Below are 51158 nucleotides of genomic sequence, written 5' to 3' on the forward strand. Positions count from 1 at the left end.
ATTTAAATTCAGCACCAAATTCGATGGAATGGAATACTTGTTAACCCGATGGATTGTGTTCAAACACAAACACACTAATATAAAAAAAAGAGTGCTGATATTTGCCGCGGGTCAAACCCCGAAATAGCGTCAAACGACGCCGTTTCGTCCATCATTTTTTTTTGTTTTTATTTGCCATGAAACGACGACGTTTAGGGCTTAGAGTAAATGGTAAAGCAAAAGCCATTTCCTTCATCGATCAAAAGCTTCCACAGAACCCAATTGCCCTTTCCACAGCTTGATAAATTTGTGAGGAACATCCTAACACATGAATAAGTAGCATCACAGCTTGATTGTAGAGCTAATATGAGATTGATTTGGGACAGATTGTCACAACACTCACTTCCTTTTTCGTTTGTGACTATCAGAAATTCCAGTTGAATAAAAAAGTGAAGCATCCAAAGTGGCAGGGTTTCTTGCAGTAAGGAATGCTGAAATGAGGAGATACTTTGCAGAAGTAGACATATGGAAGCCTATATCATCAAGATCTTCAGAACCCACTGATTTCCTACCACCTCATTTTCTTCTAGTCTCCTGATTGACTTCACATTCAAGGCACGGTTGAGATGCAACCTGAAATATCTCATTCAAAGAAAAAAAATTAAAGCAAAAACATTATTATTAAGAGAACGAAGAGGAAGAAGTGAGGGGTCTGCAGTTAGGTTGAACGAAGAGAAAGCCAAAGAGGGTGTAAGTGTGAGGTCAATCGAACAAAGAAAAAAAAAATAGAAACAGAAATGGTGTCGTTTCAAAACAAATCAAAACAAAAAAAAATGATGGACGAAACGGCGTCGTTTGACGCGGTTTTAAAATTTGACCCAGATTTAACTCGGGACAAACATCATTTTCCTAAAAAAAAATACACACAAATTAAGGTACAATGCAAACGTTTTAACAAACGTAAAAAGTGTGAGCACCACACCTTAACCTAACCACACTACCAGCTGCGCGCTTTCAACCACGATTAATATCAACTGAGGAAATGAGTTTAGCGGTACAGTCAGTGAGTCACTGTTTCACTGACTCATTTTTTTTTAAAAAATAATAGTACCTAAATTCCTGTGTTACCCTTCCATCAGTACCAAAACCAAGGAATATTTCACACAAAACTAAATGGTCATAAGGCTATTCTAGCCATCTCAATCCCACAAAAACCCCACGAGCTGTACGGTATGACAAAGTTAAAACCCGTAGCAAGAAAAAAAAAAAAAAAAAAAGTAAAAACAGAAACATTTTTCACTTGCATGCAGAGAGCTCATATTTCAGTCGCTTAGAAGAGAGAGAGACAGAGAAAATCAAAAGTCACTCTCTCTGTCTTCCTCGAATTATTTTGAGTAAGAATACTTCAATTTTTTTGTCTTGCTAGATGCTACGGTAAAAAGTCCATTTCTTTATCTCAATTTTGCAGTTAATTTGTGTTTCTTTTTGTATTTTTGGGGTAACAGTCAGAGTCAAAGTACAGAAGGAAGCAAGGGAGTTGACAGAAATTTGGTAATTTTTTTTAATTCTCTTTGTGTTTGCATTTGTGTTTTTTAGTGTTTGGTTGCCGAGATAGTGAAGGAAAATGAACGAACATGAGGGAAAGTAGTGACATTACGTTTTGGGTGTTTAGTTTTTTCACAAAACGTTGAAAATATCATACAAAGTTCTGGGTTTTGCGGCGGTTTGGTGGTTTTGAAGAAATGCGGGTCACTGTTTTTTTTTTTCTTTTCCCCCTCTCGGGATACAAACAGAGTTTTAACTGTTGCCCATTCTCTCTCTTGGAGTAAACCCATTTTCTATGTAGTTTGTTTGATGGGTTTTGAGTCAAAGTGTAGGTATGTGTGTATTTGTTGTTAAATTTTACTTTTCTTGGCACTTAATTAGGCGTTTTTGGTGCAGTTTTTCTCAAAAGTTTATTGTAAAAGGAGATGGAAGAAAACACATCATCAACAATTTTGGAGGGGCAAATAGTTGGAATCAGATTTGGTTTGGCAACTCAAAAGGAAATTGTAAGTGGATTTATGTCTTTTTTTTTTTTGCAGGGAAAGTTTTGCATAATTTATTATGTTATTTATATTTGTTATTCTTAAAAACTCTAATGTTTTGTAATCACTCGAGTAAGTTGCCATAGTAAATATTTGACCAGTGTGGGACTTGTTAATATGATAACCCTGTTAAGAACTTAACCAATTGGCCTCGCATATGAACCAAGATAGCAAATGGGGGTAGCTGTGAAGAATGTTGGCAAAGGCTACCCAAAGGCTTAACCCATTAGCTGGAGGAGCTTAAACTGGTGGTAGTAGCCTTATGACCTATTTGACCAATGGGTGAGATAGTGACTCATCACTGGAATTGCTATGGGGATGACAAATTTTATGGTTTACCAAACAGTGGTTTGTCTTTTCTGTATCAATGAGATTGATACAAATTTAAATTACATATAGATGCTTTTCCTCAAAACCATGTCGATGTTGATTTCAGAAGAGGTAATATTGGTGGTTCCAGCCTCCTGTAGATCCTTATTCACAGAGTTTATAGATGCTTTTAGTAAAGTATACTTGGTAAGATTCTTCTGGAAGTGTGCTGTTTCTGTAGTTTTCTGGTCTTTGACCTGGGACTAATCGTATGATTTTTGAAGCTAAAGGCAGTGAAAACATCAACTCTTTGTGGGATGTAATTAGTTATTTGCCTATCTTTTGACTTTTTATCTCAAGATAGTTGTTTCTTTGTATGCCTACATTTCGTGGAGATTTTGCTTAAATTTTTAGATATTGGAATTGTTAATTTTCTGTGAACCTTTTGGGTATATATGGCTTGTTTTGGTGGAGTAAACATATCGGAAAGTTCCCTTGCTCTCTCAGAATGTCCTGAGTTTTGCGGACAGCTTGTTCACTCATTTCTATATTTTTCCTCTATTGATACAACTTTCACTGTTTTTTTATCAAAATGAGCATCTGCTTTTTTTTTTTTTTTTTGGTTATTAATGAATGATTCTTGAAAATGAGTAAACTAAAGGGATTATCAAAATCACGAATCTTCTCATTTATTTGTAAGCAACCTTTCTGGAAGTTTTATTGATGTGCCATTTGTTATTTTACCCCCCCGCCCAGTGTACAGCATCAATCAGTGATTGTTCTATTAGTCATGCAAGTCAGCTTGCAAATCCCTTCCTTGGCTTGCCACTTGAATTCGGTAAATGCGAATCTTGTGGTACTTCTGAACCTGGTAAATGTGAAGGTGAGTAAGTTTTTGTTTCGGATCTGTTTTTTGTGTATAAAGTTGATGCTAATATATAATCCAAAATTTATATCATTGTACATGACTGGAAAAGTAAATGTGGACCTTTGTCCATTTCAGGTCATTTTGGATATATCGAGTTACCAATACCAATATATCATCCTAGCCATATTAGTGAGCTGAAGCGTATGTTGAGCTTATTGTGCTTGAAATGCTTGAAAATGAAGAGTACCAAGGTAATAGAATCTCAGCTCCACATGTTTGCTCTGGCTTTATTTTATATTGACCGAGGAAGGTAAAATGATTCATTATCCTTTTTTTTTTCAAAAAAAAAAAATATATTTTGGAGCTTATCTTTCAATGACTGAAGTGTGAAATGAGGTATATGTTCCATGAGCTTAAATAAAGTAGATAAATCTCTTATGCCTCAAGTTGACGTCTTCAAGGGTTGTAATTAGTGACTAATTAAAATTACTTCTTAGTGTTACCCGATCTTTTTCTAATTTTTGTTATAGTCTTATACTCTTATAATGCAGGTAGTTTGGTAATTTTATAGTCTACGCACGTATTCACCGTGCAGTATGAAATCATCAGATATATTAGCGTAATGCATGTTTGAGTTGACAATCATTTATTTTATACTTGTACTATATTTTCATGTGAAAATGCCTATGGTAATATTCTTTTAGTTTACAATATTCATTGCTTTTAATTTCTGTTTATTTTTGTGAAAAATTGTGGTTTAGTTTCTTGTTCCCACCCTATTATGAGCTTCCACTTTATTTGCTTAATAGTTACAATGTATGCCTTTCAGCTTCAGATCAAGAATGATGGCGTTGCTCAAAGATTATTGTCTTCTTGCTGTGAGGTATATAACTCTTGTTTGATGATCTACCTTTAATATGTTATGTATTCTCACTAGTATATATTTTTTCAGTTCAGTGTTTTTGACGTGTTTGTCAATAACTCTTTTTCGCCTTACTTTTCTGTACGTTGAACTATTTGAATAATTAACTAGGAGTAGAGGAGCTGCAAAACCAAGGCGATGTGCATGCACCAAAATTACTGATAAAATACCACTTCTATTTTGCATTTTTTTAAGGTCCTTTACCAATTTAAATTACATACAAATTATCGTCCTTATGACGGGGTTTCTTTCTGATTTGTCCCACAATTTGCTGGGTTTGGATGGATGGGGACATCTGTGTTTATCAGCTTACATTGAATAGGGAGAGATGATTGAATTTATGTGTGAGAAAATCCAATATAAAAATACTTAAGCAGTTATTTTATTCATGACATGGTCCACAACTTAAAAACATGTTGTGTGCCTTGAAAATGCTGGAGGTGATTCAAAGTGACTGCTTATCGGCCATTTCCCGTGTGTCTTAAAATGTCTCAACACTACTTTTGTGAGAAACTTAGAATGATAAAAATAGTAGAAGGTGGACTATAAATCCACACAGGCATCCAGGAAAAGCCCCTTTAAAATTTTGAAATTCTATAGAAAAACCAGCCCATCCTACATATCCCCAAATACTGTTAGTGGTACTTTATTTTAAGAGTGTAGAATTTATAACTTATAGAAAGGAAAGGATGATGGGTGTACTAGTTTTTTGTTAGACTTTGAAAAGAATCTTTCAATGATTTCCTTTGGTGTCCAAGTCCCTTAATGTATAATCTCAAAAGTTTCTTTTTCTTCTATTAGAAAGAATATCTGCTAGTTCCAGCAGCACTTTATAACTGAGAGGATTCTGCTAAAGGGATTGATTTTAAAATGGATGACGAGCTTTTAATTAACGTTGGGTTTACTTGACACTCTAAAGTTGTGTACCTTTTGAGTAAATTCTCATAAAAATCCTCTGTATCTTACAACATATACAGTGCCTTTTGGCCAGATTGGTTCATGCATGTTAGAATTACTGGGGGCCTGAAAGAAGTTTCAATACAAGGGCAGTTCTTAGATCTATAATTGCACATATTATAATTTTTTGTCCAACTATAGGAAGTGAAGATAGAGATTGATTGGTTAGAGATTGATTGTTTTTGGACATCTGGAAGGATATTATGACCTTTTGGCTCTTTTAATTCATTGAAAACCATGTATATATGTTTTCCTTGGATAAGTGTTGGAGATAAAAGGAAGGATACAATCGTAGACGTGTTAATTTTTGCGCTCATAGATTAGGTAGTTTTGTTCATGATTACTTAAATTTGAGATGTGGCCTAATTTTGATAATAGCCTTTCTGCCAGGACTGTATTTGCTTATAATATTGGTCAAGAATTCCAGCTACTTAAGGCTCTAATATTGCATATATTTGGAAGAATTTGTATAGTATTATTTCTTTGTATTTTCAGTTACAAGGTTTACCTTTCTATTTATGCTTTCTCCCCACCTGTCCAGGAAGCCTCACAAGTTTCTATTGTAGACGTCAAGACAACAGATGGTGCTTTTTACTTGGAATTAAAGCTTCCATCAAAGTTTAGACTGTGTGCTGGCTTTTGGAACTTCTTAGAAAGATATGGTTTCCGTTATGGTGACAGTCTAACTAGAACTCTACTTGCTTCCGAGGTTTGGAATTTATTGCTCTGCTGTTTCAAGCTTGATTTTTGCTATTATGATGATTTATGAGGCTTTTTTTTTTTGGATATTTTTTATTGAAATCATTGTACATAAGTTGAATAGTTTCTCTTAATTGTCTGGTTTATTTAATTGATGGCCTTGTACATATGATCTGATTGTTCTATGTTTCTTTCTTTATTCTTTATACTTGTTTTTGTGCTATTGCAGCACTTGTTTCTCTGTTTCTTTTGCTTAGATCAATGTTTAGATTCAAATTCTGTATTCAGTGATGCCATTTTGTTGCTATGGATTTGTAATGCTTGAATTATTAGATGGCATCAGTGAGAAGCGGCTAATGTCTTTGATTGTATCATCTGTTAGCTAATGTGGATTTCAGAAAATGATATCTTATGAAGCGCTCAAACATAACAGATGTTACCACGTCATACAAAACAGTTAGATTTCAGAAAATATTTTGGTGTGAGCTTTCATTTATTGGTGATTTTATCAGTGCACTATTGTAGTTTTGCCAACATAAAAAATTGCTTCTTTGTACATTCTTCATTTGATTGCTTTTTCTTCAATTAATTGATTATTTATTGGTGTGGGGGACAATAACTGACAGGTTAAGGAAATGCTCAAAAGAATTCCTGAGGAGACTAGAAAAAAGTTGGCTGGGAAAGGGTATTTCCCTCAAGATGGATATATTCTGGAATATCTGCCTGTCCCTCCAAACTGTTTGTCTGTGCCTGACATTTCTGATGGTGTTAGCACTATGTCCTCGGTAAGTGAATCAGTTTGTCTTTGTTGCTAGTTAGATGTTCACTGCTAACCTGATTATGTACTTTCGATCCATCTTGTACTCCAGGATCTCTCAATAGCAATGCTGAAAAAAGTTCTAAAGCAAGTTGAGATTATTAGAAGTTCCAGGTCCGGAACTCCAAATTTTGAATCTCAGGAAGTTGAATCTAATGATTTACAGCTTGCAGTTGGTCAATATCTGGAAGTTCGGGGTACTGCAAAATCGTCCCGTGATGTTGATGCACGTTTTGGGGTTAGCCAGGATCCTAATTCAACAACAAAAGCATGGCTGGAAAAGATGAGGACATTGTTTATCAGAAAAGGATCGGGTTTTTCTTCCCGCAGTGTGATTACTGGTGATGCATACAAAAGGGTAAATGAAATTGGTGTGCCATTTGAAATTGCTCAACGTATTACGTTTGAGGAGAGGGTCAATGTGCACAACATTAATTATTTACAAGAGCTGGTGGATAACAAGTTGTGCTTAACCTACAGTGATGGCTCTTCCTCATATTCACTGAGAGAGGGTTCTAAGGGGCACACTTTTCTAAGACCTGGTCAAGTGGTACATCGGAGGATCATGGATGGGGATACTGTTTTCATTAATAGGCCGCCTACTACACATAAGCATTCACTGCAAGCACTCTCTGTGTATGTTCATGATGATCACACTGTCAAGATAAATCCTCTTATCTGTGGCCCCTTAAGTGCTGATTTTGATGGTGATTGTATTCACTTATTCTATCCTCAGTCCCTGGCTGCAAAAGCGGAGGTTCTGGAGCTTTTCTCTGTGGAGAAGCAGTTGCTTAGCTCTCATAATGGCAATCTCAATTTGCAATTGGCCACTGATGCATTGTTGTCTCTTAAGGTCATGTTCAAGAAGTATTTCCTGGACAAAGCATTTGCGCAGCAATTAGCTATGTTTGCCTTGTCCCCTTTGCCACGACCTGCTTTATCGAAGGCTCACTGCTCTGGCCCTCGTTGGACTGCTTTGCAGATTCTACAGTCTGTTTTGCCTCCTGGGTTTGACAGTTGCGGGGACAGATACCTGATCAAGAAAAGTGAAGTTTTAAACGGTGATTTTGATAGGGACACTATACCGTCAGTGATTAATGAGATTGTAACATCTATTTTCTTCGAGAAGGGCCCTGAAGAGGTTCTAGAATTCTTTGATTCTTTGCAGCCTTTGCTTATGGAGAATTTGTTTGCTGATGGTTTTAGTGTTAGTTTGGAGGATTTCTCCTTGTCCAAAGCTGCTCTATGGAATATTCAGAAGGAGATTCAAGCTCTTTATTCTTTGCTTTATCATCGGATGTCTACTCAAAATGAGCTGGTGGATTTGCAAATTGAAAACCACATCCGACATGTGAAAATGCTGGTTGCAAAATTCATTTTAAAGTCATCTACACTGGGTTATTTAATCGACTCCAAGAGTGATTCAGCTGTCAGCAAGGTTGTGCAGCAGGCTGGCTTCTTAGGCCTGCAGCTTTCAGATAGGGGAAAATTTTATTCAAAGACCCTGGTTGAGGATATTGCTTCTCATTTTGAGAGGATATATCCCATGGATCTAAATTACCCTACCGCAAAATATGGATTAATCAAGGGGTGTTTTTTTCATGGCTTAGATCCATATGAGGAGATGACTCATTCAATTTCTACCCGGGAAGTTATTGTCCGTTCGTCCAGGGGATTGTCTGAACCTGGTACCTTGTTTAAGAACTTAATGGCTGTTCTTCGCGATGTTGTGATTTGCTATGATGGCACCGTTAGAAATGTTTGTAGCAATTCCATAATCCAATTTGACTATGCGGTGAATGCTAGGAAGTCTCATAGTTTATTCCCTGCTGGTGAGCCTGTTGGTGTCCTTGCTGCAACTGCAATGTCGAACCCTGCATATAAGGCTGTTCTTGATTCTTCTCCTAGTAGCAACAATTCATGGGAGCTGATGAAGGTAGATGGAATTCTTATGATGGAAATGAGCCATGAATTCTACCCAAAAGATTTTCTTCTAATTAAGGGCTTTTACATGCTTTTTTTCCCCCCAGGAAATACTACTTTGTAGAGTAAGTTTCAATAATGACCCAATTGATCGCCGTGTAATTCTATATCTGAATGACTGTGGCTGTGGGAGAAAGTACTGTCAAGAACGTGCTGCTTACATGGTTAAGAATCAGTTGAAAAGAGTCAGTCTTAAAGATGCTGCTGTTGAGTTCTTGATTGAGTATGTTTAATCAATATGTTTTCCTTCTTTCGAACTTGTCTTTATTAAGCAGTTATGCTTTTTTTCCATTACGATGCTAGTCTTGTAGTTGCTTTGAATTCGCTGTTTCTAGTTTGGTTTTATTTTTATGTTTTATATGTGCACACATGCACATACATGCTAAAACTGTTAAGATCTACAATTTTTATGCCTTATTTGTCGTACTTAGGATTATGTTTTATATTTCTTTAGTTTATTCTATATGCAAAATAACAGGATATTATTGTGAATGGCTGTCATTATACTTCTAAGATCTAATAGCTTAGTTTCTTTCTGTACAGATACAAGAAACCCGAAATTATATCAGATGATGAAGGCCTTGTTGGTCATATTCATCTCAACAAGGCAAGAATTTTGTTACTTGGTTGGCAAGAATGTTGTTTCTGTGACTGATTGATACTTTGTGAAACAGATTTTGTTGGAAGATTTGCGTATCAGCATGCATGACATTCTTCCCAAGTGCCAAGAGACCCTCAAATCTTTCTGCAAGAAGAAAAAGATGAAAAAAGTTGTCCAGTTTTTTAAGAATACAAGTTTGTCTATCAGGTTGGTTTTGTCAGTTTGCGATTCTTTTGTATTATCTACCATTAACCCCTTCTATATACATATGTATCAATATAAGGTATACATATTAGAACAATCTGCCTTCAGTTCAGCTACTTGAGGACTCCTATTGAAGTTTATAGGATGAACAAATTTATAATGTAATAGTTAAATTTATTATAGTTGATTCGTGTTTTAAATTTGTAAAAGAAGTTACTCACATTTTAAGAATCCTGCTACAAATCAAATTTCTTTTAGTGGTATTCATGAAGCTAAGGAGAGAAGATGTTGTATGAAGCACTCAAGTAATTTTTCTAAACTGCCTGATCTTATTTGGATTCCATTAGTGAGTACATAGTAATGGAACAAATGTGGATTTGCCGCACTCATCATTCACTTTCATTATTGGTGTTTTAGCATCCCATTAGCATCTGTCCCTATAGCTCTTTTCTTTTTCCTGTCAGAAGTTCACTTATGCTGTTGTGGTCGAGGAACCCCCTAGATAATGATATTTCAAATTGAAAAGAGATGCTATTGAAATAAACATTATCTCTGTTGGATTAGTTTTGATTTGGACATGTCTTGATTGTTTATATGATGCGACACCATGATTTGGTACACGATTTTCTGTTCTCGGGTGTGTTGCTCTTCTACTAAGCACTTGAAATTGCTTTAATATTTAAAGTGACTTACACCAGTTGATTTGTGCTTGTTCCTTGGCAGTGAATGTTGCTCTTTTCAGCAATCCTGTGCGGATAAACGTTCCAACATGCCATGCTTGATGTTTGTTTTGCGAGGAGCAAGTGATAGTTATTTAGATAAACTTTCAGGTGTTCTTGCCAATATGATTTACCCAGTTCTGTTGGAAACAATAATCAAAGGTACTTCAATTACTGAATGCATTATAAACTATTCTGATTTCCATTGCCTATGCAGAAAATTGGTGGGTTAGACAGGTAATGAGAATTTGGTTTTTTGAGTGTAGTGTTTACAATTGCATTTTTGCAGTAAACTTAGTGTGTAGTGTTTACAATTGCATTTTTGCAGTAAAAATCACTGATTCTGGGACTCAATTAACCAACCACCAAATTGTTTTCTTGATATTCTGAGCTCTAAACACTTTGTAACAACTTGTATTCAGATGCTAAAAATTTTTTCTTTCATAGATGGGTCAATAATTATTTTGGGTAATTCCCTGACTGTATGACATTAATAAAATTTCAAATGTTTTCTTTTATTTCTTGACTGTTTATTTTTACATGGTATCAGCAATTTCAATGTGATAGATTATTCCTTCTCTTTAATGGATAGGTGACCCTCGGATTTGCTCAGCAAATATTATCTGGATCAGTCCGGACACAACAGCATGGATTAGAAATCCTAGCAAGAATCGGAAGGGTGAATTGGCCCTGGACGTGGTTCTTGAGAAATCAGTAGTTAAACAAAGTGGGGACGCCTGGAGGACTGTCCTTGATTCTTGTCTTCCCGTATTTCATTTAATTGACACCAGGCGTTCTGTACCCTATGCAATTAAACAAGTTCAGGAACTGCTGGGGGTTTCTTGTGCTTTTGAACAGGCAGTTCAGGTATCAAGGAAACTCTTCTTTCTCTTTTTCTTATGCGCAAATTCTCACTTTCTGAATCTGCTATTCTTAAATTTCTTCTAGTGAGGTTAGTATTTCCAGTCAGTTTGAAGACGTAACATCATTTGATTCACTTGTATATTGTTAGTATTTAGTATCCATGATATTTCCTGTTTTGTTAAGAGTTAGTAGTTTGGGCCTTTGCTTCTCTCTATGGTATGTTGAAAGCCATTTCTACATCTGGCTTGTTATATTTTCTATTAATTTCGTGTGATAAATTGTTTATTTTTTTTAACTTCCTCTCTATAATAACTGGCCTTGTATCCTGCAGAATTTCTGTAGACAGTGTCTGTGTTTTTAATTCCATTTAGTCACCTATTCTAATTGTTGGCAGCTTTTGTAATTCATGGTTTATGTTATCTTGCTTAATAAGTATACCGCAGAAAGAATTTTCTTTTTTTTCCTAAAATAGAAAACCTGCGTGACTGTTTATTCTTGCAAATGGACCTACAATGTCATCCCCCTCCTCCACTCTTACGTTCTTGTATTTTCTTAATCCTTTCTAAACTATTTAATTAGGCTGCAAAATGACTGCTAGTATGACATAGGTGCAGAACTGATTTCTTTTTTAAATTTTCATGAGGATTTATGAAGGGCTTAATCCTTTGGCTGATTTTGCAGCGCCTCTCAGCTTCAGTGACTATGGTGGCAAAAGGTGTTCTTAAAGAACATCTTATTCTATTGGCAAACAGTATGACATGTGCTGGTGATTTAGTTGGCTTCAACTCTGGTGGTTACAAAGCACTATCCCGTTCGTTGAATGTCCAAGTACCATTCACAGAAGCAACATTGTTTGTAAGTGATTTTTTTTTCTATGAGATTTCTCATCTTTATTGTCCTCTAAGATGAATTACAATATCTTTCTAAATTGATCTCTGCTTGTATTATGGTTGTGCAGATGCCTCGGAAATGTTTTGAGAAAGCTGCTGAGAAACGTCATACTGATAACTTATCAAGTGTGGTAGCTGCTTGCTCCTGGGGTAAACACGTGGCTGTTGGTACAGGATCAAGATTTGACCTCCTATGGCAAACAGAGAATGTATGTGGGTTAGAGCTCTGTTTCTAGCTTCTCTTTGGGCCTCAGTTTCAAAGGAATTTCAAGATAGAAACTTTATTTTCGAGATGCTCTCTTATTTGTAAATTCTTAGGGTATTTTTGGGCTACCGGACATCTTGTTATCAATCTACTTAAACTTTTTCTCAAAAAAAGATTCATAACTTCATGTGCTTATGGCATATATCCAAAGATTTACAATTTTCCTGAAATGTTATTTTAATGCGATCATTTTGCTTTTCCAGGAGGAATTTAATCAGGATGACGGGGTAGATGTATATGACTTCCTTCACATGGTGAGAAGTAGTACTGGCATTGAAGAATTGGATACTGGTTGTCTCGGTGAAGAAGTTGATGGGTTAGAAGATGAGTTTGATTGGAGCCTGTCCCCAGAGCATAACTTATGTTCTGACAAGCCAATCTTCGAGGACCTTGTGGAAGACCAGAGTTGGTTAGAAAATAAGCAAGAAAATGAAAATTGGGATTCTGAGGCTGATTGCAGGAAAAGCTCTGAAGATAAATGGGAAAAATTGGGGACTTCTCTTGAAAAGCCATCATCAGGATGGAGGACAGAAGGTGCATGGGGGAAAAGCAGTGATGATAAATTGGAAAAGGCGGGTAGTCCCAGTAGAAAGCCTTCTGGATGGGGGACAGAAGCTTCCTGGGGGGAAAGCTCCAGTGATAAATGGGAAAATGTGGGTAGTCCTGCAGCAAAGTCTTTTTCAGAATGGGGGACTGAAGCTTCTTGGGGGAAGAGCTTTGGGGATAAACCGGAAAATGTGAGGAGTCCTGCTGCCAAAACTTCTTCAGGATGGGGCTCAGAAGCTTCTTGGGGGAAAAGCCCCGGAGATAGACAGGAAAATGTGGGGAGGTCTGCTTCAAAGCCTTTGTCAGGATGGGGGGCAAAAGCTTCTTGGGGAAAAAGTTCTGAAGATAAATTGGAAGAGGTTGAGACTACTGTTGCAAAGCCATCATCAGCATGGGGGACTGAGGCTTCTTGGGATAAAAGCTCTGAAGTTACATTGGAAAAAGTGGCAGCTCCTGCTGAAAACCCATTGTCAGGTTGGGGGACTGAAGCTCAAGATAGTGGCAAATCCAGTGACTGGAGTGAGTGGAAGGACCATGCCAATGCTACTGCTTCTTGGGGGAGAAATGGATCAGAAGAAAATTCCGGATGGGATACCAAGGCTTCGTGGAATACAAAGGCTCTAGATAAACTTGACGATGTTGGATCTGCTGTGGAAAATTCATCTTCAGTTTGGGGTGCTCGAGAAGACTTTTCAACAAAAGGTTGGGAGGATTCATCTAAACCAAGTGCTAATGAAAAGTCCATTGTTCATCAAATAGGTGGTTGGAATGTGCCAGATGCCAAAGGTACGGATGATAGTTCCTGGGGAAAACAGAAACTCACTGAGAATGCCAAAGGTACGGATGATAGTTCCTGGGGGAAACAGAAACACACTGAGAATGAGTCTTCCCAGCCAGCAAGTTCAAATGCTTGGGATCTGCCAGATGCAACAGGTGGCAGTGAAACTGAGATGCAAGTGTGGGGACAGTCAAGGAAAGAACCTTTCAAAAAAAACCGTGGTTGGGCTTCAAGTTCAGGGGAATGGAAAGGCAAGAAGAATCGTCCTCCTAGGTCACCTGGGGTGGTCAATGATGATTCTACTGTGAATGCGATGTACACAGTGACCCGACAGCGGTTAGACATGTTCACTTCTGAAGAACAAGATATTCTCTCAGACGTTGAACCAATTATGCGGTCTATCAGGAGAATAATGCATCAGTCTGGGTAGGTTTTAAGCTATACATGTATATAATTTTTTTTTCACCCTTGTTTAATTAATGGTATATGCTACTATTGCATTACAAGTCAAAAGCTTATTATGTTGATCTGGCCACTGTACTCACATTCTGTGAAGCTGCTTTGCTGTACCTGTGGCCTATTTCAGTTTTATGTGGCCTTGGCAGTTCTGGTTTCGATGGCAGCAAGTTAATAGTTGGTCATGGTAGCATATGAGCTTAATTTAACTTTTATGACAGTATCATTGACCGCGCTATGTTGGGGAATCTTTTATACTTTTATCACATTGTCTTTAGTTTCTCCTCATTGTTTGTAATTTTATGGCATGCTGTGATCCTTTGTCAGACTTTGACTTTCTTTTTCTTCCAAGTCCATAGATTTTATTTTGCATTCAATATTTTGTCTTCTATTCTGCGGCGCTCCTGACTTATCTAATTTCCTCAATTGAAATTGTTTGTGAAGGTACAATGATGGGGATCGATTGTCAGCTGATGATAAATCATTCATATTTGATAATGTTTTTAATTACCATCCAGATAAAGCAATGAAAATGGGTGCTGGCATCGATCATTTCAAGGTATGATGGACAAACCTTTCCATTCAGTGGCTTTTGTTCTAAGTTCATTATGGGCTTTCAACGAAAATATGTAATGTTTGTGGGCATGAAACAAGAGATCTTGAATAGTTATACCTTGAACAAGACGAGAGAAACATGCAATTGTGTAATGGCATTTGGTCCTTTTATTGTAAGGCTATTTTCTTTATTGGCCTAGTATTAACCTCCGTCTGATCATAAAATTCCATGATTTTGTCAACAATTTATGCATTCAGTGAACTGTATATTTCCAGTAATTGACCTAAGTACTTGGATGTGTGACAGGTCGACAAGCACGGCAGTTTCCAAGATAGCAGATGCTTGTTTGTTGTCTCGACTGATGGCAGCCAACAAGACTTCTCCTACCGGAAATGCCTAGAAAGCTTCATTAGAGGAAAGTATCCCGAATTTGTTGATGAATTCATTGGAAAGTATTTCAGAAGACCTCGTTCTGGAGGGAACCGGGAACCAAGTCTTCCTCCAGTTCCGGAAGAAAAAACCGTGGACCAAGATTAGGCATTTTAGACCCTGTCTCTTATCTTGTGGGGTGGAAGAGGAGTTGGTACTTCTGATTCAAACCTTTATATCATCGGCTATTTTCATTTGTATATAAAAAGCAGGTATCTGATGACAATTATGGCATGCCTTTTTATGAACTGCCAGTTTTTTGAATGTGGGTGCAGTTCATAATCAATCGTGTTTGATGTTAATAGCGGTTCAACATCCACATTGTTTTTCATTTTCGAGTAATAGATGATGTAGTTAGTTGTTTCAATTGTTGCCTTATTGTTCTCTTCCCATCTGGAAAACTGAATGTGTTGGGGATTTTTTAGGTTGAGGTAAAATATTACTGATGGATTTAATTTTATATGTGCAATGAGAGATTGAGATTGAGAGCTCGGTTCATCCACATCTTGATTAGAAAATCTAGGTAAAATGACCACAATGACCCTACAAAAAATGTGAAGGGGAAGGAACAAAAATAGCTTTTGAATTTGCGCGAAACCAGCGGGATTCTGTATCAACCACATATAATTTTAGTAAGGTTAATGTTAAGTTATATACATTCCTCTCACATGAATAGTGAATGATGTGGGTTCACTCACTATTCATGTGAGAGGGTTATAAGGTACATGCATGTAACTTAGAGGGATCCTGTTGGGGATTTTTGTAAAGTTTAATATATATTCTATAAAAAATAAGAAGAAACAATAATTAAATATAAAATATATTTAAATTTTCTAATTCATAGTAATTCAAATGAATTTCTTTTTCCCAAAAATTCACTATGAATTATGTATCATATATCTTATATAATTACTCAAATTAATATTTGTAAAGCAAATAAACTTTTCGTTGATTTGTATATTCTAAAAATAATGTAAATTTGTCATAATTATTTTCTAAAAGTGAGATCGAAATATTCCTAATTAATCAACTACATCAATTACAACAATAGAAAGTGGGTCATCCTTCTTATAATTATTTTTATTATTTACTTTAAGATAAAATTTATTTAACTATTTGATCCTAATATTATGAAACGATCAAACTATCTTAAGAAACATAAACTCTTATTTTTAATAATTTAGGTATTTAATGTTAGAGTCATTCTAGGGATGGCAATGGGTGGGGTAGGGGTAGGGAGGTCTATTCCATTCCCGACCCCATTAAAAATCTTACCTTTATTCTCCACCCAATTCCCTAATAAAATTAGTGGGGTGAGGATGGAGAATCCCCATTTAGAGAACGATTTCTCCATTCTCATCCCACTAAATTTATTGGAGAATTAGGTGGGGATGGAGAATCCCCACTTAGGGAACGATTTCTCCATCCTCACCCTCATTCTCTATTTATTTATTTTATAGTAGATATGGATACATAATTTCAATAAATAAAAAATTAAAAGTTTAAAAAAATCATTACCACATTATAAAATATTTAAATTATTTAAAAAAAACTCCAAATATTTGAAATAATATCTTGAAAAGATATCAAAATTGAAAAATGTTTAAAGAAAGCAGTATTTTTAAGAGAAAAAAAATAACAATGTTTTAGGTTGAATAAAAATTATATTGTAGGGTTTTTTTTAGTTATATCTCATTTATGTCAAATAAAAATAAAATTTATTAACTAACATTGTAACTGATGAAACAAAAATTATTAAATAAAAATTAGAAAAAAAATATTTATATATAATGGGGATTGGGGTGGGGTGGGTCGGGAGTATAAAATCAAACTCCACTCCATTTAGAATTTAGGGATTATTTTCCCTCTATTTCCCCACCCCATTCCCAAATATTATTCAAAATTCACCCTATTTGAGGTGGAGCCCCATGGGACTCCAAGCTCATATAAGATTTTGTCATCCCTAAGTTATTCTCTAGTGTGGATATTCGTATTCATTAAAAATGTGGATTTAAAATTTTACAACATTGTAAAAGTGTTTAATAATATTATAACTCTAAATCCACATTTTTTAAATACGAACTTCTGTACCAAAGAATGATTATTCAATATTATGAAAATAAATATCAAGTTTCTTCTTTATGTGAATTTATTATAATTATTTCGTGGGAGTTTGGTGGATTTACAAGATTTTGGGTGGAAATTACTCAATAATTTAGTTACGTAGTTATGTGATAAAAAATTAAAGTTAGGGTAATTGTGTGCACTTTTGCTATAAAACATAAATTGAGTGGTTGACTGATGATTACCCTACATGGGATCAGGTTACGGTGCAACTGTGGCATCATGCCATAGTTGCATCTAGTCGTTGGATATAGTTAGATTAATGGGGTCCACTGACATCCAACGGTTAGATGCAACTGTGGCACGGTGCCACAGTTGCACCTAAGGTTCCCCCTACATGGACGAAATTGTATATGTTTTAATATTTTATAATATTATTTTTGCTTGTATTAGATTAATAATATTTTGTATTTATTATTTACCTTTATTAATAAAAAAATTGTTACCTGGAAATTGTAATATTATTGACCTTTATATATATATATATGGTTTTAAAAATTAAATAAAAGAATCTAACAACAATTTTTAGACTCTTTTCAGAATCACTGCTTGCGCTTTACCTGCTGCAGGCCTGCAGCATGAATATTTACGTAGCCATCTCAGCCACCATCGCCCTCGCTCTTTCAATCTTCTCATTTCCTCTTCTCAACAACTTTTGTGAGCATCAAATCAATTAATTTTCCACTTTATTATATATCTCAAGATTTTTTTTTTTTTTTGAATTTTTTTTCTTTTGGTTTTTCTGGTTACATAGATTTGCTGAAATTGACACCAGCAACAACAACAACAACAACAACAAACTTAGAAGCCGACTTAGTTGTAACCAATGGAGTTATATTCACGGGTGATGACTCTCTGCTGTTTGCTGATTCCATGGCCATAAAAAACGGCAGGATTGTCAGCGTTGGCAATTACTCTGCTGTTCAGCAATTGGCTGCTGATGGAACAAACGTGTTGAATCTTCAAGGGAAAGTTGTGGTTCCTGGCTTTATCGATTCTCATGTTCACTTCATCCCTGGAGGACTTCAGGTTTCTGCTTTCTTGTTATTTCTCTGAATAAAAATTTTATTTGTGCACCAATTGACGTGTCTGATGATGGGGTCTTTTAGTGCCATATAATGACTAGTTACTAAACTTTATCATTTCTTATCCAAGTGGTGAATTTCTATGGATGATACACTACTCGGGATACGGGCTTTTTACTATCCCAACTTTGTAAGCGTTTGACTGCTAATTTGCTTTTAAGGCACATAGCTAGACGGTTAGTCAATAGGGTATTTACTTCTAATGCACCTATCATTCGATTTGTATTTTGTAATATAATTTTTTGCAGTTGTGCTTATAAAATTAAGTGGAGCCTTGACGGTTGTATAAATACCCTACTTTTGGTAGTGATTTTGGAATCATCGAAAGCAGTATTATAAAGTAAAATTAAAAAGAAAATTTTTTTTTTGTTGTGTCTTAAAGTGTTTGCTTGATACAGATAGAAGTGCTTTTTGGTATTAGAAAAAACTTAATGAGTTCTCTTGACATAAGTAATTGATTGATGCTTTATTGAAATGGGCTTTTTGTATAAGAAAGTATCTTGCTATAAAGCGTTTTAGATGGTTTTGGGGGATGTGCTTTTGCTCATAACGGTTTGCTATAAAAGTACTCTCTCAAGCTGTCAAGCATGATGCAAATTTATTTGTAACCTTATCTCAAAAATATTCTTTCCACTGTTTTTTTATCAACTGGATGAAGTTTGATTGATAGTGACTAACGTGTTTGTTATGCTCAAGATTGAAAAGTTTAGATAGATCATACATGCTTCAATGTTTAACTAGTAACAATGTTGTTGCAAATCCTATTAATTTGGGTGTCAATTTGAGTCTTATTGTGAGCTTTGGAGACTATACTTTGGGGCCCAATTTGTGAAATATAGTTGAAGTGATGAGTAAACATCATCTTTGCATGTTAGATGGTGTCCTTTGATTAAAAGTTCTGGCTTTACTCTCTGTTTCAATGCTTAAGTTATTGTATGTTTAAGCTGTTGTTACCCATACATTGGCCTGAAATTCTAACAATGAAAACAGATGGCGCGGGTGAAATTGCGAGGTGTTAGTCACAAGGATGAATTTGTGAGAAGGGTCAAAGAAGCAGTGAAAAGTAGTTCTCGCGCTCCTTTGTTCTAATATTATAATTTTTAGACATGATGGATATTATTCTTTTCCAAATAACATAAATAGTTACTTGGTGTTCTGTTTGGATGTATTTTGTTGTAAGTTTAAAAGTTAAGTTTTGTTTTGACTGCTTTCCCTGAATAGGATATGAAAAGTTTGTTTCAGCCGTAACAGGTACTTAAGGAGAGTTGAATCTTCAATAGATAGATTGGTGGTATTATTTTGTGTCTTCTTTATGTTTTATCATCATTTTGGATGCCTAAACTGATTCCTAGGATGAGAATAAAGTATCAATAACAGTACCCTGAGTTTGAAAACTTTAAAATAGTTCTGCCTCAATGACATACAAATTATCACTTGTTAATCGATTGCTTACTCCACTGAGCACAGCACTGGTTGTGAAGAGTGAAACATTATCAGCTAGTGACAGAATCAAATTTATGATAGTTCTATACAGTTTCTTTGCATTACATTGCTTGCTTTAGGCAGCATCACATTTTATGGAAGTGGATACTGTTGTCCAAATATATGCAGACTCGAAAAAGGGCTCCTGGATTTTGGGGGGTGGATGGAACAATGATCTCTGGGGAGGAGACCTGCCAATGGCATCGTGGATTGATGATATTACACCTCACAATCCAGTAAGAAATCCTAAGCTATTTGAAATTGGTGCATTTAAGAGGATTGGGATTCACAGTTTTAGTGCATAGTTCTGCAGGTTTGGTTATCAAGGATGGATGGTCATATGGGCTTGGCCAATTCAGTGGCCCTACAGCTTGTTGGGATTACTAATTTATCTGAAGATCCAAATGGTGGAACTATAATGAAGACATCTAGTGGAGGTAACTTTTGGTTTTGATAAAATTCTGAAATGATTTAAACTTGCAATATCTTTATTTATGCTTTGGTATGCCACATTACTAATTAAACAGAACAGGAGAGATGAATGGATGTAATATCTATTTATGTATCTAGATTTTAAATGATGTCAGAAGGCAGGGTGGCCACCTCTCTCTGTCTTTGCTCCCTCACGTGTGTGTGTGTGATATTTGGTAAGATGTTTCAATGACAATATTATTATGATTCAAAGAACTACCTGTAATTTGATAAGGTTCACTTCTGACAGTGCTTTAAGCAGGACTATAATCATTTATGTGATGGTAGAGGCTTTAAGTTGAATGTTTGGGTTGCTCTGCTTGGTTGACTGTCAAGTTTTGAGCCTAGGTTGTGCAGAACCTGTCAGAGCACCTTAAAATTTACCATAAGTTTTCTTGTTCAAGTGATGACTAGATTAATACATAAATCAGATTGTAAATGCAATCAAAGAGAGGAATTTAGAAAGATAGGATTAGCCGTACGTTTGAAGATAGAATGGACATATTATTGCTTCTTTATAGGCCTCAAATTCTGGGGCTTTCTGAATTGCTTCATTTACCTTCATTTAAATTGTCGTGGGTCTTGGTCATGTTTGTATATGTTGCGACTTTTTTCAAACTCAGTATTAGTATTTTTTTTTTTTTAAACTAGTGCATATAGGAATATAGAATGGAGTAGATTTTTTTTGGTGGCCTTTTGCATAGACTTTTGTTGGGGCTGGTTTTGGCACTTTTCTGGGCCTCTAGTTACAAAACTGTTGGGTTGTTTTACAGAACTCGTGGATCGTAGCTTTCCAAATCAATGATGAGATTTAAATTTGTTTTTTATATATGAACTTAGTACTAAAATGACTTCTACCAATACTGAAAGTTGCTTGACTTGTTTGTTACTGTAAATCCAAGCCAACTAGTATTCAAGTAAGTGTACAACACATTTCCCCAGGCCAGAATTAGTTAGTTTTCTGGTTAGAAAAATGAGGATCTATATAGAATATCAAGATTTTACTTAGGTATCAAGTTGAGGTTCATTCTAGTTCCACAAACTGGGTTCAACCTTTTAATTTAAACCCCTTTTCAGAATTTTATTTTTTTATAGAGCCCCTTCTTTTTGGTCTCCTTCAAATTGTTCAGCTCTGCAAAGTATCTTTAATGTTGCTTTTCAATTGTTTACATTTTGAGAATTAGGAAACTACATCAATTTATGAATAAAAAGTCGGGTCAATATCCTACTGGAGGTATAGTAGTTAATGGTACCTAGAATCCTGTACATAAGTTGTATGATGTGATTTTTCTAATTTGATTATTTTTTATTTTTAAACGCTAATATTGACTAAGTAAGTCTTCAGACCCTAATCCTAATAGTTATATCTGCATATGAATCTGAATTTTGTTAAGGTTCTGTATTTGTTAAGTTATTGAGGTAGTATAAGTCACAACATTGACCTCATGCAGAACCTACTGGACTGCTGATTGATGCTGCAATGAAGCTTATTCTCCCATGGATTCCAGAGGTATCGGTCGATGAAAGAAGGGAAGCATTACTTAGAGCTAGCAATCTCGCCCTGTCGAGGGGAGTGACAACTGTTGTTGATTTTGGAAGATATTATCCCGGGGAATCAGTTCAACTCTCCTGGGAAGATTTTGCAGGTTGCACCAAACTTATGACTTGGAATTCTTGAGTGTCCTGCAGAAGTCAACTTTTTCATTGCATTTAATGGTTTGGGCATCACTTGAATGTAGAATTCATGTAGACTAGAGTTCGTTGTCATAAATGTTTCAACAAAACCTCAATAATTCATGCTACTGCTTTGAGAAAACTCAATGGATTAAGTTCAAGTGCCATCCATACATTATTAAATAAATTCAGATCCGGTCCAGGGATATGACTGCAACCCTTCTTGACCATCTAGTTTAATCAAATAAGAATTAAAGTTGATAAGATCTTTCCAAAAATTGAAATTTCTGCACCGATCCTAAATGGAATCTTTTAACATTGTGTTATTATTTTCTGAACTTTTAGTTACTTGGTCCTTCTCTTCCTGATTTTTAACAGATGTCTACCAATGGGCGTCTTATTCGGAGAAGATGAAGATCAGGGTTTGCTTGTTCTTTCCACTGGAGACATGGTCAAGTTTAGCTGTATGACTTCTACAAAATTTTTGAGATATAGCTATTTGATTATTTTGTATTTTTCTAATTTTTTCAAAGCAGAAGTTCATCATGTCTGTTCCCTAAATAAGATTAACGAATACATTTGAAAAATAATAAAACAAAATGCATCACGAACCTAGCTGAGGAAGTACCTGCATGGTAACACTGGTTTTGTATTTGATTAGTAAAAGATGATGGTTATTTGCTGGATTCAGATTCTACTGGTTCTCAATTAAATTGTAGTTTGATATGCTTTAGCTTGATAGAAATTGTAGTGGACAAAATAAGTGTAGCTTAGTGATTAGGCTTTTCTGCCATCTTACCCTTCAGTATGCAAAAGTAATGAACCATACATTACTTTTCTAGTGTGCATGTGCTTCTGCTATTCTTTTACTTACAACAGTGCATGACATACTTTGGCATTGCTGTTTTTCATGTCGTGATTGCCTTACTTGATCTAGCTGACAGCTCAAGTTAATCTTTCTTTTCCTCTATCTGCCTATCTATCTGTCTATTTATCTATCTACCTATATATATATATATCTATAATCACTTATATATGAATTTATCTTCTCAGGATCTTATTAACAAAACAGGTCATGTCCTAAGTGATTGGGTTTACTTGGGCGGTGTGAAGGCTTTTGCTGATGGATCTTTAGGTTCTAATAGTGCTCTCTTTCATGAGGTTAGATGTAACAGCCTTTTTTTTTTTTTTTGCGTTTACTGAATATTAGTAATTTGGAATTTTTTTTTATTTCATTTCTTATATTGCATTCATTTATTGAAGTTTAAAACTTCTTCCTGTGCTGCCTATCATTTCAGCACAATTTATAGTTCAGAATAAGCTCTTTCAAACTAAAAGCATCAATCCAGAGAACCTTCTTGCTGAAAACAAACCAGTGGCCGAGAAGTAGCAGAGGCTAAGAATAAACTTTAGAGTATAAGCATCAATAATGTCGTTCTTTATTGGGATATTATCAGTACCACTTAATGTTTTCTGACATATCAATTCACCACCAAAATTTTCTGATTATCATTTTACCACCAAATCCTTAACTCCATTAATAAATTTCTAATGTCACATGGGTATTTTAGGAATTTCACAAGGTATAATATTTACAATTTTATCAATTAGTTATTTTATATATAAAAAATAATCAGTTGGTAAAAATATTATTTCTTTTTACGTAATTAATTTTTTATTTTTTTAATTTAAAGTTTAGGGATAAAATAGACTTTTAGTATAATTTCTATTAAAAATTCTATTAACGGTTTGGTAGTAAAATGATAAAAACTGAAACATTAAGTAGGAAAAAGTAATTGTCAGAAAACTTTGGTGGTAAAGTGATATGTCAGAAACTATTAAGTGGTAAAATGATAATATCCCTTCTTTATTTTAACTCTTAGTTTGTTGTGAAAAGAAGGTGTAGTCAGTTGTTTAAAAACCAGAAAATTTTGCGTTTCCCTGCATCTCTAAATAAACCCTGTCATTAATTTTCCTTAGATCAATGGTAAAAGCTATTTTAAAATGAATCTTAAGCTCTGAATCTGAATTTTTCCCCCTGCTTCATAGTAATTAACAGTAGGTAATTATTTAATAAGTATTATAAACTATGTCCTTATTCAATATAATGTGAAAATGTCTTTATTTAATAAAATGTGAAAATCAAGACTCTAGATGATAAAATGCTGTACACTTATCATAGTGATAAAATAGAACTGATGTCACCAAGTGGGAGCAAAATATGAGCTGAAAAGAAATGATAAGAAAAATATAATAACCCTGTTCCATTTGTGAATTAGAGCAGATGTTATATCACCACAGAAATTTAACATATGAGTTCAATTTTTTATTTCAGGGGACATAAGTCCCTCCTGAATTAAGTGATAGATTTTTTTTTTTTTTCTGTTCTTAATCTTACTGACCGAGGGCCAAAAAGTTTTGCTAATGCAAGGTGTAGATTAAAATATTTGCATGAGATTTTGTAATTCAAAATTTAATATAATAATGGAACATCATCATGATTTTAAAGGAGAAAGTGTATTGTGAAATTAAGTTTTTAGTATTAACACGTTAGTAAAATTAACTCCCTTCCAAAGGTTGATATGAGGGCTTTCAAACCCTTGATTTCTTGCTTGCTTCCACAAGAGGCCAAACCAACTAGGCTGTCCTCCCTTTGGGACACATGTGCATCTATTTTACTAAGATAAATATAGGTTTCTATTTCTGTAGCCATATGCCGATGAGCCTCATAATTATGGCCTACAAGTAATGGAACTAGAAAGTCTTTTGAGCATGACCATGGCATCGGATAAATCTGGGCTTCAGGTATTTCCTTGACTTCTTGTAGATCCCTACTCAAAACACACACATACAAGTCTGTCAATCGTACTTTGCAGTTCAATTAATGGCTTTATTGTTAATTCTTGCAGGTTGCTATTCATGCTATAGGTGATAGAGCAAATGATTTGGTTCTGGATATGTACAAATCAGTTGTTGTAACAACTGGAAAGAGAGACCAAAGATTTAGGGTAAAGTTTGTTGGTACTACATGAAAAGACAGATCAGTAATTGTTCAGTGTTTATGATTTTCATATTATAGGATGACAAACTTGTGTTTGAAAATGCTAATATTTATTCATCAATATAGTACTTATGCATCAATATTTTTCATGATTGGAACAATTTTTTTCAGATTGAGCACGCCCAACATCTAGCTTCCGGAACAGCTGCCCGATTCGGCGATCAAGGGATTGTTGCTTCAATGCAGGTTTGGACTACCTTTTGGCAGTCAATTGTTAATCCCTTGCTTATCTCTACTGATGTTTGGAATTTTAGGTACACGGTTTGGCCTATCCATATCATTGCTGTTCTTGTTTCTATCTTTGACGGGCTATTTTGTTATATGTTGGTTACATGTAGACCCAGAAACAATTTTTCATATATCTTTACAATCTTTATGAAAAGAATTTAAAAAAGAAACCGTAGATGCATAATTTACCCCGACAGTGTGTGGCTTTTCGTGTCACTCTGATGAATGATGTTTCCCCTTGTTTTGTGTTTATGTTCATCCTTCTGTAAATAAAAATATTTATGATGATAACATGAAGTAATGCCAATTCTGAACAGCCACAGCACCTTTTAGATGATGCTGATTCTGCAAGAAAAAAGCTGGGAGTGGATAGGGCTGAAAGAGAATCTTACTTGTTTCAGTCACTTTTAGCTAACAATGCACTATTGGCACTAGGATCTGACTGGCCAGTATGTATAATATAGCTGACTATGATATTTGTTTTTAACTTGTGGTTTAGGATGCATAACCTTGGATAATATAAATAACCGTTGTTATTTTTAGGTTGCAGATATCAATCCTTTATTTGCTATCAGGACAGCAATGAAAAGAATACCTCCTGGTTGGGACAATGCTTGGATTCCATCAGAGAGAATTTCATTCACTGATGCTTTGATTGCGTAAGAATTTTGAAATACATATTATTGAGATGTTACTTCTTCATTTGCTTCATGCTTGTACTTCAGTTTTACATATTTGAAGCCTTGGGAAGTTGTTTGCATATGTTATGAAATGGGAAACTTTGGGAAGTTGCAAACACTATTGTGTTTTTAATCTCATTTCTTGTTTCTTGGTTAAAATTTTGGGATGAAAAGAGATAACAAGTGGTGAAAAGAAATACGAGGCTCAAGTTTAGGGTACTCTGTGCACGAAATCAATTGTAAACCCACGTTTTCCTGTTGATTGCCTGGTTCTTTCTGCTATACTCCTATCGTTTTCTCTTTTCACCACTTTTATGTTATTACTACTGCGCTTTCCTTTGTTTCAACTTATTGTTTCTGTCATCATTAGTTTAGTTCCAGCTGCTAACAGTTTTGGCATGATAGGCATACTCTTTCGGCTGCAGCGTGCATGCTTTCTTGAAAATGTTTCTGTCATCATTAGTTTAGTTCCAGCTGCTAACAGTTTTGGCATGACAGGCATACTCTTTCGGCTGCTCGTGCATGCTTTCTTGAAAATGATGTGGGATCATTGTCTCCTGGGAAAATTGCAGATTTTGTCATCTTGTCCACATTTTCATGGGAAGACTTTGCAGCCGAAGTGTCAGCATCTATTGAAGCAACTTACGTCTCTGGTGTACAAGCCTATCCTTAAAAGCATGAAATTTTCCCAATATAGCAAATATCGAAGAGAGAATAGGTTCACCCTTTGATCGATTTGAATATGAAGCATAAGTATGTGTAAATTACATATTTGTAGGATGAATAGGCGCAAAATGTATTTGCTAGTTACATGAACTTGCATGTAATGCTATCAGCTATATATACTAAATTGGTATTTGCTTCTACTCTACTCTCAATATTTTGAAAAACTCATAGTCCAATCTCATCTGTTAGTTTTTTTATTAATTTAACCATTGATCACTCTCACCATATGAAAATATAATTATACCCTTAATTTATATGATTAAATGATTGAAAAACGCATTTTAGTTTAAAAATTACTTATTTAGTATATAATAAGTAATTTAAATATGTAATAAACATATATTAATTTACTAATAATATCAATCCATTTTTTTGGGGAAACAACATAAAATCTATCTAGCTGACAATAAATGATTTAAATAGGTTTAAAAAAAATATTGATTCACCAATAATATTTGTTGATAAATTAGAAGTAATTGATAAGGATTTGTTTGTTAGAGATTTGGATAAAATCCTAAGATGTAGGGATGAGATAAGTTAGTTCCTAAGTATAGGATTAATCCTTTATTTTTCCCTATTTAAGTTGTTTGTTTTCTCTATTTTTTAATGAATTGAATAAGAGAATTTTTCCTCCTTCCTCGGTAAAATCTACATGGTATTAGAGCCTAGGGTTTGATCATGAATTTTAAGGCCGCCATGGTTGGCTCTAGTTCAACCTCTTTGGATGGCAGCAGTAGTAGAACTTCATCGGAAGAAGTTTCTCAGCCACTTCCGGCTGTTTCTCTTTCTGAAAATTCTCTTCAAATTACCATTCACAAATTGAATGGAAAGAATTATTTTGAATGGTCTCAGTCTGTTCGTTTAGTGATTGATGGTAAAGGGAAACTAGGGTACTTGAATGGCGAGGTAACACCACCAGCCACTAATGATCCAAAATACAGGCAGTGGCGTTCAGAGAATTCAATGGTTACTGCATGGCTGATCAACTCAATGGATTCTATTATTGGAAAAACCTTCATGTACTTCAAGACTGCTCGTGATGTCTGGGAAGCAGTTCGGGAAACCTACTCAGATTTGGAAAATCAATCACAATTGTATGAATTAAACACCCGTATGTGAAAGATGGAGCAAGGTAATCGTGATGTAACAGCTTATTATAATGATATGGTGGCTGTTTGGCAGTAATTGGACTTGTTTGAAGATGAACAATGGGAAAATTCTAATGACAGTGCTCGATACAAAAAGAAAGTTGAAAGAGGTAGGGTATTTGTTTTCTTGGCTGGTTTGAACAAAGAACTTGATGAGGTTCGAGGACGTATACTAGGGAAAAAACCTTTGCCAACTATTAGAGAAGTTTTCTCAGAAGTGCGCAGAGAAGAAGCACGACAGCAAGTGATGTTGAAGAATAACGATGAACCAAAAATAAATAGTGAAGGATCTGCTCTTGTGACCCACGGTACAGACTCAGGGGGAAAGCAGAAGCCCTGGTGTGACTATTGTCGAAAGCCGTGGCATACTCGAGAAAGTTGCTGGAAGTTGCATGGGAAACCAAAGAAAAAAACAGGCAGCGACACCAAGTCAGGGGGAGATGTTCGCGCATTTCAAGCTAGCAGCACAGATCCAGGGCAGCAATTATACTCAGAGTCTCTTCCTTTTACCAAGGAACAGATAGAGCATCTATATAAAATGTTTCAGTCTCAATCCTTAGAAAAATCTAACCCATCTTGTTCTCTAGCACAGTCAGGTAATTCTTTCATTGCAGCCCTAGCTTGTACTAAGTTTCATGGCTCATGGATCTTAGATTCAGGTGCTACTGATCATATGACCGGTAATTCGCAGCTCTTTTCCTCATATATACCTTGTGCAGGAAATCAAAAGGTTAAAATTGCAAATGGTTCCTTAGCTACTGTTGCTGGAAAAGGAATAATTACTATTTCTCCTTCTCTAGTCCTTAAGAATGTTTTGCACATCCCACATTTGTCTTATAATCTTTTATCTATTAGTAAATTAAATTTTGATCACAACTGTCAAGTTATTTTTCAATCTTCCTGTTGTAAATTTCAGGATTTAACCTCGGGGAAGATGATTGGGGGTGCTAAAATGGGTGGTGGACTCTACTTCTTTAATAACGGATCAACCTATGGAAGGCAAAATCTGCAGACTTGTTTTAATTCTATCTCTGTTGTTAATGACAGTAATATTATGTTATGGCATTATCGATTAGGACATCCAAATTTTCAATATTTAAAGCTTTTGTTACCCAAGTTATTCATGAATAAAAATCCTTATGGTTTTCGATGTGAATCTTGTGAATTAGCTAAACATCATCAGGCTATTTTTCAATCTCAACCATATAAAAAATCAAAACCATTTACCATGATTCATAGTGATGTTTGGGGTCCTTCTAGAGTGCCAACTTTTTCTGTAAAGTGCTGGTTTATTCTTTTTATTGATGATCAGACTAGAGTCACTTGGGTCTTTCTTTTAAAATAAAAATCTGATGCTGAAACTGTGTTTATAAATTTTTATAATATGGTTCAGACACAATTTCAGACTCAGATTAAAATTTTTCGAAGTGATAATGGAAAAAAGTTTTTTAACAAAGTGTTAGGGAATTTTTTTTGCTAAAAAGGGAATTGTTCACCAAAGTTCTTGTAATAATACACCTCAACAGAATGGGGTGGCTGAAAGAAAAAATAGACATCTCCTTGAAGTTGTTAGAGCTATTAGTTTTGCGACTAAGGTTCATAAATACCTTTGGGGAGAAGCAGTGTTAACAGCCATTTATTTGATTAATAGACTGCCTACGAGAATTTTGGACTTTAAAATACCAATTAAAGTTTTAAGTGAATGGCTTCCCACAACTCGGCTAACAACTGATATTCCCTTTAAAATTTTTGGAAGTGTGGCTTTTATTCATAATCATGATACTAAACGTTCAAAACTTGATCCAAAGGCACATAAATGTATTTTTGTAGGCTATCCTACAAATCAAAGAGGTTATAAATGTTTTGATCCAATTCTGAAAAAAAATGTTTGTGTCTATGATGTCACTTTTTTTGAAGGACAATTATACTACAACAATTTCCATCTTCAGGGGGAGAGCACTAGTGAAGATGATTTTTTAAATAATTTTGATTTAACTTTTGAGTTTGTTCAGGATGATGATGTTTCTTACAAACAGTCACCGAAAGAAAATGGGATGGGAAACACAAAATCTGTAGAAACAAATGAACTAAATGTTGAAAATATTGAATCCACAACTGAACAACCTTTGGTAATTCCATCTCAAAATTAAAATACTGAAACAACTGAGATGTGTACAAAACGGTTTAAAGGTCTTGTATATTCAAAGGAACATCTAGCACAAAAAAGAGCCACTATCCCACAGCACTATCAAGAATCTGACCAGAGGTTGGATCATGAAGTTTGTGACGATTCTTCAAAAATCCCTGAAAACAATCCTCCAAGTAATTATGAGTCAAATTCTTCTAGTCAGCTTGATCTTCCCATTGCTCTTAGAAAAAGGTATTAGGTCTTGTACAAAACATCCTTTGTCAAATTTTATATCTTACAAAAATATTTCTTCATCATATTGTGCTTTTATTTCAAAAGTGTCCAGTGTGGTTATTCCTAAAAGTGTCTATGAGGCTCTAAATGTTCCTGAGTGGAAAGAAGCTATGCTTGAGGAGATGAGAGCACTGGAGAAGAATGCTACTTGGGAGAAAGTGGATCTGCCGGATGGGAAGACAACTGTCGGCTGTAAATGGGTGTTTACTGTGAAGTACAATTCAGATGGATCTTTGGAAAGGTACAAGGCTAGACTTGTAGCCAAAGGTTTAACTCAGACATACAGAGTAGACTACTTTGAGACTTTCTCTCCAGTGACAAAGCTAAATACAGTTAGAGTACTCTTGTCTATTGCAGCTAATCTTGATTGGCCTATGAATTAGCTGGATGTGAAGAATGCTTTTTTGAATGGGGACTTAGAGGAGGAAGTCTATATGGAAATTTGGAACCAAGGTTTGTAAGCTAAAAAGGTCTTTATACGACCTTAAACAGTCTCCCAGAGCTTGGTTTGAGAGGTTCACAAATTTTGTTAAAAGCCAAGGATATGATTAAGGGCAATCTGATCATACACTGTTCACAAAGAGATCTATTGAAGATAAAATTTCTATTCTTATTGTCTATGTAGATGATATAATTTTAACTAGAGATGATATAGTAGAAATGAGTAGATTGAAACAAAACCTAGCCAAGGAGTTTGAGATTAAAGATTTAGGCCAACTAAAATACTTTCTTGGAATGGAAGTGGCAAGATCAAAGAAGGGCATTGTTGTCTCACAACGGCAGTATATTCTTGATCTCTTGAAAGAAACTGGGATGAGTGGTTGCAAACCTTCTGACACTCCAATAGAAGCCAACTCTAAGCTTGGGGAAGTAAAAAATGGTTTTCCAGTAGACAATGGGAGATATCAAAGACTAGTTGGGAGACTAATTTACTTGTCACATACTCGTCCAGACATTGCTTTCGTTGTAAGTATGGTAAGCCAATTTATGTATTCCCCATATGAAGAACATCTTGAAGCTATATACCGAATCCTTCATTATCTGAAAAGCACACCAAGAAAAGGACTCTTTTTCAAGAAAAATGATGCTGATTGGGCAGGTCCAGTCACTGATAAAAAGTCAACTTCGGGGTACTGTACATTTCTATGGGGTAATTTAGTCACGTGGAGAAGGAAGAAGCAAAATGTTGTTGCTAGAAGTAGTGCAGAGGCTGAAGTCAGATCAATGGCGCAAGGAGTATGTGAGATTCTTTGGCTAAAAAGGGTTCTAGAAGAGCTTAAGAGGCCAGTGAGTTTGCCTATGAAGTTCTATTGTGATAACAAGGCAGCTATCAACATTGCTCATAATCCTGCTCTACATGACAGGACGAAACATGTTGAGATTGACAGGCACTTTATAACAGAAAAGCTTAAAGAATGAATAATTTGTACTCCATTTGTACCGACCACACAACAAGTTGCAGATATTTTAACTAAAGGCTTGCTGAGACAGCCATTTGAAGTTAAAGTTAGCAAGTTGGGCATGAAAAATATATTTGCACCAACTTAAGGGGGAGTGTTGATAAATTATAAGTAATTGATAAGGATTTGTTTGTTAGAGATTTGGATAAAATCCTAAGATTTAGGGATGAGATAAGTTAGTTCCTAAGTATATGATTAATCCTTTATTTTTCCCTATTTAAGTTGTTTGTTTTCTCTATTTTTTAATGAATTGAATAAGAGAATTTTTCCTCCTTCTTCCTCTGTAAAATCTACAATATTGGTAAATGACCAAATAATAACGTCAAAAATTTCATAATAATTAACTATGGTCTAGGACCCAAATGTAAATAATAGAAATATATACGATTTATATGCTAAATTTGAAGCCTCTAATATTTTTAATTTTCAGTAAATAAGTTGGACGGCAATGTAATTAGCCAAAAATGAGGTAGGATGCACCCAGGCACCATAGCGTCCACATTTCGGTTAAAACATATGTTATTTAAACCAATGTTTTCTTACAATTGTTTATGTACAGAAAAATACTTGTTTTCCACTAATTGTTTTAAGTAAAATATTTGAACATATTCTATTAATAAAATCATTTAAAAGTAATTAATTTAATGTCTTATAAGAAGGCTTCCTATTGAAATATTATTGAATCATCCTGAAATCTGTATTTAAGGTGTTACTACCCATAGTTAATTACTGATACAGTGCCATTACTGATTTGATTGAACAACTCACTATGTTAGGATGGCAGATATCTACAATCACTGTAGGGTTTGGTACCCTGAATTGATTTATTGACCAAATTACTGAGATTAATCTTTAAGAAATCTGTATTTAAGGGTATCCCTATTTTATGATGATGCTCCTGTTGTATTGAAATTTCTTTTCTAGCATTTGCATGAAGCTACTATCAAATCACCTGTTGGAACTTTCATCATTGTGAATGCAATCATAAAAGTTTTGTTTTTTTTGTCAATATTTGAGGGATCCCTACTGTATGGCAATATCCCTGTTTATTAAAAAAATTCCTCAAACTGCTTTGGATCACTTATTGGAAAATTTCATTCTCTACGTTGTGAGCCTATGACCATAGAATTTTGCTGCTTGGATCATATTTTATTACAAGATCCATTTTTATTGAAAAAGTTCTTTAATCATCTTCTTCAAGCTACTTTGGATCGCTTGTTGCAAATATAGTATTAAAAGCATAAAATTATACTCTAAATGATGCAATGTAGTTCTAGAAAAGAACGTACTTTAGTGAAATTGACGTAGCGAAAGAATAAAATAATGTAGTAGAGGGATAAAAGATGTAGGGTCATAGATAGTTAGGAATATTTTCAAAACTTCATTAATTCTTGAGAATATCGGAATAAAGAAATAATCTAAATCTATATTGATTTTAAGAATACATGCGGATCTAGGTGGTAAAAACTTGTTAACACCGCAAAATACCGAGAAATAACAAGACTAAAACTCAAACCAAGAGTTAATTCCAAAGAAGGCGTGGATGCGAATGGTAGCGACTGTGGTGGGCTTGGGGTAGCTAGGGTTTGACTGGACCTTGACTTTTTTTTTTCTTTAATGAAATAAAGCAAATCCCTTGACTTTTTTTAATGAAATAAAGCAAATCGAAAATAACAAAAGTAAAATGGTATGGATGGTTGTCACAACTACGAACAATTATGATCCAAGCTTTTAACTTTGATATTAAATTGATGCACCACAGTTTTACAAAAGAACGCTCTACAGTGAAATTGATATAGTGGAAGGATAAAATATTCCAGTGGAGGGATAAAAGATGTAGGGTGATAGATAGATGGGAAAATTTTCAATGCTCCATTGATTCTTGAGAATATCAGAATAAATAGAAAGGAATATTTTCAATACTCCATTGATTCTTGAGAATATCATAATAAAGAAATAAACTAAATTCATGTTAATTCTAAGAATACCCAGGAATTTAGGTGTTAAAATTTGTTGATTCCTCATAATGCCAAGAAATAATAAGACTCGAACTAATCAAGAGTTTATTTTAAGAAATAATGAATAACAAATAATCAAGGCATCTTTGTAAAAACTACAAAAGAAACTTATTTATATTAACTATATCTTATCTTAATTTGATTAGAAAACCTATTTTAATAAGACCAATACCTAAACTAGGAATGCAACTTAAATAAGCTATTCTCAAAAAATTAAACTCTAAATAGGCAACCAAATTAAATTAAATTGAAAATTAATTAAATTATTCCTAAATATTATAAATTTTGATCACTAAATTAGAAAGTTGTGATCGGACTCCCCCTTAATTAACTCTAATATTTTTTATTTGATGTAAAACTCTATTTATTTAGTCTCCTTCTAGTGAGATAGTCCTCATTTTATTAAAATAATAACCAAAATAAAAGATTAAAAAAGGAATTTTGATTTACTAAACCACAAATATCATTATACTGAAATTCAGATTTTCTCTACTCTTCAATTTGGTCTTCATTTTATTAAAATTATGGATTCTTTATTAGAAGATTATTATTATTATTCTTTTGCCTTTAATGTGTACAAGGAGAATGTAGAACAATTTAAAACAATTAGTCAGGCTAGCAAATCCCAACTAGTAAGTGTTACCAAACACTTTTGTAATTGAGCTTTGACGGTCTAGTTGCCACACAACTTTAAACAAACAAGACCTTGGTGAATAACAATTGATGCAATTATAAATCTACTTGTCCATTCATTTGTTAGACAGGATTTTGAAACACTTTTAATCTTGCTTAAATATTTGCTCTTGGAGGGAAATTGTGGCTGTTTATGAAGGTATTTTGTAACATCTGCACATTTTGAAAGTATTATGTAACACCTACATATTTTTGTACATAGTTTTAATTACTTGATTATATTGCTTTGGATGAAAAAAATTAAGTTTGCTTCATTTCATTTTAATTATTGAGTTATTTGCAATTCTAAAAGAAGAATTTAATTTTAAAAGATGAATAATTTTTAGGGATCTCCTCTGAGGTTTGGTTTGTTGAAATTTTAATAGAAAGTATGACCCTAATTACAGAGACATCCCCTGCCATTTGTACACAGTTTCGTATATAGTCAATATAAGAGGGTAAATTAGTAAAAGTGCATTTAAAATTAAAGTAAGCAAAGAACTGCTTTGAAGATGGGGGCAACTATAGTACATGCAAGTATCTCATACATGCATAAAAATTTATTGTTGGATTAAATAGAGTGGATCCAATGGCTGAGATTCATCTTAGTGTTAATAAATTTTTTTTGCAAGAAATGGAAACCTGTAAAACCGATAACTTGAAACTTTGGACTAATAAATATGAAACACATACTATTAATCTTAATATTAGGACCATTAAACTTGAAATCAAAGTAACTTGAAACTTTGGGCAATGAACATGAAACTTGGGTTCATTAACTTGAAACCCCGAAAATCATGCAATTAATGGACCGATAAATATGAAACACCTAACATTAACTTGATATTGGGACCATTAAACTTGAAACTAAAGGAATTTGAAACTTGGGACAATGAACATGAAAGTTAGGATCATTAACTTGCAACCTTGAAAATCCTGCAATTAATGGACCAATAAACACGAAACGCCTATCGTTAATTTGATATTGGGACCATTTAACTTGAAACTAAAGGAACTTGAAATTGAGGACAATGAACATGAAACTTGGGATCATTAACTTGCAACCTTGAAAATCCTGTAATTAATGGATCAATAAACACGAAACACCTACCGTTAACTTGATATTGGGACCATTAAGCTTGAAACCAAAGGAACTTGAAACTGAGAACAATGAACATGAAACTTGGGATCATTAATTTGCAACCCCGGAAATCATGCAATTAATGGGCCAATAAACACGAAACACCTATCGTTAACTTGATATTGGGACCATTAAGCTTAAAACCAAAAGAACTTGAAACTGAGGGCAATGAAAATGAAACTTGGGATCATTAACTTACAACCTTGGAAATCATGCAATTAATGGACCAATAAACACGAAACACCTATCATTAACTTGATACTGGGACCATTAAACTTGAAATCAAATGAACTTTAAAATGAGGGCAATGAACATGAAACTTGGAATCATTAACTTGCAACCCTGGAAATCATGCAATTAATAGACCAATAAACATGAAACACCTATCGTTAACTTGATACTGGGACCATTAAACTTGAAACCAAAGGAACTTCAAACTGTGGGCAATGAACATGAAACTTGGGATCATAAACTTGCAATCCTAAGAGTCATACAAATTATGGACCAATAAATATGAAACAACTACCATTAATCTTGATATTAGGACCATTAAACTTGAAACTAAAGTAACTTGAAACTTAGAGCAACGAACATGAAACTTGGGTTCATTAACTTGAAACCTTGAAAATCATGCAATTAATGCACCAATAAAAATGGAACACCGAGCATTAACTTGATATTGGGACCATTATACGTGAAACCAAAGAAACTTGAAAGTTAGGACAATGAACATGAAACTTGGGATCATTAATTTGCAACCCTGAAAATCCTATAATTAATAGACCAATAAACACGAAACACCTACCGTTAACTTGATATTGGGACCATTAAACTTGAAACCAAATGAAATTGAAATTGAGGGCAATGAGTGTGAAACTTGGGATCATTAACTTGCAATTATGAAAATCATGCAATTAATAGATCAACAAACATGAAATACCTACCATTAACTTGATACTAGTACCATTAAACTTAAAACTAATTTTTTATTATTATAAAACTGATTTTTTATTGTTATCTGGCCTTTATTATTAAAATAATTATTATTTTATTTATTATATTATTTCATAATTTTTAAATGGTTTAAGGAGCAACTGGTTGCTCTTTAACGTTGCCCCAAGTATTTTTTCCTTTTTTAAATGTTTGGCTGCCAAGTGGTAGCCAAACAATGGCAATCTTTTTTTTTTAAAAAAAATTTATTCCTTACATGTATGTGATACATGCATGTATTATAGCAAAGGCCTTTCAAGATACATACCCACTGAAACACTAAAAGATCTTGATGAAAATTAGTTACACTGAATATTAGAATGCTTATTTTCTTTCATCAACCTAACTCATCATAAAACCATTTTCTCTTTCAATCAAACGAAGCACAAAAAATGCTTCTCTATCACTAAATGCTTTGAAAATGAAAGAAAAATCAAATTTTGATCGCCATATCCTACAAGTTTAGCTTAGATTTATTAATGAGAAAAGCATCAGTGGTGGCTTAAAGATGACTGCAGGTAAGAATCTAGTGTCCAGCGTCAGACATGACTGTCACTAAATTGAATCGAAAAAAGGTTAGTCTTTGAAAAAGTTATGGACTTGATTTTTTTAATATGTATTTTATTTTAAATAAAATTAGAGTTTTATTTTATTTTAATCATAAATTGAGCATTTTATATTGTTTGAAAATGAAAATAGGCTTGTTGAAGTGTTGGAGAAACTGCTAGCATTGAGTTGTTCATTAAAATATGAAATTAGTTTGTTTGTGTAGTGTTGAAGAAGATGCATGTTGTTTGTGACTTTCAGACTTTATTATCTGATTTGTCAAGTTATGAGCTAGTCAAAACATATGATGTTAGAAATTAGCGTTGTTATGAAGAATATTGATGATGTTTGGAAGAATTGACTTCCTAACATGTACTTGAACTAAATATACCAATGTACGTTAGGAATTAGTGAAGTTGTGTGTATTAATAATGTTGGAAAATATGGGTTTGTTTGTGATGTTTTGAATAGTTGAAAACACTACAAGAAATTAGACCTTTTAACACAAATTTTTTTTCGTGACATTTGAAAATCTGGTCACGAAATAGTAGTTATAGTGACAAACTTTTGAAATCGTAGCTAATAGTCTCGTCTTGACTAAAGTTATATTTTACAACCAACAATTCTCTTTTTGAGACGCATTAATTAGTCCTTATATTAAATTTTTTACGACAAACAAAAGATTAGTCACAAAAAGATACAATTTTTTAAGCACCAAATAATTACATTCAAAATAAGTAATTTGGGACGTTACATAATTTTTTGTGACAAAACATTTGGTTGCAAAATATAATTATAAGCAACCACACTATTTCGTAACCAAAAAATGTTTATTGAGACAAACTATCAGTCACCCTAGCTGTTTTGATTTCCACTAATTTAGAGACTACATTTTGCTGTCACAAATAATTACCTGTGGTGACTAAACTAGAAAATAGTACCTAATAATTTTGTCATGATTTATATTGTATATTATGACAAATAAATTTTTTATTTATTTCGTATTAATAACTGTCTTAATCAAGTTTTTTTGTGACAAAAATTACATTAGTCATAGAAAGATATATTTAAGAAAAAAAAGAAATTCTTCAAAATTTAATATTTTGGGATATGAAATAATCTTCTATGACAAAAAGATATGATAGAAAAATGTACTTATGAGTGACAACACTATTTTGTAACTAAAAAAAATTAAATTGGATTAAAAAATTGTTGAATTATGTAATTTCTTTTTGAATCAGTAATTAAAAAAAGTTTATAACACCAGTAATTTAGATTTTTTTTATCACCCCGATAATTAAAAGTAAAAAAAATTGAAAAAAAGAACCAAAAAGGGGAAAAGAAAGATACCATGACAAACAATAAAAATAAAAAGGGAAAATGGAAAAATAAAAGAAATAAAGAAAGGAGAAGGAATAGCGCAAAAATTAAAAACCCTAGATACCTAATAGCTGATCGTTGCAGCCAACCAGCCAACTCACTGCTGATTTAATTTCTAGTGGTCACAATTGGGAGTTGTAGAAGCTAGTAATTAAGTAAAACCCACCCTCACTGTAGCCAAGAGCCGAGGTCAGAGAAAATGGGTCAGTTGATTTACGGGTCTTGGATCTTACGGGGTTGCCTGCAAAAGCATGGGCTCGCGAATTTATGGACACGATTGTTGAAACTCTGGTGCAATAACGAAGAGTTTTGGTTTAAATGAGAGGTTTCATGAGTGATGAGTAGAGGAGTAAGAGCATGGCTCGCTTGTTCCATTGGGTGGCTGATTGAGTTTAAAGGGGAGAACAACTTTTTTTAATAATAAAATCAGCACCATTGGATCTAGGGACATAGCCAGAAATTTAATTGATCTGGGGCACATTAAAAATATAGTATAATTTTGAGAATTTATATTACAACACATAAAATCGCAATATAATATAAATTGATAATAAATTTTGAAAATTTAGATAACAATAAATAGAGTCACAAGCGTAATATAAATTAACTTATTATAATTGTTCTAATCGAGAATTCCTCGACGGGATTTCATGTGCTGAAAATGCTGTAAAATAATTTCATTATTAATACAATTAAATACATCTTTTTCAATGTACACAACTAAGTTATCATTCAACCATTCATCTCCCATTCGACTTCGTAGTCGATTCTTCATACAATTCATAGTTGAAAAAACTCTCCCAACAGTGGCAGTGGTAACTGGTAGAAGTAATGCTAATGTGACTAATAAATAGACCAATGAAAACACATTGTGCTTGTTAGTTTCAACTATTTTCTGTGCAAGATCACCAATCCCATTTAATTTTGAAAACTCAACACTAGACTGCATATCCATTATGTAAACATCAAGTTGAGTAAGGCGCAATAACTTTTCTTTATTGAAAGCTGCAAATGAATCTTTTGGACATAAACAAGCCAAGCAAAGAAGTAATTCAGTGTTTACCTCATTAAAACGACTGTTTAACTCTTAAAGTTGCATATCCAAAATAACACAAAATAGGTCAATGACACGACTCAAAAGTGTAATACTCTCAAGTATAAGAGTGTCTAGTTATAATATAACCCGGTGAGACCGGGGTCGAACCACATGGAGTTTTAAATCTAGTAAAACTAAGAAAATTAATTGCGGGGCAAATAAATTATTTGAAATTGATTTAAAAATAAGCTAAGGTTTAGGATCCACTCTCTGTATTCAAACTATAATTTTAATACTCTCTCATTTATATTTTGCCTCACTTTTACCAATTAATTATTATATCATTTAATTCTATGTGTGTGGATAAATATAGAATAAGGTACCTAATGTGTCCCATTATATTAATGTGTCAACATTATGTCAAAATACCATAAAATTCAGTGAGATTTATAAATTAACATGACATAAAAATAATTAGAAAAGAATTAAATAAACTTAAAAAAAACTCATTTGAGAAAATAATAATAATAAATAGTTTAAAACATTGAGCTTCACCTTTCACCTCAGCTTAATAAAATTAGCTACTCATATTGAAAGAAAACACAACACTCTTTTTATTTGATAAACTTTTTGAAATATATTACAAAGAAAATTGATACAAATGGAAATAAGAAAAGAAAAGAAAGAAAGAAAGAAAATCTTCAGTCTCGACTTCAGCTCTCAAATTAGTTCTCTCGGCTTTTGAAAAATCAGCTCCAGCTTCCCCCTATCTCGCCTGCATCCCCTTGCCTTTTATAGGCAAGGAAATCGTCTTCTTTTATTTTATTTTATTAATATTAATATTTTATTTTATTTTTATATTATATATATATATTGAATTGTCACGCCTCCTGACCATCACCAACATGTTTTTGTTCTTTTGTTCTTTTTTTTCTTTTTTTATTTTATTTTATTTATTATTTAGTATTACATCTCTTCAATTTTTGTTCCAGTAGTTCTTTTTTATTCCAGTAGTTCTTCTTTGTTTCCGCTTTCAATTCTAATTCTATTTTTATTCCTGAAAAATATTTACAAGATAAAAATTAACACAAATTACGAATTAATTTAACATAAAATATATTTGGGGCGTATTAAAATAATTTAGAAATAATGAACACATTAATCGATACAATAAGTGAAAAACTAATAATTGTATCTTTATTAAATGTACACTTTTTAGTGTCAATCACACCCCCCAACCAGCTTATTACTAGGCCCTAGCAATTTAAGCAATAAAAATTTAGAGAAATTTCAAAACCAAATTGAAAATCTTTTTTTTTTTGAAAAATTGTGTTTACCTCCTTCATCAGATTAATGACAACAATCAAATAAAAGTATAAGCATTATCTTCAACCTAAAGAAAATCACACCCGCTCAAAACAGTTCAGTAAAATCCTGTAAAATGATCAATCATCAGAGCTACATTAATCAAGTCACTTTTAAGAATGATACATCAAACCCCAAAATCTCACGATTAAGAGTGACTCTCTCAAAAGAAGATATACCCCAAATTAATTTGTCACTCTAAAAAAATGGTAAATTTGAGAGAATAATAAAACAATATCACACACTCTTACCAAGATAAAAAATAATGCCCACAACTTAGAAATAAAATGATCTCAAGTCCAATGAATTACAAGCAAAATTTATTTTACTTTTATACATCACCACATCTTTTAGTCCATATTACCAGCTTTTACTTCATATTATAGTTCCCAAAAATCGAGAAGGACTTTTATTAAGACGTAACGTAGGCTAGGGTTATAGCTAACAAAAAAAATAATAGGAAAAACAAAAATATATGTTTGAAAAATAGGGGACTTTTTGGAGATTATGAGGTGCTTTTTTTTTTTGCTTGGATTTTTTTTGATATATACATTTCATCTTTCTTTTTTTTTCTTTTTTATAGCACCATTATTAGGAATACATAATCATCCCTATTTTTAAACATAATTGAGTGATGGAAAACATAAAACATAAGGTGATACTCCTCATTGGAGTAGGAAAATATGATAGGTTACCAAAGAAAAAGTTTTTTTTTTTTTCAAAGGCTCCAAGGGGTTAACTATTGATTCTTTATAATAGGGTTGGCTAGAAAGACTCAAACGGATCAAAGATGACCTTTTGTCATCTTTTAGGGTTCCATATAATCTTTCATATCCACTAGTTCAATGAACTTTTAGATGCGGCTGAACAAATATTTTTTTTTAAAAAAATATTGAGATCTTGTACAATAAATTGTGAAGCTGTATAGGCAAACAAAGTTACTCTCCAAGGATAATAGACTCAAAAACTCGCTTGGTCTTTTCATAACATGGGCATTCCTCCAAATGGCTCAATCAATTTCACTCATCCAATTTCTCAATTTGCGTTTCAACACGCAAAAGGAAAAACATAGTGTAACATAACTCAAGGCCAAAGATAATACAAATACCAAAATTTGAAAATTGTCATGTTATCCAATGTTAAAAGATCACACTGAAAAAGAAAACTCTTTTTTTTTATAAAGAAAACACAAAAAGAAATTGGGACTGATTGCAGAAACTTAAGGGAGATGATTAAGAGAAAAAGAGAAAAAGATTAAAAACAAAAAGTTAGCAACATTGTTTTTTAGAAGAAAACACAAAAATTAAGAAGATGCGTTTCTAGAGACACTATATATTCTATATTCTGCCATCTTCGACTCAAATTGTTATCCAAAGTTAGTCTTTACAACAAAAATTAGTAAAAACATCACTATGACTGAGACATTCCACAATTATCAATTATTCCCTCCCCTCAACCTGAAGGAGACATTGTCCTCAATGTCTAAATAAAGGAGTAGAGTTTAGAAGATATCACATGGCCGCTGTTGGAAATATTTACAGACAGAGAGTTAAATCTAATTTACACTTTTTACGAGAGTTACTGCCATCGTCAGTAGTTGCCCAATCCAACGCCAAAGTCATGGGATCTGGCTCTAGTTTGCAAGCTTGCAAAAGATCAAGTAACTCATTAGCAGTAGAAGCACAAATGAAGAGTTTTTTCGCTGAGGATGGAATGAAATAATTTTTATTGCATGATTAAGAAATGTTATTAAGCCATCATAAAAATTATTAACATTTAACAAACCGATGAGTTTTTTATGGATATTCAAATGGGCCCAAGAAGCAAATGTAATTAACGCCTCCAAAGTTGCAAGGTCTCCTGGCAAGAAAATAAAAGCGTCAGCATGATTCAACATTTCAGATATTCTTTCTTGCATACCTGAGACAACTAACTCTTCTCCAGTTGGTGGGTCTAGTAGACATCCTAAAGGTTTTAAGGCTTTTGGAATGATGCCTAGCACTTGGCTTGCTCGAACGAAAGCAGCTTCAGAGACAAGCTTTGATAACCCTCGGACACCTCCTCCATATACAAGATGTAGTTTTCTCTTTGCTATAGTGCGACCAAGATCTACGAATGCCTGAATGAACTCCTTATACTTTCCACACCGAAATCCAGAAAGTACACAAATGTTGTTAAGTTGACTGCTTGAAGTTGCTGCCATTAGAACAATTCTAAAAAGAAACAATTTGTGAGTGCTTGAAAAGAAGTTCTTATTTAAAGATCTTGGTGACGGACATAATAATATACATCTGTAAATGGGGTGGTGTGTTTGTCAAATGACGCGTGAAGTTTTTAGCTTAATAATTCAAAGGTAAACAGTGAAAAGAAAAAGCAAATAGTGATTAGATAAAATAAAGAAAAAAACACAATAATAATAATAATGCAAAAGATAAAATAAAGTAAAATAAAAGGATATTTATTGGTAGTTGTGATTATGGCTCACATCTTCCTCTGGTTTTACGTCCAGTAACGGCTTGAACGCCCTCTATGGGTCAAAGATAGGCTTCCCATCCAGTTTTCTTATAAACTGGCAAACAGTGTCTTTTAGAGTCAGATTCCCAAGACTAAACTGTGCACTTTCCTTTTGGAACAGCTTCCACAAATTTTGAATTTCACGTTGAACATATCCGCTCGGATGCGTCTCAAGAGATCGTAAGATATCATCCAACGATTCTTTACTCATGCCGTCCTTAACAAATTTGATTTTATCTTCACGATTTACAGAAACCATTCCTAAAGCTTTACAACGTGGATTTTTGCAAGCAAGTCTTACACAGTGAGAACATTCAGAGCCAAATCGCTTAGCTCTTCTTTTCTTAGCAAATGTACTTTTACCAAAACCAGGCATATAGGAAATGAATGGATTAGAAAACTCACCTGCCAATCGGACCTTTGCTTCGATTAATTAGCGAATGTCAGCAGGAATCCCATTGATCATTAACAAACACAGTCATTCACAACGAGCTTTGTAAATCTTCTTAAGAGCATTTTGAGGGAGAGAAGGAAAATGTTGATGTAAATTTTGTTTTATTTCTTCCATGCTGGACATTGAGGTTTCAGTTATTGTGGGAAACTGAGAATACCGACTTAAAAAGTCACGGAGTACCGTTATCTGCCATTTATATGGGAGAGTGAATCAAAACAAAATGAATCAAATCTGCAAAATGAGTGAATCAAAACAAAATGAATCAAATTTGCAAAATCAAATCAAAAGTGAAAAAGAACAACAAAATAAAAAAAACACACAAGGAATATAGCTCACCTTCGTCCTTTTATTAAATCCAGTTCTAATTGCAGATTATAAATATCATCCTCTATTTCCTTGAGTTATCTTTCTAGATCTTTCACGTGAGATACGAACTCTGGTGGTTACAGATCCCAAATGGGATGTAATTTACAAAATCGGAGCAATTTCCTCAGGTGAAATTTTACATGAAAAAGCATTTTAAGATGATCGAAAAGCAAAATTTCTCGTGGAGGTACTCATGACAAGTATATAAATTTGGTGAGCTAAATCACAATTGTCAAACAACACACAATTAAAACAATGCAATGCACTCCATTCAAGACATAGGGAAAAGGAAAAAAAGAAAAAAAAACAAATAATTCAAACGATAAAGTAATAGTAAATCAAATTCAAAAAATGTTAAAATGAAAAGGATTGATCAAAATTTTGGTGGGTCACTCAAATTGATTTCGGAATCTGCTTTACGTGGTTGGTATTCTAGATATGGTTTCAATCTTTGACCATTAACTTTAAATGTGACACCATCTCTTGCTAATCTAAACAGGCTAATGACACATGCAATGCTAATGATGCGTGCTAAAGAAATTAATGATGCATAAAACACTAAATGAAATTGCAGAAATAAAAACAAACTGAAAATTATATAAGCAAAAATACGAAATAAAAATAAACAAACTGAAAATAAATAAAATAAATAACTTAGGCGGTGAAACCAGCCATAAACAAAGAAATTAAAATAAACAATTTAGGTAGTATTTTAAAACCAACCATATAATAAAACATAAAATTAAATAAATTAATGTACAAGAATAAATAAACTGAAATTAAAATGATAGGCGATAGAACCGACCATATAAATAAATTAGCAAAGTGATATTAAAATGCTAGGTGGTAGAACCGACAGAATTTAAATAACAGTCAGACGGTAGAACTGACCATTTAAAATAAATGCGGAAAGTAAATTGCAGAAATTTAAAGAAATAAATTTGATTTGGGGACTGATTTGCAAAGGTTTCTGGGCTAAGATGAAGGTTCTCACAAATTTTATGGATAATGTTAAGATTTGAAAAGAAGAGGGGTGCTAACTGAAGTTTTACAAAAAGAGAATAAAATAGAATCACGTAAAGATGGTAACGACAAAATAAAAAAAATAAAAAAAATAAAAATAAAGTAAAGACAAACTAATACCAAATTTGAAAAACTCCTCGGCAACGGCGCCAAAAACTTGACACGACTCAAAAGTGGAATACTCTCAAGTATAAGAGTGTCTAGTTATAATATAACCCGGTGAGACAGGGGCGAACCACAAGGAGTTTTAAATCTAGTAAAACTAAGAAAATTAATTGCGAGGCAAATAAATTATTTGAAATTGATTTAAAAATAAGTTAAAGTTTAGGATCCACTCTTTGTATTCAAACTATAATTTTAATATTCTCTCATTTATATTTTGCCTCACTTTTACCAATTAATTATTATATCATTTAATTCTATGTGTGTGGATAAATATAGAATAAAGTACCTAATGTGCCACATTATGTTAATGTGTCGACATTATGTCAAAATACCATAAAATCCAGTGAGATTTATAAATTAACATGACATAAAAATAATTAGAAAAGAATTAAATAAACTTAAAAAAAACTCATTTGAGAAAATAATAATAATAATTAATAGTTTAAAACATTGAGCTTCACCCTTCACCTCAGCTTAATAAAATTAGCTACTCATATTGAAAGAAAACACAACACTCTTTTTATTTGATAACTTTTTGAAATATATTACCAAAAAAATTGATACAAACGGAAATAAGAAAAGAAAAGAAAGAAAGAAAGAAAGAAAATTTTCAATCTCGGCTTCAGCTCTCAAATTAGTTCTCTCGGCTTTTGAAAAATCAGCTCCAGCTTCCCCCTCTCTCGCTTGCATCCCCTTGCCTATAATAGGCAAGGGAATCGTCTTCTTTTCTTTTATTTTATTAATATTGATATTTTATTTTATTTTTATATTATATATATATATATATTGAATTGTGTGATGGTCAGGAGGCGTGATGGCCTCTTGACCATCACCAACATGTTTTTGTTCTTTTGTTCTTTTTTTTTCTTTTTTTATTTTATTTTATTTATTATTTAGTATTACATCTCTTCCATTTTTGTTCCAGTAGTTCTTCTTTGTTCCCGCTTTCAATTCCAATTTCATTTTTATTCCTGAAAAATATTTAAAAGATAAAAATTAACACAAATTATGAATTAATTTAACATAAAATATATTTGGAGAGTATTAAAATAATTTAAAAATAATGAACGCATTAATCGACACAATAAGTGAAAAACTAATAATTGGGTCAATCAGTCAATGCGATAATGATGCATATTTGTGATCTCTTGCGCTCTACGCCTTGATCTTCCAAGAGTTAGAAACATATTTTCCATGACAGGAACACTAATAAAATGCTTCTCACAAAATGAAGAAACTTGGCTAAGCAAAGAATTCCATCCATGTTCCCTCATCCTCTATAGACCTAGTTTGCAAATGCTAACTAATTTCATGGAATTCACAATATCTTGATATTTCCTTTGTAATGCTTGTGACAATTCTGTGGGACCAAGACCAATAAATAACCAATCTCAATCCCCCAAGATCTACTCGACTTAGCCTTAATCAAAGAACTAATTAATATCAACCAATGCTACGTGGAACTACTTATTGAAAGCAACAGATATCAAACAAAAGAAAACAGAGAAGCAATCTCACACCAACACAAAAGGGTTAAGTGGTTCAGCCACCAAGTGACCTACATCCATTATGAAAGAGAGAAAGAGCTTTTACTGATTTAGTGTTTACAAGATACAAGATGCTTGAGAAAATTATCACACGCTTAGATAATACAACAATGAAATGAGGACGACTTATATACACGCCTGAATTGCTCTAGAAACAACCCCCAGAAACCAGTTCACCAGGCCTGGATTTGTTGGTAACAAACCCAGAAATTTCCGGCTGATCTTAACAGTATTAACAGCCGTTCAAACTGGCTTTAATACACGTGTAGAAAATTCACTCAAAACACAGCATTCTCCAGTCGTTTAGGATAAGTAAAGCATGTGCAATATCATGTGCTTAACTTATTCATTTGGCTGATTCCCTAGGCTTGTCATACGGCACACTTGTGTCACATAACCGACATATCATCCAGTCCTGAAACTCAAGACTGATATTCAACTACAAATTTAGATTTGTAGTTCACTTCTCAACATTCTCCACCTTGAACCAAATATGCTACTCATCTTTTTCTCCATCACCATATCCTCTGCAGCTTAGATCCTGCAGACACCAGTTGAGTTCACATAGAACTCAAACTTGGCACCAGGTAAAGCTTTGGTTAACATGTCTGTAATATTGTCATCAGTGTGTAATTTCACCATTTTTACCACTCCTTTTGACACTTCCAGCCTGACAAAATGAAGCTTGATGTCAATGTGTTTAGTGTTCTCATGGTGTATCTGATTTTTGACTAAACAGATAGCACTCTGAGTCTCACAATGAACTGTTATTTGCCTCTGTTCATACCCCAAGTCAGTCACAATTCCTTTAAGCCAAATAGCTTCTTTTATTGCATCTGCTGCAGCAGTGTACTCGGCTTCAGTTGTTGACAAATTAACAACATTCTGCAAAGAAGCTTTCCAACTTATAGTGCACCCACTCAGTCTGAACAGATATCCAGTCAATGACCTCCTCTTATCAAGGTCTCCAGCATAGTCAGAATCCACAAAGCCTTTTATATTGACTTCATTCCTTCCATCAATTCCATATATTAAACCATAGTTTATGGTACCATTAAGATACCACAGAATCCATATCACAGCCTTCCAATGTTCTTTCCTTGGATTTGCCATATATCTGCTTACTACACTCACTGCATAGGACAAATTAGGTCTGGTCAGAACCATTGCATACATCAAACACCCTATTGCACTTGAATATGGAATTGAGCTAGCTTTAGATCTTTCAACATCAGTTTTTGGACACTGTTGTGATGACAATCTGAAATGAGCTAGTAGTGGAGTCTGAACTGGCTTGGCTTTTCCCATTTCAAACCTTTCAAGGACTTTTCTAATGTAGTTTTGTTGTAATAGAATCAGGGTGCCATTCCTTCTATTTCTAATCAACTCAACACCAAGGATCTTCTTAGCCTCACCAAGATCCTTCATATCAAATGAACCCCCCAGCTGCTGTTTTAGCTTATTTATTTGATCCATATGTTTACATGCTATCAGCATGTCATCAACATATAGCAACAAATAAATTTCACTGTCATCTCCCACACCCTTATGATACACACAGCAATTAAAGGGACACCTCTGAAAACTGTTTTCAAGTATAAACCTGTCAAACCTTAAATACCATTGTCTTGAGGATTGCTTAAGCCCATATAAGGATTTTCTGAGATGACACACATGATCAGGTCTTCTAGGATCTACATATCCTTCTGGTTGTTTCATCACTATCATTTCATTTAACTCACCATGAAGAAAAGCAGTTTTAACATCCATCTGCTCAAGATGCATGTTATTTACTGTTACAAGTGCTAGCAAGATCCTTAAGGAGGTATGCCTTACTACAGGAGAGAAGATTTCTGTATAATCTACACCTTCCTTTTGAGTAAAGCCTTTTGGCTACAAGCCTGGCTTTGTATCTTTTTGGCTCAACTTCTGGTACACCTTCTTTAACCTTGTAAACCCACTTACAGCCAACTACCTTCTTGTTTGGTGGTTTTTCAATTAAAGTCCAAGTGTGATTCTTGAACAGTGACTGCATCTCCTCATCCATAGCAACCTTCCATTTTTTTGATTCATTTTCTCTTACAGCTTCTGAGTATGTTTTTGGTTCATCTGAGTCAAGTTCGTGTGTTGCTGTTAGTGCAAATGCAATTAGGTCTGCATGTGCATATCTCTTAGGTGGTCTTATAACCCTTCTTTCCCTGTCTCTCACAAGTTGATAACTCCTGTCACCTTGATCATCTTCAGATTCAGCCTCTGATTCTGACATATTTCTCCCAGCTTCAGATTTTGATTCAACAATGGTCTTCTGTTTTGCAACTGGAGTTGATGACTCCACCTTAAACTGAGACTTGTGGTTCTCAGTCATGTGGTGGTTGGATTCTGTTTTTGAGGCTTCTGAGTGTTTGCATACTTCAGCCTCATTGAAGACCACATCTCTGCTGATTATGGCTTTCGGTGGCTTGAAATCAGTGCACCCGAGCTTATATCCCTTTACCCATTCTGGATAGTCAATAAACACACCCTTAAGAGCTCTAGGTTCCAACTTCCCTTGCTTTGTGTGAGCATATGCAGGGCATCCAAATACCCTCAAGTTTGAATAGTCAGCTAGCTTACCTGTCCAAAGCTCAATTGGAGTTCTGAAGTTGATTCAAGAAGATGGACTCCCGTTAACAATGTAACAGGCAGTGGATAGTGTCTCTGCCCATAGTGACATAGGTAGTCTTGATTGAATAAACATGCACCTTACCTTATCAATCAAGGTTCTGTTCATCCTCTCAGGTAATCCATTTTGTTGAGGTGTATATCTCACTGTTTTATGCCTTACAACCCCATTCTCAGCACAGAAATCATCAAACCTCTTATTGCAAAACTTTAACCCATTGTCAGTTCTTAACTTTCTAACTTTTCTGTTGGTTTGTGTTTCAACCAAGGTCTTCCAGATTTTGAATTTCTCAAAAGCATCATCTTCGTTCTTTAACACATAAACCCACACCATCCTTGAAAAGTCATCTATTAGAGACATGAAGTATCTAGCTCCACCTAAAGATGATGTCTGTGCAGGCCCCCACAGATCAACATGGATATAGTCTAGAGTTCCCTTTGAGTTATGGACTATAGTACTGAATTTTACTCTTGAAGACTTGCCTAATATAAATTCTTCACAAAACCTCAAAGTCTCTATTTTGTCCTTCCCTGAGACTCTCTGCTTTGACAGTTCCCTCAACCCTTTTTTCACTCATATAACCTAACCTTAAATGCCACATCATTGTTTTATCTAGACTCTGGTTTGAGACCCTAACAGCCCCTGTGACTGTTGTACCTTGAAGCACATATAGACCATTGCTTAAACTTTCCTCCATTAATACCATTGACCCTCTCATCACCTTTAAGGTACCAGATTCCAGCTTAATAAGACAACCCATTTTATCTAGCATGCCTAAGGAGATTAGGTTCCTTTTCAGGTCAAGTACATGTCTCACATTTACCAACTCCCTTGTCGTACCATCTAACATTTTTATTCTTATTATGCCTTTCCCAACTACCTTACAAATTGCATCATTTCCAATTACTACTACTCCCCCATCATAGCCTTCATAGTTAAGAAACAAATTTTTATTTGGGCACATATGAAAGGAGCAACCAGAGTCTAGAACCCAATTACCTCTGGTTTGGTCATCAGTCACAAGTAGAACTCCAGCTGAGTCATATCCATCATATTCTTGACTTTCTAAAGCAACAGCAGCATCTCTAGTTTTCTCCATTGTATCTTTTGGCTTATTTTTCCTTTCTGAGCAATCCTTTTTGAAATGTCCTTCCTTATGGCAGTGGAAGCATTTCATATTCTTGGACCTGGATTTGGATCTTTTCTTCTTGCCCTTGTTGCTCTTTTTTTTTTTTCGGATCTCCCTCTTGCCATTAGACCTTCAGCCTCTCTTGATTATTTTTTTGTAGCAGCCTTGGAGCTCAAAGTTTCCTTTACATCTACCATTGTAAGAGTCTGCCTCCCATACATTAGTGTGTCAACCAAATGTTCAAAGGAGCTTGGTAATGAGCACAACAAGATCATTGTTTTATCTTCATCATCAATCTTTACATTTATGTCTTCAAGATCAAGAATGATCTTATTGAAGGCATCAATGTGATCTGTAATTGATGACCCCTCTTCCATTTGTAACGTGTAAAGCTTTTTCTTGGTGGCTAATCTCTTAGCCATTGATTTCTTGGTATATAAATCTTCAAGCTTCTTCCATAACCTTGCAGCTGTCGTCTCACCACCAACTTCTCTAAGTACCCCATCACTCAGGCTCAAGATTATAGCACTATGAGCTCTGTCTAGCACATTAGGTAGATCCTCATTAGATACCTTTCTTGGCTTCTTTGAAGATGATTCCTCAATATGAGCTTTATCCAAACCTTGATGCACCAGCAGGGCTCTCATTTTGAGCCTCCAC

The 51158-nt window shown here is 34.0% G+C and overlaps 3 protein-coding genes across 9 annotated transcripts; 2 read left to right on the top strand and 1 right to left on the bottom strand.

Annotated features, from left to right (window-relative positions):
• Positions 1-1223: 1223 nt before the first annotated feature.
• On the top strand, positions 1224-15296 carry LOC102606620 (DNA-directed RNA polymerase V subunit 1). Its single transcript, XM_006470803.4, has 19 exons — positions 1224-1373; positions 1485-1530; positions 1921-2030; positions 3132-3258; positions 3379-3494; positions 4073-4126; positions 5664-5831; positions 6448-6606; positions 6691-8574; positions 8669-8844; positions 9165-9228; positions 9296-9429; positions 10150-10307; positions 10738-11012; positions 11691-11864; positions 11968-12108; positions 12368-13914; positions 14389-14503; positions 14807-15296. Exons 3-19 carry the CDS (start codon positions 1950-1952, stop codon positions 15035-15037), a joined length of 5604 nt encoding a protein of 1867 aa, XP_006470866.2. The 5' UTR covers positions 1224-1373; positions 1485-1530; positions 1921-1949; the 3' UTR covers positions 15038-15296.
• Positions 15297-17546: 2250 nt separating this feature from the next.
• LOC102606925 (protein LONG AFTER FAR-RED 3) lies at positions 17547-26600 on the top strand. Of its 7 annotated transcripts, none has more exons than XM_006470804.4 (14): positions 17548-17710; positions 17808-18082; positions 19129-19201; positions 19750-19856; positions 19934-20057; positions 21543-21737; positions 22144-22229; positions 22819-22926; positions 24475-24570; positions 24675-24773; positions 24938-25012; positions 25372-25503; positions 25598-25713; positions 26233-26600. In XM_006470804.4, the coding sequence occupies exons 1-14, from the start codon at positions 17632-17634 to the stop codon at positions 26405-26407; spliced, it is 1740 nt and encodes a 579-aa protein (XP_006470867.2). In that variant the 5' UTR covers positions 17548-17631; the 3' UTR covers positions 26408-26600. The 7 variants fall into 7 exon arrangements, with proteins under 7 accessions (XP_024952208.2, XP_006470867.2, XP_024952207.2 ...); XM_025096439.2 differs by lacking the exon at positions 26233-26600 and adding an exon at positions 26140-26209; XM_025096440.2 differs by lacking the exons at positions 25372-25503; positions 26233-26600 and adding an exon at positions 26140-26209 and having other exon boundaries at positions 17547-17710.
• A 15573-nt stretch (positions 26601-42173) lies between these two features.
• LOC127899375 (cytokinin riboside 5'-monophosphate phosphoribohydrolase LOG8-like) lies at positions 42174-42841 on the bottom strand. The gene is made up of 3 exons (XM_052432734.1): positions 42559-42841; positions 42424-42498; positions 42174-42283 (listed from the first exon to the last, which is right to left on the bottom strand). Exons 1-3 carry the CDS (start codon positions 42839-42841, stop codon positions 42174-42176), a joined length of 468 nt encoding a protein of 155 aa, XP_052288694.1.
• Between the last annotated feature and the right edge of the window lie 8317 nt (positions 42842-51158).

Source organism: Citrus sinensis, chromosome 8 (genome assembly GCF_022201045.2).
Source record: "Citrus sinensis cultivar Valencia sweet orange chromosome 8, DVS_A1.0, whole genome shotgun sequence".
Classification (NCBI taxonomy): Eukaryota; Viridiplantae; Streptophyta; class Magnoliopsida; order Sapindales; family Rutaceae; genus Citrus; species Citrus sinensis.

Coding starts and splice junctions, on each gene's coding strand:
- LOC102606620 (XM_006470803.4), top strand. CDS start 1,950: ATGGAAGAAAACACATCATCAACAATTTTGGAGGGGCAAATAGTTGGA. Junction 8,575..8,668: donor ATTCATGGGAGCTGATGAAG/GTAGATGGAATT, acceptor TTTTCCCCCCAG/GAAATACTACTTTGTAGAGT. Junction 10,308..10,737: donor GTTGGAAACAATAATCAAAG/GTACTTCAATTA, acceptor TTTAATGGATAG/GTGACCCTCGGATTTGCTCA.
- LOC102606925 (XM_006470804.4), top strand. CDS start 17,632: ATGAATATTTACGTAGCCATCTCAGCCACCATCGCCCTCGCTCTTTCA. Junction 20,058..21,542: donor AATGAAGACATCTAGTGGAG/GTAACTTTTGGT, acceptor GACCTCATGCAG/AACCTACTGGACTGCTGATT. Junction 24,571..24,674: donor CGGATAAATCTGGGCTTCAG/GTATTTCCTTGA, acceptor TAATTCTTGCAG/GTTGCTATTCATGCTATAGG.
- LOC127899375 (XM_052432734.1), bottom strand. CDS start 42,841: ATGGCAGCAACTTCAAGCAGTCAACTTAACAACATTTGTGTACTTTCT. Junction 42,499..42,558: donor AGAAGAGTTAGTTGTCTCAG/GTATGCAAGAAA, acceptor TTTTCTTGCCAG/GAGACCTTGCAACTTTGGAG. Junction 42,284..42,423: donor TATCCATAAAAAACTCATCG/GTTTGTTAAATG, acceptor ATCTTTTGCAAG/CTTGCAAACTAGAGCCAGAT.